The 54,420-nt window shown below is 37.9% G+C and overlaps 1 protein-coding gene across 1 annotated transcript; it reads left to right on the forward strand.

The window, feature by feature from the left end:
- The first annotated feature begins 5,200 nt into the window (after positions 1-5,200).
- On the forward strand, positions 5,201-44,252 carry DCP1A (decapping mRNA 1A). The gene is made up of 10 exons (XM_082322088.1): positions 5,201-5,378; positions 6,449-6,489; positions 8,300-8,427; positions 17,764-17,830; positions 24,151-24,289; positions 28,638-28,757; positions 32,908-33,672; positions 36,224-36,289; positions 38,383-38,601; positions 40,239-44,252. Exons 1-10 carry the CDS (start codon positions 5,244-5,246, stop codon positions 40,317-40,319), a joined length of 1,761 nt encoding a protein of 586 aa, XP_082178214.1. The 5' UTR covers positions 5,201-5,243; the 3' UTR covers positions 40,320-44,252.
- The last annotated feature ends 10,168 nt before the right edge of the window (positions 44,253-54,420 follow it).

Genomic DNA, 54,420 nt, shown 5'->3' on the forward strand with positions numbered 1-54,420 from the left:
CTGTAGAAACACATGGTTGGTTTATTTCATAATTCTGACTTAAACAATTGACTTGGCAGAAGTGAAGGGGTACTGCTCTCCTGAGAAAGGTGGGAGAGAAATGATACAATATCAAAATGGAATACTTAACTAAAAGGTCATGGACAGAGGTAAGAACAAGTATGCAAAGATCATCCCTGACAGATATTGTATCATCTGATCCTAAAAAACAATGGTGAGGGAGACACCATAACATCCTTCAGTGACTTGTTATATTGCTTAACAATTCCTACTGATCTGGATTGTTAGGATCCAGCCTAATTATTTTTGCTGTACATTAACCTGATTTCATTTTGTCGTTTTGCCCCTAACTGTGGAGAACTGATTTCTGTAATAACCTTTTACATATCAAATGTGTAAACTGCCATGTTCTATTTTTAATTTTCTCTTTCTTTTGACCCAGCAACATAACAATTTCTTTTGTTTTCTCTTGCAAGGCATGCGCTCTAATTCTTTTGCCATTCCTCTAGCTTTTTCCCCGGAGTGTATCACTCAAGCAGGACGTTATGAATTGACAAATTTATCATGGAATTAATTACTAAAATTCCAAGGAAAGGGCATTAGTTGTACATCTGGTGGTATTTTATTCTGATGAAAATCAGCAAGTGTTTTAACAAGTTTAGTTTTGTAGCCAGGGGAAGAAGGAGAAAAGGAAACTGATTTGGTGACCAACAGATACTGCAGAGTATCCAAATTTTAAATACTCTCAGGTAAAAAGGAAAAATTTTGCTGCCCTATAGCACTATAATGTGTAACAATTTAGAAAACTTTCCTCTAAATGTGGAAAAAGATTTTTCACAGCTAAAAATAAATATCTGTCACCATGAATATGCAATAAGGTACCTGTGGATGCAGCATTAGTGCAGCAAGACCATACTGCAAGTTGGAAGACCTATAAAAGGCTTGTGATTCACCCGGCAATCCTAAGGAGCAGAATAATTGCCAGGAAAGGTAACTTTTCTTTAGGTACATAAATATGGTATAAACTGCTGTTCAGTAGCATGCAAGGCCATTTCTGTGTTAATCCTCAAAAGGTGAGATTTTTACAAATCTCCTTTACAAAGAGATGGGTCATAATCTCCAACTGTAGCAGTTTTCAGTTATCCTTTATCAGCTTGGAGAATCACTGCAGGTAGAACTATTTGTACACTGAGGTATAGTAAGGAGACTGAGTATCAGGAACTGTCAGACTCACCAATAGCAAAGATCAAATGTGCATTCACAGTAGAGCAAAGAATACAACTGAAGTAAACACTGTAATAAATAATAACAAATAAAAATGCTCAAGTAATGCCTCCTGTGAAATAAAATGGCAACCCTTGAAAAATTCTAGCACACACCCCCCTTGTTGTTTTAACCACTTTAAAATAAGAGAGACATTTGCATCTCATAAAAAAGGCTAAACATTTGCAGGCTTGCTCAGAGAATTAAAATGCAAAATAAAGGTCATTAAATTATTGATTAAGGAAGTTATCATCAGGACAATTTGCCCTAGCTAGGACTAAGCCCAAATAAACAATCTGTAGAATAACAGCCATTATCACTGAAATTTAAGGTGCAGATAACAATGCAATTACTAATCAATAGCCCAAGAATTGCCTGCTATTACAATTCAGAGAAAAACATCTGTAAGCAAACCAATAAAAAGTGTGTCATTTGCAAAATATCTCATGAAACCAGAAACTTCTGACAATTGCTTCAAGTGGAAAACAGCAAAGATAGAATATGAGCTCTATGAGTCACTCAGCTTTGCTGGACTCCACTGGACTCTAATTCAGCTTTTAGTAATAACGGAAAATGCACTGACTGGGAATGCTTACTGCACTCCTCCATCATCTTAACAGCAGCAATATATTCTTTCCTGATGATATTCAGCTAACAAGGGAAAAACAAGGGGCTGCAGACTGAAAAAGACTTTTTCTGTATGAAGTCTGAAAGGAGTGACTGCAGCCCAAATGAGCTTAGGGAATACATAAGTAATCTGCTGTGTGAAAAACAGGGGCCAGAAAAAGAGTTTGTATAACATAACTGCAAACAGCAGAGCAGACATCAATGGAGAGACCCAGCCATGCTGTCACAAGCAACTGAAGGTATAAAAGAGGGTCTTTATTATTTCACCTACCTTAATATTAACATATATCAAGTAGATAATAGTACTTAGGGTAATAAATCATCATATCCTGTCCTATAAAAACTCAGCTGAATAACTGAAATATAGAACATAACGTTCTCTTCATTTATTGAAACACAAATGGAATCTGTTCCACTCAGAGAAAACATCAAAAGGGCATTATGTACATCATCCCACTTCTGCCTGGTTCAGCACAAGAATCAGGAACAGGGAGCGATAGACGAACATTTCCCCAGCAGCAACTGCTGCATAGCTTCAAGGGAGGACAAAGAGATTTGCAATATACAATAATCACAGAACAAGCCTGAATGGATACAACTAACATTTCAGTTTACGCTGAGGTCACAGCTTGAGTCTAAGTATACTATATACTTTGGTGTACTTCAAGGTTGAGGAAGCAGATGGCAGGCCATATGACTCATTTCTGATATAAAAGATTTTATTCCAAGGCAAGAACAGTGAAGAAGGGCAGGGAGAATAAATTCACTAAAATGCAGAACTGGAATTAGCAGATGAAAGAGGAAAACAATCCATAACCAGAAACCACTGCTTCTGTTTTTTTATCAATGCTCCTGATGTTTCACTTTTAATTCAAGATGAAGCCAAGGAGTTTTCACACTTGAGAAGATCTCACACAGCAGAAGGCTGTCCTTTGCCAATAAGTTTTTTACTTTGAAAGATACCTTTGCTTTACAGTAATCTTGCAGAAAGAAGTGTTTTGGTGCAGAAGTTTAAGATGCCATTTAAAACCAGCTCTTAAAAAAGTTTTTGTCATTTTCTTTCTGTTTTATTTAAGCCCTTAGAATGTTGTTTGTCTCTTCATAAAAGATTGTTTTCAAACTTTAACTTCCTCATACTATCTTTTCCTATATAGAGTGTTCTTGAATAATAACTAGACATTTTACATCAAAATATTTTTTACATCATAGTAAGTGTCATTGTTTGCCCTTGACGGAAATAGTTTTATGTACTTTACTAACAGAACCAGTGAAAACCCAGATTTTATGGATTAGATTGGGCCCTCCTGTGGTAAAACCATTAGAAGGGGATGGAAGATTTATGGAGCTCTAAGGCATTCTGTATGATTTTTTTTTTTTTTTTTTTTTTTTAATGATGCTTAGGTCTTGGGATTCAGGGGTGAGTTACTGGGATGAAGTACACAGGAGTTTTGTGTCCAGATTACATTTTTTTCTAAGAAATGTCTTCTTACTTTATACTAGAACTGTTTGACATCAAAACAGGTAAATTAATGTTCTCTCCAATAAGCTTTACTTTTATAATTTAAAAAATCATATTATACTGGAACTTGATATTGCCACTGCTTGTCAGAAAGGCTTTTATGGAACCACACAACTGCTGGATCCTTGCTTATAGCGTGTGCATTAAATGTCTGCCATTGCAGGAGACGATTATACTGTAAAGCTGTATTAAAATCAGAAGTATGTCCACCTGTCATGGAGAAGAACATGACCTGTGGTAATACAGAGCTTAGCGGAAATTCTTTACATTCTCAGAAAGGTCAGAAGCTTGCACAAACATGGTTTTATTTAGAAATTTACCACCCTGTTTTTTCCTGTCAGATTGCACAGAAAGCTACAAAGATAGCTGAATCTCAGTGATCTTATCTTGGAAATCATTCATGCCTTGGTCCTAATAAATATTCTACATTTTCCTGTTCCTAAAATCCACTAATGATTAAAAAAATTGCAGGAACAAAGCTCAGTGCACTGAATGTTACCTTGTACTTGTTCCAGCAAACTTAAATATGTACTACATAGGACACTTGGTATGTTTACTATACCTAGGAAAAATAAAGTCTTTAATTCTAAAATTATTTAAAAATATTGAAAATTCCATATCCCACCGCAGACTGTGAAATATTCGGATACCAGATAATGACGAACACGTGAACAAACAGCATCACCCCCAAAGTACTGGAAGATAATTCCTCCAGCCTGTGACCCAGCTCATCACACTTCATATGCCAGCCTGCAGTAAACTCAGAAACCTTTGTATTACTAATGTCAGTAAATAAATAATAACAATAAAAATAATGACCTCTTGCAGTGTAAACAATACACAGACCTTTAGCTTAATCTGTTGCATTGAAACGAATGCAACATGTCCACATGACATGTCATGACGTGTCCACGTCTTCATGACATGTCCGTATGTGGAGAGACAACTCCGAAGTCAACTGAAAATCTCATACAACGTGCTCAGGGGGCCTAAGCACAGGGCACGGAGCTGGGTAGGGGGGCTGACAGGATCCCTTCTCTAACGAAGGACTAGAAAGTCCTTTCCTCACAGCATTGCGTGAGCTGGGCCTGAGCGACATGTCTGACAGAAACCTCCTGGATGGAGCTCCAGCCAGGTGAGAGGGGAGGCGGCAGGGAGGGAGCACAGCTCTCTGCTTGGCAGGGTATGGCAACGCTCGGTGTCTTTGGACACTTGGCAGCACGGGAGCGTGGAGGCCATCGCTCAGCTGTGCCAGCTCCGGCACAGGAGCCTGGCCCAACCTGGCGCCGGTGGAGGCCCAGGCACCGCAGCCGCCCACGGCAGGCGGCACAGGGGGACCCGCCACAGCCCGGCTGCCACGCGTCAGGTCCAGCCCCGTGAAGCCGGTTTTCTGCCCAGCCGCTGGCCTGTGGCTGACCCCGTGCCACAATGCCACTAAGCCCTCTGCGGCGGTGGTGCGTGAACGTGGACCCACAGCCCTGGGCCACGCGTGTCGGCAGGGGCCGGGGGCTGCCCAAACCCCAGGGCCGTGGGGCACCGCCAACGCCCCACGGCTCAGCAAGGCCTCGGGCACGGGAGCTGCGAGGTGGGGGAGGGGGGAGCCCGCGGGCCTGGGGAGGGGGGCTCCGGGTGCCGAGGGGGCGGGAACGGCCTCGCTGCTCCGGGCTGGCGGGGCCAGCGGCTGCGGCGGCGCAGCGCGGGGCGGGGGCGCTAACCGCCGGGCGGAACGGCAGGCGCGGGGCTTGGCGTTCCGGCCGGCGGCGGGGACGGGTGCGCCGGTGACACCGCGCGGCGGCTTCTTGCCCTCCCCCGCGAGTGGCTGCCGGGATCCAAGATGGAGTCGGCGAGCAGAGCGGGGCAGGAGATCAGCCTGGCAGCCCTGCAGCAGCACGACCCCTACATCACCAGCATCGCCGACGTGACCGGGCAGGTAGCGCTCTACAGCTTCAGCCCGAAGGCCAACGAGTGGGTAAGTGCGGAGGAGCGGGCCTGGCTCTCCCCACGCGCGGGCCGGGGGGGCGGCGGCGCGGCCCCAGGCGGGGCGTTCGCGGCCTCCGGCCGTGGCGGTGCCGGGGCTCCGGTCGCCCGTGCCCTCCCCGCAGCAGCCGCCGGGCCCGGCGCCCCGGCGGGGGCTGCTGTCGCCCAAGGGGAAGTTTGGGGTTCGGGTGCCTTCCCCCCGCGGAGGCGTCGACCCCGAAGGGCGCTGGTGCCCGAGGGGAGGAGAGGGAAGCCTCTGCTCGCGGGCGGGGAGCCACGGCTCGGCGCCTTTCACCTGCTCGGGGTGACTGTGGCCGAAGCAGCTGTGGGCTCGAGGTTTCTTTTGCTCTTGGTGGCCATTGCTGCGTTGACTTTTTTTTTTTTTAATTGTAATTTGTGGTCGTTGCTCATGCGTGTTGAACAGAGCCCTCGTTCAGGAAGAGTGGGATTTGAAAAATGGTAGTGTTCGTCGTTGCATTAAAATGCAGTTTTTGCTTGACTGCCAGTTTTATCACAAAACTATAAAAATGGAAATACGAGGAACTTCATATTGTCGTATGCAGCACTGGAGCTGCACACAGCTTTCTGTGCTTGTGGGTGACAAGCACATGGTAGAGGTTACTTTGAAGACTGAAGTATGAACCAGAGCTGTGATCCATAGTTGTATTGTTGTCTTGTTGGCTGTGCTGTTATTGCTGTACTTTGAGTAACCTATCTGATATTTGCAGACTAATGGACTGTAGTCCATATTTAAAATAAGGAGTTGTGAGGAAGGTGTTCAGCTTTGACCTGTCAGGCTTAGCATAGGAAGGTTGTAGAATATTGTATATCACATCAGATTGATAGCATAAACAAAATCTTCTGGAATTGTGTTTAATTTCCTAGTCTTACTGAGAAAAAATAGGTAGTTTCTGAAAATAAGACATCATATTTTTAGTCCTATGGTGTCAAATCTTATGGAAAGATAAGGGTATTGTAAATCTCTGTAAATAAGATGTATACAAAAGCTACGTAACTGTGTGAACAAGCTTATCCCTTAAATGCAATTGCTGTCTTTTGTAGGAGAAAACCGACATAGAAGGGACCTTATTTGTATACAAAAGGTAAGGTTTTATTTTGGGGTGTGTGTGTGTGTGTGTTATCTTCCTTCCTTAAGAAAACAAACCTCAGATGGCTTCATGTGTAGCTTTCATACTGGATTTAATGCATCCAGTAAACTCATAATTACTTATTTGTCCAGCTGTTAATGTCTGTGTACTCATTTGAAACTAATAAACTCTGCACATAGGTGAATAACTCTGAAAAAGCACTTAAAAGTACTGCTGAAAAATCATAATTGATGAATGCTGCATGTGTATCCACACAAAACCCTAGTTTATTGAACTTATTTGTTAACACAATAGCGTTTGTTAACGTATTGAGTTTGTTAAATGCTGAGTCTTCCTTTGTCTCCTAAAATCCATAAGGTTGATTATGACAACAATACAGATGACAAATTAAATAATCTGTTCTAATGCAGTATCAGGAAACAGCAGAAATTTTTGTAAGTGGACAAAGTTGCTTAAAAGCTGGAGATCTGCTAGTGTATAGTTTTGGGGACTACTTGATTTCCTCACCAAAACCATGAAAGACATTTCCGATTATATAGGATGAGAAAAGGAGTGGGAGGGAGAACCGGTGCATAAAACCAATCATGAATTTAAGTTTTAAATTACACACAAATCAAAAATATAACAATGAAATAACATTCTGTTGAATGTAAGAAATATAAATGATGCAGACTTAACCCATCCTGAAACAGACTGTTACAGACTAGGTCATTACAATATTTTATCCTGGCACTGTGAAGGGATACTAGTAACCAGTTCCTGTCTACTTTAGCTCCAAGCTTGGTAATACTTAGTGTAAGAAAGCCGACCAAACAGAAAACCAAAAAACCAAGCAAAAAGTTTCTGTGTGACTAGCTGATTATTTCAAAGAAGTTCTGTTAGGCGCATTAAAAGACTAACTTATGATGGTGAGCATTGTTTGCCCCTTCCTTAGAAGCTCTTGACAGATTGTGCTATTGATCATTCAGTACAGGTGGCCACATTGTTACGGAAAACTTAACATTTACTAGCTAATTATATCTGATTTTTACCCTGCCTTAATCACGTTGCTGTGTTGATTATGTGACTGCTTACAGGCACAGCTGAGTATGCTGATGTGACATTCATGCAGCAAGAGAAAACGGATCTAAAACGCTCTTGAACTTCCAGTGCTTGCTTGCTTGATGTTTTCTTTTTTCTACTTGGTGTCTAGCAAAAATCTGGATAATAAAAATTGTTTCACTAAGCAATACAGTTCTGAATAATTTAATATCTACTTTGAGGACACTGGGTTAAGTCTTTAAGAGTCTCCTTTTAGGAAGAAATTACTGCTTGTGGTTCTCCTCTAAGTGTATTTCATGTTATTTAAGCTACCAGCTTTTTTTATTGTCATACCTATTTACAGTAAGGTAAATATTGCCGTATAAGTGGTTTGTTTTTTCTCCTCTAATAAAAGATTCTAAAATGCCTCAAAACTATCTTATGTGAAGTATTGAATACACTTGCATTTTAATCCTGGACCTGCCCTAGGTTTTTTTAATAGATTTTTTTTTTTTTTGAGGCGTATCTTTGATTCAGCAGTTTAGCAGTGTAGAACTGTAATGTTAATCCTAATCCTACTTTGAGGTAAGCGTAGTTTTAAATTGAAATTAGTTGGTATGCCAAGAAATGGCATAGAAGAACAACTATTAGAGCTTCAGGACTGCTAAAGCTTCACCTAATAAAGCAATGGAGATTTGAAGATTAATTCCTAACTCTGTTTCAGAAAATTGTATGTGTTTGATCAAGGTATTAATCCTTGCTTTTGTTTGAATTGAAACAATAGGTCAGCTTCTCCTTATCATGGTTTTACGATAGTGAATCGTCTGAACATGCACAACCTGGTTGAACCAGTAAATAAAGATTTGGAATTTCAGCTCCATGAACCTTTTCTTCTCTACAGAAATGCTAGCTGTGAGTATAACTTTCTTTAGTCGATATAACCTTCATGTTCTGTTTTATGACCTAGACCATTTCTGATTATGGTGATGTCTGGTTCAAGTATAATGTAATGAGGCAGGTTCCAATGAAATGTCTGATGATGTCATCTAGTCTACAGTGCTAAGTTTACTTAAATAGCTGTGCTATTATATTATGACAGCCACCTGCTCTCAATAAAAAGAGGATATACTGATGAAGTTCAATATTGCTATATTCTTTTTAATTAATGTTCTGAAAGGTTTAATCTAAGCATATACTCAGTGCTATAGCATTAATAAAAAAACTATGAAAGAATAATGAAGATTGATAGATTTTGAAAGTACTTAACACCAAGAACAGTTCTAAGGGCTTCTTCTTTTGCAAGCAAAAAATGAAATATTAATCAGTAGCTGCCTGAAGAAGTTGAGAAAATTGCTGAGCTCTAGGTTGAAAGTTTCTTTCTCCACCATAGGTTTTAGACTCAGGAGATAGATGTCTATACTAAATTTCTTGGAGACTCCAGCAAGTCTGGGTGTTGGGATAGTTGTTATACAGATGAATGGTAAAATAGTAGTCAGTATTTTCTTTATGCTTTTTGAATTCTAGTAGTGTTTTGGGTCATCAGTTGAGCTTCAGAGTCCCAGTGTACTGTGTTCCAGTTAGGTACATGCTAAAAATCCTCTTACTCCAAAGAGCTCAAAGTATAAATTACGTAGCCCTTAAAGCGAGGAAGAGGGAGTATATGTGTATATGAAATTCACATTAGGTTAAGTATATAAATAAAAGGTACCCCACAGAGCAAAGGGTCCTCCTGATACAAAGGTATCACTTCATGTCCTCTTTTCTAGGCAAAGTTCTTGAAACTAGTTTGCTGCTGTCTAGTGACAGGTTCCCCTTACTGAATTTCTTGGAGAACCTGTATGCTGTCTGGATTTTCCTCAAAACCATGTCTGCTTCCTATCAGAATGTCCCCTTGAATTACAGATAGGAACACTGCTTTGGCTATGCTTCAGTGTACCCTAAAGAACAGTCAAAAGTTAATCCCTTCCTGATTCCCTCTTGGAAAGCCTCTAGGCTCTGTGGGGAGTAGGATAGATTCCATTACGGTGACAAAGAACAGCTTAAGGTAGGTGGTCTCCTCTGTTTAATAGTCTCAGCAATCCTCCTTTTTTAAGTGTCATCAAGAGGAAAATGTCAAAACTTGTCAGTAAGTTGAGAAGCCTAGGAGATTAGGGAAGTAAATGACTGGCAAGAAATTGGGAGGGGAAAAAAATATTGCTTTGAGTTGGATGTTGAAGCAGGTTGCTGGGTGTGGAAGGAAGAGGAGCTGTAGATGATGGTGGTAGGGGTAGGATGACCAGTGAGGTGGCAGTAGAGGAACGAATTGCAATTGTGAGATTGGTGATATAAGGGAAGCAGGAAGTTGATTCATTTGTTTGTTGGAACTGCTGATGGTATCAGGAAGCTGGAACTGCTGTGCAATTAACATGGTGTATGTCTAGTGGGAGTGACTAGAGGATCACTAAAAGGAAGCAATCAGAGAAGGTAGGCTGAGTGTGAGTTCATTAGAAACCCCTGGAGCTAATTATATGCTTTTCTCTCATTGATGAAAGCTCTCCTTTTCCTATGGGACACTATTGTGTAAGATCTGTGGGAGGCTCATGGGAGTTAGGATAGAGATGACATACAAAAGTACGAGGAAGGAAGAAATTCATACAAAGGTGAGCAAGGAAAATACTATAGACTGGATATGGGAAATAACTGCATTCTGAAGTAACCAAGAGTATTTTTTTTTTTTCCTCTTATATCTTTCCCATTGTCATTTTAAAAGACTTTGGTCAGAAACTATCCTTTATTTCATCACTCTGTCCTGTCTCCTGGAAGAGGGTGGTAGCATGTCCAGAAACAGACTACACTGATTGCAAATTGAAAATGTTCAATGTAGTTAGTAAGTCATTAGTTATTTCCCCAAGTGCCACAAATAAGCAGCAGATCAGTTTGTGTGCTCTGCTAGTGTTCACTTTGTTCAAATACAAGCTTAAAAGCATAGAAAACAGCATCTAAGCTTTTTATTCCTTACTATTTCAGCACTGCTAACTCCCTTACATTTTGCATTTAGTTGTTGTGTTTTGGATTTTCTTCCTTACATGCAGTTTTCCAAATTTTCTGAGCTCTGTCCCCTGAATTACTTAGAAAAAAAACAAATTATATGATTAAAATGTTCAGTGTTAAAACTGTGTGCCTCTGTCTGCATAGTATTCATGAAACTTTTTGAAAAAGCAGACCAAAAAAACCTTCTGGATTGATTTGGATTTACAGACAATTTTCAACCTGTATGTGTTTTATTTCTATGGGTAGATTAGGGGATTCTTGTCCAAGTTCTTCTCATGTGGAAGGGTGTCCACTTCTGCTTTGCTGCCTGCTGGAGTGAAAAACCTTTGCATTTTTGGGACTAATTCAAATCTGAGTTTTAAGCCAGTGGTTACTGTAATGTGTATCTCTAAGGGCTTAATGTGAAGTTCTACTGAGATCCTTTAATGACTGAAAGAGGATGCACTAGGTTGTGCAAGGAAAAACTACCTCTTACACAGAGTGTTGGCAACAGCCTTGTTTCTTGTGGAGTGGTTTTTTTTGTATCCTGCTTGAGGAAATCTACTGTGATCATTAGAAACTTAAGAGTAAGTTGTCCTGCTAAGATTGCTGAATGTTTGAACTGATGATTCTTTTTCCTTAGCTTACAGATGGGGAATGGTTCAGACTACCTGATAAAAACCTAAAATCATGTTTATTAATACTGCTGTTTGGCAGAGACAAACCTATTTTGTGCCTGTATGTTTAGGTTGTGACAGCATCAATGACAAATCGTGGTTTACACTTGCCCAGGGCATGGTAGAAGTAGTAGACGATGATCAAGGCAAAATTATGCCACCACATATTCGGGGAAGGTTCCGTGTCAACAGTCTTTATAACTGAATATGATACTACTGTTTTATAAACTTTGCATTTTCACTTTGTTCTGGGATTCTGTCTTAAGAAGATATGGGTGAAGTCTGTTATGTGTACCGGATCAGACCTCTGGCGTTTCTGTCTTAAATGGCATAAGAGCTGTTCTGCTTATATCAACTGACATACTCCAGTCTATGCAGAGCCGCTAACAAGTTATATGAGAAATTTTGCAAGCAGTATATAAACATTATTTTTGCTTGGCTGGAGGCTATAAGAATGATTTGCCTGTCATGCTAGATTGTAATATTTTTCGTGGGTTTTACCATTCTTTTATGGTTTGATTTGTTCAAATATTTATTTTTAATATACAACAGAATTTTTAGTTTGCTGAGTATCAGAACTTACTTTTGTTAAGCTGTAGACATGAGATCCTTTATCCAGTTGCACAAAGGCTTTTTCATACTTTTAGAACAAGACTAGGTAATTGCCATTTTATTCTCATGGGAAAGGAGGCCTGACTTATCTTTCATAGCTGTTGGGAGGGTTTTCCCACTGTTTTTGCAGGATGGGATATGAAAGAGTCTTTCACAGGTGTTCTGGAAGGAGAACAGATCAAGTGATACAGTACCTTTCTCATATCTACCTTTTGTTTTATTCACTGAGTGAAATGGAAGACATTTGGGTCAATTTGTTATTCGTTATTCTGGTTAGATGTAAGACATGTAGAGACTTCCCCTCCTCAAAAAAAAAAAAAAAACCAAACAACCACAAACTTTTTAATATTTTAGCCATTAATAGGGAAATCTTTCTCAACTCCAGATTTTTTTTCCCTCAAAATCATTCTGGCTACATAATACAGTTGAAGCCTCAAAAGAATACTTAAACCCCAAATTTTGAGAAAGGCTATGTCTACTTCAAAAGTTGTATATAATGCTGCCCAAAAACTTATACCATTTATTCATGAGGCATCAGATCCTAAAGCAAAAATGACAGGGGGTGTGACTAAGAAGCTGTGAGACATTATATCAGCTACAGTGGTAAATAGAAAAAAAAGGTAGTCTGCTTTTCATTGTTAGAGAGAATTAAAGAAAGCAAATATCTCCAAAGGTGAACAAATCAAGAAATTACCAAAATGAAAATAAATTGTTTGACTTAATGTAATATTTTTAATTTAGAATTGCTCTTAAAGGTAGAATTTTTTTTTTTAGATTATACTTCATACTTAATGTGCTCTTTATTATTACTTAATCTGGAATATGTGTTGCCGGGTACATTTGATCCTTTTCTAACTTTCCCTCTGGATGCGTGCACATTCTTTAGATTATTCAGAATATTTGTTCATGAAGCACTGAATCCCATTGACCTTTTTTCTTTAATGAACCTAAGCCTATTTCCTCCTGTCTGTATTTTGGGAGAAGTATGTTAAACTCTGTTAAAAAAAAAAAAAATGCATACAGTTCTGCCAGTAACAGTAATAATAGTCCAATCTGAAAGTTCAGTACTTTCTTTCAATCTCTAATGTGAGAATTTGGAGCTGATAGTTGATAATTTGCTTAATAATAGAGGAAAATTCGTCAAAGTTTTAAGCAACAGCCAACTTACCTCTTAAAGTCTGCAAGAAGTATTCTTCTAAGTCTTTCTCGTTTATAACTTTCCCTCTGTATCGGCGGTGTTGGTCTTGATTAAAAGGCTTTTTAATCCAAGCTAGTTCACTTGGGAGGTCAGGCAGATTGATTTCCATGGTGCTGAAAAGACAGATGCTAAGCGTAAAACTTGGGCATTAAAATAAATGGTCCTTGTTTTGTGTGGGTGTTTTGGGTTTTTTTTCTTGCTTGCTTTTTATTCCTGTCCAAGGGTAAGAGTTAGTAAAACAAAAATAATGGATTTTGGAGAGGTTTACAGGTTTAAGTGGAAAACTCAGTTCCAAAGTGCTGTCTTCCGGGCTCGTTGTATTATCATTAATTAAACAAACTTGTATTCAGAACAGCAAAAGTAAAATGAGTTGCATTATTTCAAGTGGCTTTTAAAATTCTTTGAAAGAGCTCCTGACTGGTTTCAAAACAGGGCATCTTTACTGGTAAGTAAAGTCTCTCATTATCACCTTAGTTCCTGGCTGGCAGTGCATTAAGTATAACATATCTCTCTGATCGCCGAAGCTGAATGGCGCTCCAGCAAGCGCATTAACCCAGTGGTTTAGTCTGTGATAAGAAAGGAGTCTGTTCTTGATACCTTTATAGCAGAAGCAGTGATGCAAGCTAGGGGGAGGGGAGGCACCATTGAAAGCTGTTAAGACATTCTAAAAATAATTTGTTTGACCTGAAAAATGGCACTTTAACTGGAAGGGGTTTTCTGCTCTGGTTCGGTGAGGCAAAGTAGTAATCCCTCTCATTCCACGCTATACTTTGTCAGATGGCAGTTTGAAGAGTTCCTGATCTTGGATGCTGATTGCCACCTGCTGAATTACTCCAGTGCAACTGCTTGTGTGATTGTGCTGTGAACTGTATTTGTGAAATGGCCTTAGATATTCAAAACAATAAGAAAGGGAGGAACATTTTATTAATTATAATGACTTATAAATCTATATGGCAAGCTAATATTTAAATTGAGGAAAATATGAATACTGAATGAGGAATCTTGGTGAAGAAGATACTAGAGCAGATTGACTGAGGAGAGGTGGCATTTCAGCTGACCTTGCTGCTGGAAGGAATATGAGCTTTGAGAGAGATTGCTTTATGTGCTTTTCCCTTAACCTCTGAAGTGTAAAATTATGCATATAGCATATATAAATGATGTATATATGTGCTTTTCTTTGTGGGAGTGAGATCGGGTTAAGTTGATTTCCATGATTACCTTATAGGGTGGGCTTCAAAATACGAGTCCTTTCTTTCCAGAGAGAGTTTGAAAGGTTATGGTCCTCCACTTCCAGTTGTTCTGCTTCATTGTATAGCAACATCTAAATTGGAACCGTAAAATAATACTTTTCTCTCCCTTCTATCAGTTCTTCTAACTAGTTAAGGTAACTTTTAAACAGATCATCTTTTTGAATAAGATGAAGCTCTATCTGCACAAATGGCTAAACTGCCTGAGGCAAGAGAGTGATAGTGTCTGGAATCTCTGAAACTGGCAGTGTTGATGAGTCCCATGTACACTTCTTCTGGCATAGCATTCTCAGGCTATGGTTTCATGAACGTTTTGACAGTTTTGCCTTCCTGTGCTGCCCCCAGCTTCTTGTTTCTGCCCTCTCTCTTGTGCTAGATGGCATGTTCGTGAAGCTGATGTGCCAACAGTATCAAGGAACTGGTCTGGACTAAAATGGATTCAGCTGACATAAGGGAGAGGGGTGGATAGGGGTAGAAAGAGTTAACAGCAAAGTTGTGGGCATGTAAGGGTGGTGACACTGCTTCTTGCTGCTTACTTAAATGAAAACTGAAGTTGTGGCACTTTGCTATCCCCACTCTTAATTCAGATCTGCTAACTGGGCAGCGTTGGAACAGTGAGCTGACTGCCCCATGAAGCAATGGGAGCACAGTGTTGAAGAGACCAAGATCTTCATTTTGCTGTCATCCAGCTATTAGCTTTGAGCCGGAAGGCTTCCATAATGCTTTCGTTTTCTCAGAATTTCTTTGTTTTCCCATAGCAATTTCAATCAAGTTTTCATGATTGATCCAGTGAAGTTTGGAGAGAAGTTGAGTGTTACGTGTTTAGATAAATATTTGTGGGTCAGTGTTTCTAATAAAAATTACGTATGTCAGAGAAGAATGTAGATGAAGACAGTTGATGACTTCTTTTAATTTTATGAAACCTGATTTGTCCGTGATACGGGTTACTCATGACTTCGTGTGTGTCAAAATGTAGTATGAATCCAACTGAAAGATATTGCTGCTGATGATGACAAACTGCTTCTACTCGATTACTGAAGATGCTGCCCAGCATTCAGTGTAGAAAAGCTGGATGGAAAGTGTTGAACAAGATGGAAAAATGAGTCACCTAATTTAGTGGCCTCTGTTGGATGAAACTCTTAAAAGAACTGCAGTAGAAAGATATGCCATTAGACACATGAACATTCAGCTAATGTTTATGCTGGATGTAGTAAAAAGATCACAGATTTGAAAAGAACTGGTGGGTACCAACTCTGTTTTTAATAAAAGGATGTTCATAGCTAATGTTGCATGCATGTAGGAAATACATCAAATATAGTAATGCAATTGGGACACGCGCGCATACTTCTGGGGCAAGGGAGCTGAACTGATAGTATAAATAAGTCCTCTTTTGAAAAGAGGAAGGTAAACATTCCAGCCTGTTGGACCATATCTAAGTTAATGCCCAAGTTTACTTGTTCATAATCTGCTTTACATCTTTGTAATACTGTTAATGTTTTGCAGTGACTCCCTGTGATTGCTTGCCAGTAGTACAAAGTGGAAAAAAGCCTGATACTCTGTGTACTAAACTGAGATTTGGATCTACTTCTGGTCTTGTGTAGGCCTGTTTCTGGCAGAATTGAGTGTGACTTTTATCATTTGTCCCATTAAGATATCATTATAGGTTCCTTATCTTCATTTCTTCAGCAAGTATGCTTTTGAAGAAGCTTTCTTCTCTTGGCAGTTTGTCTGATAATGAAGTCAGGGAAGGGAAAGAGCTTTTCTTCAGCGTTAAAGTATGCTACATGACTAAAGAAGTAGCTCAGACTGGAAACATTTTCAGGTTTCTATGCAGTAGACAATCCAGTTGTATTAAACTGTAAATATTAATAAATATTTCATAAGCATTGGCTACACGTATGAAATGCTTTTTTTATTGGCTTATGTCTTTTGTAAGAAGAAAGTTCCTTGAATTGTGCTGTATTGATTTCTTTATGACTTGAAAAGCTTTGTTGTCTATTACTTAAGCTGTAACCTCTAAAGAAACAAACACCCAAATGAACATAGTTGTTATTTAATAAAATAAAAAAAAGTGAAGTACAACTTCAGTTTGTCTTAGGATATTGTTATAGAAATGAGGTGTGGGCATGACTTTTTTAGGGTTTTGGTCCAATACAGTACACCTAGGATAACTGGAAGGTCTAGAAAAAAAGTTTGGTAAATAATTGCCCTCTTTGCCATGGCTTGAAATAATTTTCAGTGGGCTTTGGTTGAGATGTTTGAGTGTTTTGAGGAGGGGAAAAAAAAGAGGCAGGGGGAGGGAAGAATTTCACTTTGAAATAAAAATCTACATCTGGCTGGAAAAGGTTGTGTTTTTTTTTTTTTTAAACATTCCTTTCCTTCACTTTAAGTCATATTTTTTTATAATCGGTTAGTGATTTCAACTTCATAAAAACATTGGCATGAACTGCAGTATAAAGATCAGTTTTAAAAGACTAAAAGTGTCTTTTCAGAAATGAAAGTATTTTAATGGTAACATGTAAAGTGTCCAATTGCCTTTGATGTACTTGCACGCTATGCATTGACAGACTTCATAGGTGAACCTGCTTTGTGGGTTGGATTAAATACAGTTCTGAAAAGAGTTCTGCAGATTTGTTGTGTTGGCAACAGCTGTGGAGACAGTAAGGAGATGAGTCTGTGTGTGGGTAAGAATGGCCTCTTTGAAGTGGGATGGCTGATGAAGAAATAGTACATGGCACTACTGACAAAGTTTCTCCCTCTGATGGAGTATCTTTCAGCTCAGTGATCAGGCTCTAACTCTGCCAGGTTTCAGTGCAACTTTACTTATTCTGAAAGCCAGAATGGGGCTTAGTGTCTTGCTGAGCTGGAACCCTTTTACCCTCATTGCTTTGTCCTTGATAGCTTCAATGAGTAGGGTTCAATATCAATCTAGTTTTAAGCTGCTCCATGGATGTGACAGTGTGATCGGAGCTTTGGTACTGCTTCCTTCCTATACAATTACTTCTCTTACGGAAAGCATTTGGGGAGGGAACCTTCCAGAGAGCCTCTGACTGAACCATCATACTGTAATTCAAACTTCAATATTTTTGTTGACCTTCAAAAATTGACAAGTTTAAAAATGATTGTTTAAAAAAAATAGGGTTATTCTTTAGCCTAGTTTAAATGGTAAAGTCAGTAATTCAAAACAGAAGGTTGCAACTGTAGTGAGAAGGCATCTGGTAGTTAAAACTTCATTTTCCTGCCACTTTTATTTACAAACAGTACCAAAATTTTGTAGTTCTTGCATTTAATCTGACTGAAGTTGTGTTTGTGTTTGCACATGTGCTATTTCTGATTTATTTATAAATAGTAGTCAGTCACACACAGAATACTTGAGTAGAAATTGATGGTAATTCATATGTTGCAGATCTAATGGACTGCTTTTTTTTGCCTTTTTCCTATTGATTTGATTTCTTTTTTTTTTTTAAACCTTTGTCTTACACTTGCCTTTTTTCTTATTTTCAAGTGTCTATTTACAGTATCTGGTTTTACGACAAGAATGACTGTCATCGAATAGCAAAGCTCATGGCTAAGTAAGTACTGTGGTCTTATTCTGTAACTCTTGTATGCAATACAGAAAAAAAAAATTGAACCTATTAAATGTGTTTGTTTTTTTTCCTCACTCTCCTTAAATAGAAAAATACAATGTCCTTGCCGATACAGGGTTTTTTAGTAATCAAAATGTTGCTTTTGTTTTTTAAAAAACTACAGCATTAAAATTTTCAGTTAAGTGGTAAAAAAATCAGTTGAAGTATTAGTTGGCATTCTCCAAAGAAAGCAAGTATGAACACTGTTTATTACTTTATATTTTATTTTGTATAGGGATGCTGGGAAAAGATGCTCTGATGCAGAAAGTGTATCAAATAAATGATGGCCACATTTTTTTGGTTGGTGTTGTAGTTTGTTTGGTGGTGGGCTGGTTTTTGTGTGGGTTTGTGTTGGTTTTGGTTTTTTTAAAGGATTAGTTATTATTCTTGACTAAAGTGAAGAGATTGGAGAATAGTGGGAGAAGTAGGTAGAGTCTTATAGAAGAATTAAAGTGATGTTAGGAGAGTAAGCAAAACTATGAAATAATAGGAGCTTGTTGTTGCTAATTTCTGGATTTTTTTTTTTTCTTTCCTTCTTTTTTTTCCCCGCTTTGGCAATAAAGTTGGTTTATAAAGCTGCCATGCCACTTGCTCTTATTTTATAGTTCCAACGGCTCCTAGAGATGTCATGCAGAAGGAGAATTTCTGAAGTGATCTCAATTTAAAGAAACCTTAAAAGACTGTGTTTGCAATAACATGGTTTTGTTAATTTGTTTCAGCTTCTATGGCTGTGGCAATGCAGCCTATCTGTACTGTAGATGGTTGCACTGCCATAGCTGAGGAGGGCTTCAGACTAGAGTACAGAAGTTTGAGTGAACAACAGAGGTCAAAGAAGGCTGAAACTGGTTGAGTTGGCAACGTGGCTTAAAGTCTTTAAAACATGTTGTGATTGGAAGGTATTCTTGCACCTTTCTGCTCCTTCAGGCAAGGTGCCTTGCGGATTAAGCCAAGACTTTTTACTAATAGAAAAGGAACAGAATTAACTTAGGCAAATCTTCAGTGTTCTTATGAAAGGAAGGAGCTTAAAGTGTGTGACAGGGTAGTTACACTGGCAAAAATGCAAAATTGCAAAATGCAGATGTACTGCACAGGATATCTTCTCATCCCTTGTTCTCTGCTTTGCTTTTCTTCACCACCACACTCTACTTTCCTGAACTTTCTTTTCTATTGCATGCCTTAATCAGCATGTCATGTCTGGCAAGTCAGGACATCTTGAAGACTGGCAAAACTTAATTATATGGAAACTAGTCATAGTGTAGACATTTTAAGCTGAATTCTAATTTTTTGTTCTGGGGCTTTTGCTTTGGGTTATTTTGGCTTTTCCCCACAGAAGCCATGTGGCAACACAAATGACAGACTTTGATATCATGATCTCTTTCTAAATTATGATTTTTCTTTTCTCTCATCCTGATAACCCTATATGGTTCCCATTTCCTGCTCCCCGCCACCCCACACCCCCCAGCTGTGTTGGACTTTTTGCTGTTATTTGGCTTGTACAAATATAAGGATTAATGGAAAACAATTGTGTGAAACTGACTTTCAGAAATTGTTACCAAAACAAAAAAATGTCTGTTGCCTCTCCACTTTATAAACAGAGCATCAGAAGGGCAAGGTTTTCTTTTTTTAATGCACCTTTTAATGTGAAACCATGATTAATGTTTGCAGTATGGGAGAGAGCTGAACTCCTCAAACTTTACCATGTTCTTCTTCTGTCACGCACAGCTACACTGCAGATCTAAGTGTCATATAGCAAAACTTGAGTTCATTTGGTATTAAACTAGTCTAGTCACTATAGCACAAATCATGGGCTATAGATACTTCAGGGATCTTTAAAAGTGTATTCAGGTAACAGACCAGTCTAGCCATGGCTCAGCAGTCCATAAAGCATGTCTACTGTTTTTGCTGGATTCTTTAATGTTCTGGAAATAACTGTAACCCAGTAGGTTCATTTACAGTTGGTCTGGGAATAATCTAAGCTTTATTGTCATCTCCTTTGTAAACTACTGTAGCCTGCCTTTTCTTGGGTCCCTGATGCTTGTATTGCAGCTTTATTAACACGCAGAGGCAGAAGTGCCAAAGTTGGCATTGCTTCGCCCCTGTTTATGGTGCAGATATTCACACACTCTTGTAATTGTAGCATCTCAGCACCCTAGAAAGTTTCTGAGATTACAAATTATTTTGGAAGGTCAAAAAGCTGAAATGTATTTTTTAAATGTTGGAATTTTTTATGGTAGGTCTTGGAATGATTGTGGATTAAAAGTATCTTTGAAACTGAAACTAGAGTCAACATATCAAGCAGACTTTGGGGAACATGTATTGAGCTTTGTCACTTCAGAGTTACGCAAGTGAAACTAGAAAAATCAAATATGCACATAAAAAAGATTTATTGATTGGATATTTGCAGAATACAGACAGTTAAATTTTGCTGAGCTGGCTGGGACCTCACTTTAGTATGATTTTTAGTCTTTGCTGCCATTAACTTGGTAATAAAGGTATAAGTGATCTTTGCTAGCCAAAGTACTGCTAGTAATGTCTTTCATTATCTGAGTGGTTTTTTTCATAATGCCTTTCATTGTTATTAGATTATGGAATGTCCGAATACTTCTAGGTGTTTTTTTTTCCTTTAAAATTGTGTATTGGTTTGGGGGTAACAAAAGTATTTGCAGAAGCTATTTTTATACCAATAAAGGTATTTAGTGTAAGTATATTTACTTTTATTTGTTGAAAAAGCACTGTAGAATGAAATCACACTTTATTTGGCACCACATGCCTTATAGCTTCTGAGTATCTAAAGATTCATATTGGGGAAAATGAAATGAAGGAATTGTAGTTGCACATTACTATAGGATGCAAAAGCTGCACTTCTGAGGCTGCTGTTACAAACTTGATGAGAAGCGGATTGATACTATTTTGCTGACATCCATTTCCACAAACAACAAGCTTTTTCTCCGCCAAAATAGGTAGAAGGCAGCCAGAAGAAAAGTGAAAATGCTGGTACTTATATGTCCTTCTCTACAAGGAGGATGAAACTGCAGGAATTATTTCATCCTGGGATGAAAGATGTATTTAAGAAAACTTAAAGCATACTTTTTAATTTAAAAAAGAAAATAAAATTGCATCTTAGAGAAGGAAAGCTGCATTTCAGCACATGGTAGCAGGCTCCATCAGGCTTAGTTCAGTATATTTTGAAATAAATATTTACATTGTCTTCCATGAGTATTAATTTTTTTCCATAGTTTTTGTCTTTGTCTTGGGTGGAAATGTGGATTGCCACCCTTTCATTTAGGTGGGGTTTTTTTTGTATCACTGATAGGAAAGAGTACTGCCTTTATAGCACCTCAGAGCTTCAAAAACATAACCATAAAAGGTTTCAAGGAGATTTGCATTCTCTTTCCTGCTGTTTCACTTGACCTTATTGTGCCAGACTGAGTTAACAAGATTGCAGGCCATCCATTTATATTTTGGTGGCTTATCTTTCAAAAGAAAAGTAAATTAGTGTTTGTGGGCTTTGTAATCACAGACTTCACTTCTCACATTCTCTCCCTGCTCCCCACCCTCCCTTCTGTGAGGTTGTGCCAGGTATATTTTCAATGCTATAACTGCAGATATTCTTAAGCAAACTGTCACAGCAGCTACTGTGTCCCTGAAGGAATGTGTGCCTCTTCCACTATCTGATATAATGGAAAGAAGCAGCAGGCCTTGCTTAAAAAAAGATCTAATCCTGGATTGCACACAGAGCATGCTCAGTGTACAGATTTGCATTAGTTGACTTTTTTTCTCCAGCAAAGGTATTTGATTTACAGATTTTTTTTTTTTTTGGTAAAAAAGAATTCTAGAATTTTCTGAAATGAAAAAATGTTATGGGAGTCATCAAACTGCTAACTGTAGAAGGAATTAATTTGGGTCAAGTTAAGTCAAGATGTTTGAGGGATGAGCTTTCTAGAAGTAGAACAGAAAGTACAGTTTTTCAAATCTTTGTGAAACTATTGAATTCTGACATGTAAATTTGTAGGGAGGGTATTTTTAGATTAGTTTATAGGCTTGTTTTACCCTGTTTCAACAGTCAGACCCAAACTGGCTTCTGAGATACAGGCAACAAGCTAGAAGTGGGAGAGTATCTCAGAGTTTTGGGAATATACTGTTTCACAGTTACCCCATCACCACCATCTGAATGTAACCTGTGCAAGACAGAAGATAGAGGAAGAGCTATTAGAGAGTTATCTACATGAGAAGATAATTTAATTGTTATTCTTCAAAAAAAAAAAAGTAGACTTTTAAAAAGGTAACAAATACTTCATAATGGACAATAGAAGAATATTATGAAGTGTTTTTCAGAAATCTTTGTGAAACATTTCTGTGAAATGGATGTACTCCTTGAAGATGTTTTGCTATGAGACCAATTAGTACTATTCTAATGGGAAGATGTTCTGTTGAAACCTTCTGACCAACTAGTTAAGAGCAGAAGGAGGGTCCCAAGACTGAAGCCTTTGCTTCACCTGTCAGGCAGCACATACATGACTTGAGCTGTCCAGAATTTTCCCTTTAACTAAAGTATCTGTTTTTTCTCATACAATTATGCTGACACTTAAAATCTCAGCAAAGTATTCTGGTTCTTTTACCTTGCCCTTTCTCATCCCTAGTTTCGGAGTTGAGTTTAGGCAAGTCCTAAGTCAGGACTGTATGACCGTGTAGGGTGCTAGAACAAAATGTTCTTCTAGGGTGTCACCATAGAAACATTTGCACAGTATTGAGCTGCTTCATCCAAATGAGCACATGCTGCAGTTCTTAGAAATTGTCAGACAGAGTGTAGATTGGCCTCCCTATTCTGAGTTACGTTTGCAGCTGAATGCTTGCTTGCTTCCAGAGAAAGCTGTACTAATAATGAGAAGCTGGTTAAATAAGTGGCTTGTATGATTAAAAATTTCCAAAGTAATTTCGAAAGCAGCATTGAATTGTTACAAGCCAAGTCTAACCCTTCTTCAAATAAACACATCTAAACTCTAGTGAAGTAGAGAGGCTTGGTTGCTAGAAAACTGGGAAGAAACTTCCAAGACTTGAACTATTTTTTTTCCTCAGAAATGGCAACACAGAGGTGCATATAAATATCTAATTACTCTACAGTCTATAAAATCTAGAATTACTTCTGAATCCTAACTGACCCAAAGAAACTGGAGGCTGGAATGATTGACACTTTCTGTGATTGTTATGATGGCACCTCTTGGCTTCCCCATCAGCCATCAGTTCCACAGCATGAGAATTCTCAAGTGACATGCCAGCTCCAGAGCTCTGCCCTGTTTACAGTGCTTGTTTTTTCTTAACATATTTGATTAATGCAGGCTTAAAAAAGAAGGGATTACAGGCTGGTGTGTGTTTATTTCAAGAGGATAAGCTTTAGCGCATTGCACAGCCATGTATATCTTGTGAACTGCGTATGGATTAGGAGTAGAAATATATGATGCTTTTACTTTCATTAATGAAATGTACTAGGGACGCATCATCTTCTTGCATATCTTAACTGTCTTTTAAACTGAAATTTTTTGACACTTGAGGCAGGTAGTGAATGAACCATAGGCGCCAAAGGCCAGAGGAAAAGACATGTTGTAGACCTGCAGGTAATTGGAATGACTACAGGGCAGCTAGAGAAGAAAATGGTTTGCCCTTCTTTCCAGAGCCTTAAGTGGGGGAGTAAGGGGTAACTTGCTTTAAGCCTCCTTGCAGACTGACTCCAGAGATATCTGGTGTAAGCCAGCTCTTTTCTTTCCCACTGTCTTTGTTTTGTTGTATAATGGTAGGCTTCATCCTAAATTAGAACTGTTTTGTAATTGATTTTGTTGAATAACATGGCTCGATTTGGCTAAATATGGAAAAAATGCATGTTAGGAAGTAAAGAGTAAAAAATGTATTTTGCTCAGTCTGTGGTATAATACGTGTGCTCTTTGTATAACACATGCTTGAGTGTTCATGTATTTTATTTTAGAAATGTCTAAATAGGACAGTTTTACAGAGGTAGTGTTTACTGTAGGCAAACTTTGTGAGAGACAGACCAGTGCTGTCTGGATTGGAGATAAATCGTACAGACCGTTTGACTTGTATAAACCTTGTAGCAAATGAAAACTTGTGTAACTTTGGTCAACTATGTGTTAGTTTTTTGCACAGGCGGAACAAAATGTGTTAATATGCTGGCAGTATGTTTTTCTTTACTGCTTTTTGCAAGATGTTAACTCCAGATAAAATTTTTAAATCCTGTTTCTCCTTTCCTGTTACAGAGTGGTAGAACAAGAAGCTCAGAGATCACAGCAAGTTTCCCAGGACAGAAAAAGTCCCAGCAGAACCAATGGCTGCAATGAAAACAGGCCCATTGACATCCTGGAAATGCTTAGTAAAGCCAAGGATGAATATGAACGAGTAAGGAAATAGCTCTTTTTTTCTTTTTTTTTCCCCCCTAACCTTATGAACAAATAAAAACACTACTTCTACTACTGAATAAGGGGTTTAGGACATCATATGGAGTCCACTGAAATAGCATGCTCTGTGATTTCTGAGAGCACAATGATGGAGAATAATTCTGATATACTAAATTGTCCTGTGCAATGCACTCTAACCCAAGATTGCAAAGTAGTGCACCTAATACATAATTTAATGGACCTGTATATTCTTCTGTTTGAATTGCTACCTTGGGGGGGGGGGGAAATACAGTTTTAAAAATGGATACCTGGAGATGCAGACACAACAAAATATTTTTCTAAAATAGGTGCATGGGCTGCTTAATCTCGGTACTCATCTACTGTCTCGTTTTGTGAGATCATTGTCAAAGGAAACATGAACAAATGGCTATATATGTAACCTGTAGAAGAATGTACCACTGAACATGTCTGGTTTTGTGATCTTGAAGTTCCATTAATGTAAATATTCCTTACAGTGGCTGACACTTTGGTTTTTCAGTTTTTCCCTCTGTACTGAAAGTCACTGGAGGAGATCCGCTATGATTCATGCCATAATCAAGAGCATTCATTGAGCTGCACACTAAAATGCTTTGGCATGTTGAATAATAGAAGCCCAGAAACTTTGTGAACTATCCCACATCTGTGACACAGGCACAGATGTACAGTGACTTAGAGAGAAGGGGTGATGTGGGGAAAATTCATATTTTAAAACAGTGTGGGATTTGCATGTGACATTAATTCATAAGTTTTATTTCTGTAATTATTACCTTAGTGGGCAACTTTTTGCCTACTTTTTTATTATTTTTCATTTTTAAGAAAGCCTATCTGGAAACTAGTTTTTGACACATCAGCTGTGTTTTGTTTAAAGATCAGGCATTCTCTGACATTGTTTCAGTAGCCTTGTTTTCAGACTGATGTCTTGTTCCTTCCCTCAAGTACACTTTACTAGGAAACAGTTTCTGACTGCAGGCAAGATAGGTTGAATACTGATCACGTGATCCAACTTGAAATGTAGCTTGATAGATCCATTTTACAATGATTCCTACTGCTGTGAAAAAAATTTTGTCTCTGAGAATAGCAAATAAAAATTGTCCCCAACAGTGTCTGTCCCTTCTTAGTCTCAAAAGAAGTCTTGTGGTATTAGAGATTCAGTCATTCAGTACATTTGTAGACTCTATGAAGCATATTTTTTAATAGCTGTAGACTAAGTATAACAATACTGTTCCCCTATCCTTCTGTTACCCAGTTTACTACTTCTGTCCCGTCTACTGTGTGTCCATCCGTTTAATAAATTAATTGATTTCAGAAGGGTGAGTCTGGTATCTTTTGCCAGTGCTAAATTCACAAGTTTACATAATGAAGGAGAATATTAGTGCTCTTAGGAAAGAATTAATTTATATAGTCCTGAGGACCAAATTCATACGTGCAGGCAAATATACGGGTAATATGTGGGAGATCAAAAAAAAAGGAAACAAAGATTCTGAACATGCCTCTCCCCAAGTATAATAAAACAAGAATGTGCAATAGTGAAGTGATGTGTGAGTGTAACATTGCAGGGCTGTGGTATGGTTTTTGTTGTTGTGCTGGTAGCAGAAGAGTTAGCACGTTAGTAGAGTGCTTGATTCCTTCCAGAACTTGCTTGTGTGGTAGGTCACAGCAGACTTCCTTTGAGTACTTGGGATTTGAGTCTTTGTAGGATTCTAGATTGTTACAGTACAATGTGGGATGAGGATAGAAGAATGAACACGTGGATTAAGGTTTGTATGAACCAACTTAACTTGTCACTTTCTCATGTAGATGGCAGGCAGGTGAATGTGACAAACCATACAATATATTTGACCCAGGCTAGGTACTAGTTTCTGAAAATCAGTAATGTGTTTTTTGAACACTTTAAATACAAATTAAAAAAAAAAAAATGCTTCTGATTCTCTGAGCATCAATGCTATTTGGGGAGAAGGTGTCTGTACAAAGGCTGGCATTGCGGAAGTAGCAGCTTTTGTGAGAGCGCAGAAGGAAGCATTGAAACCCGAATGACTCATCTTTCAATGTTGTATTGATCGAGATGGATTTGAAGAAATTGAACGCTTTTTGGGAAGAAAAAAAGAAAACAACCCCAAAACAAAAAAAGAAAACACACATTACAGAAACTGACAGTTTTAGTAGTACCCTCTTAGGGTGTTATGAAGCCTTTCTCCCTCTTTGTCCTTGCGGTATTGGATAATACACATTTCTAACAGATGGCTCTTAAAATGACTCAGAAAGGATATTCCAGCTTCTTCTCTCCTAATTTTCAGATCTTTTTCATGTGAGTACTGAAAAGCTTTTGCTAGAAACAAAGTTCCTAAGCACCATGGATGAAGCTCTCTAGAAATTAAAATACTGATAAACAGGCAATGGTATGCAGATTTTGTGGGGGACATCTGTTGACATCTGTGGTGCCTGTAATAGAATAGGGAAATACGCAGGGCATGGACTACCGTAGAGCTACTATATAATTGGGTGTTTGTGTCTTGATCTTGATTAGTTGTTATTGTGTGTGCGTGTTTGTTTCTTGATGCTTTTAGAACACTAGTGAAACTAGAATAATTATTTCCTTTTTGTGTGTGTGTGTATGTGAACTGTAAACTGAATCTGTTCAACATAATCCCATAGCCTGCTGTGATTGTAGTTATGTAGAAGTTACCAGATAAACAGAATTGAGCAATGTTGGTCATGTTTCAAGCAAACTTCTTTGGAGAATGTTCTATTGACCACCTCAGCTTTAGCAACAAACCTCTGGCACGTTAATTTTAGAACTTCTTGTAGCCGAGGTATGTCAATGTTAACATGATTAAGTAACCAACTTATTTTGAAGATGGATTCTTGAGAGGCCTTTCCTGTCTTTTTTTTTTTTTTTTTAATTATTTTATGGCAATTGGTAATTACACATGAATTTGTATTTAGGAGCAGAAAGTACTTATCTGCCTGGTACATTCCAGATGGATCATACAGTAATCCTTGTGTGCGGCCCACATGAGATTGGCAGAGTGTCAGCATGAGAACGGGGCAGAGAGAGTGAAAAAGAGATTTATGAAGGTCTGAGTGATTTAATCTAGGATTCCAAATCAGCTTAATCCTTCCAAGTACTCGCTACATCAAGTCCATATGTGAAAATGAATGAATTCTGAGATTTTTTTTTTTTAATGAAGTGAATGGATGCTTTTTATAGCGTGGTGTTCTGTGTGTGTGTTTCAGCATGACGATGGAAACATACTGTAGCTCATCCTCTAGTGAAAAGAAAACTATGCTTTGTCTGATTTTATAACCACAAGGCATCCAGTATTTCAGGCATAAAGAGTTTTGACCTTCAAGTTAGTGGCTAAAAGTTGGAAAAATGGGAGAAGTTCCTTCTCACCTCTGTCCCTGAATCACAATATGTACTCTTGACTTTGTATTTATTGCTTTCAATTAGAAATTGAAAACGAAAGAATAATAAAGCTCAAATTGTTTCTTAACTTGTTGCTGAAAAGTTTAACCTGTATTTTGCTGCTGTGGGTAAGTGACCAGAGCAATCAATCGTGTGTTGTGCTGATGTTCAGCTATATCATACGCATAAGGTGTAGTTTACCTGTTGAAAGCTAGACTGTTCTACAGTTTGGGTTTTTTCACTGGTGATTTAAACTGTAATACAGTTTCTGTATTTGTTTATGTATATATTTATTAAAGATGAAAGTCAACTTGATCTGTAAACATATTGTCTGTTATAATGCAACTTGCTTGTCTGTTTTTGCCTTGTTCACAGAAAACCAAATTAACACCTTCTGAAAATGCATGTACATGGTTAATTAAATCTGGTGGAAATAAGTCGGTGAGAAGCTCTCCTTCCAGCCACTTAGAATGATTTCTGACAGGATTTTTTTTCTAAGCTGTTTCTAGTGTGGGTTCTTGATTTAATGGAGTGTAGCAAACTTCCTTGTTAGCAGCTAACACAGATAAAGGATGTGAAAATCCTGCCTTCTCCCCTCCCCCCCCCTCTCCCCCCCCCCTTTTCTTTCTTGGTGAAAAAAAGTATGAAGCCAGTTGTCTTTTTTTTTTTTTTTTTTTTTCATAATAAAGAGTAAAAGCTTTATGATTACATACCAGATGGTGGATGTCTTGATATGATTTTTATTCCCTAAAACTTGTGAATTCCACAGTGTCTTACAAAAATCGGTACTCTCTACGTTTTCTGTATTTCAGTCACAGTGCCATGTAAACAGGATTGTAGTAGGGGGTAAATGTGGACTCGTGTAACTCATGTATTTGTGTTAATTTTTCTTTCCCCTCCCCAGAATCAGATTAATGACTTAAGTATTATATCAAGTTCTGGAATGCAACAAAATGCAAATCCTCCAAAGCCAGAAAGCACAGAGCCTTCAGAACAAAAAACTTCAGTACAAGTGCAAGAGCAGGTATGTTTCATCCAACCCTAAATAAGGCATGATTTTTTTTTTTTCATTTAGTACTTTGTTTTGATACCAAAATGAATTTTTCTTAGAATGCCTGCAGTGTTGTCTGCTGAATGTATTATCACTTTAAATAAACTAATGGGTTTGAAGACTTTTAGGATCCTAAATTCTGTCTTTCAACTTAGCATTTAAAAATATGAGTTTATACTACTGTGAATATCCAAGTATGTTTAAATGGGCTAACTTGGATTCTGGAAGAGGTCAGTCCGTGGTAATGTGCAGGATGAATCGCAGAGCCAGAAAGCAAGAAAAAATTACGTCTGCCACATTACTGCACTGAATATGGCATCAGTTAGCTGTACATGTTGTTGCAGTCTTTCACAGATGAACTCAAGCCGTGTTTTCTCATGTCTGAGACATTTACTTATGGTTTGTCTGTGCTGCCTTCAAAGCTACAGCTACAGTCCTGCTAACTTAAATCAACATTGAATTGCTAGCCAAGAAATGGAAAGTGCTTCAGTCATGGCAACACCAAATTATCTTTGGCGTAACTGAAAGTACATATACCTATCTTCTCCCACACTTCTGTAGCCTGCATTGAACCTGTGCTTGTATGGCTGTTTGGTAATGAGTCAGCTTGGCTGATTCCTTCATACTTAGATTGTGGAAAAAGTGTATGTGGTTTTGTGTTGGTTTGCTTTGTGTTTTTTTGTTTTGTTGGAGGCAAGGGAGAAGTGTTGTTTGGTGCGTTTTTTTTTTTTTTTTCCTGTGTTAAGAACTTTTTGACAGTATATTCCTTCCTCTGCAGGAAGGGAGATATTGTAAAAAAAAATTTCAGTGGTGTTGGGGAGGGATGTTGCTCAAATTGTAGTAATAAGTATGTTGAGATCTATTTCAGGTAAGTGTTAGATACAACATGTTGAATCAGCATGTATCCAAATATCTACAAATTCTGAAGTCTGGTGTTACTATTGTAATTAAAGTGTAAACCACAGTACAAATGCTAGTGAAAATAACCTCTGCTTCATGTAGTCTTTGAACCATGGGAAACTTGTTACAAAATAATTAATATCATCACTGGATAGCTGGAATAGGTAGCAATAGTTCAGCATTTGGCCTGATTTCCTAGTAAGCATTTCTGCACAAGGAAGCTGTAGCTTCATACAAGACTTTTTAGAGAGAAATTAAAAAGAAAAATTCTGCAATAACTAAATTCCCTGTAACACTTAAGTAACTTGGGCCTGCTTACAGTGCCACCCAGTGGGCACGGAAAGGTCAGTAGTGGTTCTCAGAAAACAGCCCACTGAGGTAAGCTGCAAGGCCTGCCTCCCGTCCTTGCGATAGTTTACTGTTGCGTTTCTGATGCAGTAAACCACCATGTCTGAAAAATGAAATGCCCTATGGAAATGTGTGCAACCTTGCGCTTAGTACTTGTAAACAAAACATTTACTTTGTAGTAGTAGTAGTAATAATTTCCAGTACAGGTTAGGGCTAGGATATGGGCAGCAGGAATGTGTTTTAGGGGATGGGGTAGTAACAGTTAATGAATTAAAATGGGGGTGGGGAGTTTGCTGGGATTACTGGCTATCACAGCCCCCTCTACCCCCTCAGCAGCACCTCTGCTTTTGGATCAGCACAGGTGATAGACTGACCCCTGGCAGCCAGCTCTGCTTGCTGCATGCCTGGTCTTGAGACCTGGCAGCAGAATTTCCTAAGGCTTTGCTTTAAAGGAAGATATTTTCTTTTGGGTCACTCTATGTAGACTGTGCACAATCAGATGAAGTGCCCCACCTGACAGTGCATGGAATTGCAGAACAGAAATCAAATACCTAGCAAAGGAAAAAATGGAAAGATAAGATTCTAACAAATTGTTCTGAAGTAATTAAAGGGAAACAGTAGATTTAGAGAACAGGTGAAATGGCATATTTTTAATTCTGTTGAGCTATTTAAAATAATAACTGCAGAGATATTGGAAAAAATTAATTGGGTAACTTAAGTGATAATCTGTAAAGCTAGTTAACCGGGTTCAAATATATCACAAATGTGTTTGTTCTTAATCACGTTTTTAATAACATGGAAAACTGGAAGACTACTAGAAAAACATTCAATTTCAACTGTAAAAATACATTTTTCATCTAATTGAAACATGTGACCAGTGGATTTGAAGAAGTGTGCGTATGATAAGTACAGTGAGATTCCTAAATCCCTTCCAAAATGTCAGACTTGTATGTTGATTGACTAACTTTATTTCATTATAAAGATATCACAGACTTGGGAATAAAAATGTTTTCTCTGTGATATTCTGAAGTTTGAGGTTTTTATCTTGGCAGTTCAAAATGAAAATCAGTTGTATCATGAAATGCTTTTGTGCCAGTGATTGGCAAAACTGAACTAGAACACTGAAATTAAACTTTATAGTGCCAGCTCTGACTGCTAATTCATGTTTCAATACATCTGAAATGATTTCTGAAGAAACCCTCTCAGCAGTACTGTGTTCCTATCAAGTAAAGTGATCATGTTGCCTTTTTGTAGCCCCTGCTGATAAGGGTCTTCATAACACACTGAGTTGATGACAGGTGCAAAATATACCTCAGCCAGAGCTGGGACAGGCAAAAGATGTGTTTTATACTTCAGGCTGGAAATTAACTTCATGTTTGAGACTGTATCCATGTAAGGGGCTAGTCTGACTTGGATCAGAGCATGGTAGAGATTTCTGTTTATTACTTGAATATTGTATTAATAAAGGAAAGCTAGTCAATTTATCATACTGAAGCAAAAAGCTGAGTTTCAAATGAGATGGAATAGTGATTTTTCTCTTAACAGAATCTTTACAGTTGAAGGACAGGTCTCCAGTGAAAAGACCTGGAGAAAAGTAAGAACAACTTTCTAGGAAGAATTCCTAACATAATTAACAAGGTTTATAAACTATAGAATGTCTCAGCTGCAAATTGAAAGTGTGCCTGACTTTAAGCTAGCTAAAAATGAGTAGCAACAATGGCAGTAGAGATTAGTAACCTGGGCAGAAGTCAGTATAATTTCAAGCTGAAGGTTTTCCTTGTTAGGCTACTTGCATGCTACCTGTACTGCCATACTTTCACTGCTGTTATCTGTGCTAGTAAAATTAGAGCTAGCATAGCAATGTCATGGTACAGTAGTTGTCATTGTAAAATAGCATCTTTGTTTAGACATATCATCAGAATACACTGGAATTGTGCTGCAGGCCATTCAGTCTTCTGAACGGAATGTTGTATTTTAGTCCAGCTGTTTTACATAACTTCTGATCCTGTGCAACCTAAAAAAAAACAAACAAAAAACAAAAAACAAACAAAAAACCAAAACAAACAAACAAACAAAAACAAACCAAAAAAAAGCACACCAGGAAAATTTTGAGATTAAGGGTGTTAATAGCTGTTTCTTTTCTCTTTAGTGAAGCACATTTTTCAACATTTTCAGCAAAATATTATGATGATGATATCCTTAAAATCAGATTTATCTAACAATGTCAGTGCTGTAGGCTAGATGTATATTTTTGGGAGAGACTAAAGGACTAGTAGGTGTAGCTGTGTGTGTATATATACACACCTTTCAAGGAGATACAGATATATGTGTTTAGGTTTATACAGATTCTTTTACTTATTGTAACATCTATTGCATTGTTAATGAAAAGGGTGAGAATAACTGTCTAGGCTTGAATTGCTAGATCAGTTGTGTACCTTCAGGTTTCTCTGTTCCTTTCCCATCTTTTAGGCCATTTAATTATTTCCAACTCCATAAATTCTATGTGGATATTGTTCAACATGTATGTTCTTTCCCTACCCTCCCCCTGAAGTGCCTTGTGTAGTTACAGCTGATCAATGATGGCAGGTGCCATCTTAGTGACAGAATCCATAGCCTTCCTCCTTCTTTACTACTAGTGCACAGTCTGTCCATAGAAGGCTGTAGACAAAAAGCTTACATAGACAGGTTGTTCCTTGTAAATGAAATTGGCTTCAAAATTCCTGTAAATAGAGCACACTTGATTATCCAAACTGCATTTTAAATGCATTTAAGCTAGTTGTCTTTCACAGTTTTCTTGAAATTGTAATAGCCTGTGTGAGATGCACAGTGGTATGTATATTTCTAAACTGAAAATTTCTTTTTCCCTTCTTTCTAGCCATTTCAGTCAAGGCAGAAGCATCTGACTTTGGAGGAACTGTTTGGAACCTCTGTACCAAAGGAACAGCCTGCAGCTCCGTATCCCAATCCAGAGAGAACGGAGAAGTTGCAGACTGACACCTCTGCCAGAGAGCAGCATAGTTTGCTCTTGCCTTTTTCCTTTGACCAGTCAACAGTAATACAACAGCCACTAGGGAAATCTGAAAGTCCAAGTGTTAAAAGCAGTGCCAATCCTTTGAATCACCACGAATGTTTAACACCTATGCTAATACCTCCAGCTTCAGTTTCCCAGCCTGATATAAAAAATGTTTCAAGCTATTCAGTTCGTTTAAGCCCTATTCTTAATTCAGCCTCGACAATGGAAGCTGCCCCTGCTCAGATGCTTCCTGGCCTAAAACAAAACAACAGTATAATGCAAGTTATGCAGCAAGCTGCCAAGCAGATATCCCCACTAGTGAATCAGCCGCCATCTGAAGTGAACCACGCTCCACAAAATCTCATGGCTGGCCAAAGCCAGCTTATAGCACCCTTGACATCAACAAATACAGGAACTGTCTCAAATACATCCCATACAAGTGTTGATCTTCTCCAGAAACTCAGGTTGACCCCACAGCATGACCAAATGCAACAGCAGTCTCTCACTAAGACTTCCTTAACACCAAACATCTCTGCCTCGGTTGGCCAACTTGCAACACCAGAAAGCTTCAAAGAATCTCACAGTAAGCCATCAACCTTGAACAGCAAGATAATCTCTCCCCTTCAGGTATTCTGTGGATTTTTATATCCATGAAGCTTTAGACTGTTTTTAGACTACATGTATTTTCCCTTGGAAAATGTGCTGTTATATATTAGCCTTTTAAAAATAACTAAGGACTTCCACTGTGTGATATTGATCCTAACTGCTAACTTAGAAATCCAATTCCATTAGTTTTATATCATTAGCATCTGCTATCAGTGACAGACCTGTCTCTAGAGGAGGTTTTTCAATCTGGTGCTGTTAGGGGATGAATAAATCCTACAGAATTCATCTGTACTTCTGTCAGAAAAATACTGCTAAGAACTGATGATCTGAGGAGGGACAGAAGGTTACAGACTGATCAGTGTTATGAGAGTTGATGCTGTGGAAGTCTAGCCTGTACCTTCTTTGAAGGTACAAAATTAACAATTTCCCGTTTCTGGTTATTTTGCTTTGGATGTTTTGTACTCCTTCAATTTTGACCTCCTTCTGCTGGCGATATCTGTGGCTACACTGAGATAGTGTTAGTTATTTAGTAAAATGGATCGTAGACTGATTTATTTTGTCTAATTGAGTGCCTTGGTTTGTTTTATCCTAGTATTGCTTACAAAGGACCTCTTAAACTTTTTACTTCTTGGAGGAGAATCTATTGTCTATGCCTTAATATAAGCCAAAGCAGTACATTTGTTTTGAGATACTAGGTGGAAGTGTTACTGCTAATCTGTAATGTTAATGCGTGTGGCTTTGTGTTATAAATTATTTTCTATCAGTTAGTGTTGCTCTGCTGTATAATTGGCTACCTCAGTAGTAAAGACATTAATGAGTTTGGGTTATTGGATTTCTTTTCTCTCCAAAGGGAGTAACTTTCTGTAGTGCCCCCCTCTGAGGTTACCCGAAGGCTTCTCTTCGTTTTGTTGCATTGTTGTTTTATTTTATTTACATTCATGCAGACTAAGCCAGTGTTTGATCGTGTCTTCTTGCATCTTGGGTACAGTGATAATGCAAGGATAAAAAACACCAACCAAAACTACTTACAGCTACATCTGCATGAATTTCCTAATGTTTATTATTATCCAGTGCTTGCCACTGGGTTTTAACAATATCTTTGGTAGCCCTGTCTGGGTCAGCTGTTACTCTTTGCTATGAATATGGTGATGACTTACTCATAACTGAGATCTAATCAAAAGCTCAACTCTTCAGCCTGTAACTTGTCCTAAGCATTATTTTAGAATACCCTATATTTTTCAAGTGTTGCTTTTCTGTCCTCAGTAGTATTATCACTGTCTTAAACCTTAAGAAATTGGTGTGTTTTCATTGTGCTGTCTTCCTAATTACCTTATTTCTAATCTCCTGCTGTTGTTGAAAACTTTCAAGAAGGCTGTGACTGCTATGTGCTAGGATTATTTTACTAGCAATCACCTTTTTGAGATGTTTGGACTGATTCGTTTTGCAGAGGGAGGAGGAGGTCCAAGTACAGCATCGAGCAGCTGTCTTCATCTAGTATTGAAACTGTATGTTCTGAGCAGTATTTTTCTTCAGTGTACTGCTAAGCCTTGGTACAGATGTGACTGAAGATCGTGACATGTTTAAGCATTTAGAAAAGCTGGCCGGGTTTATCCATAACTGCCCTTGACTGCTTTTATTCAACGTCTACTTGATAGCCTTGGGAATTAGCTCTTCATATACCAGTCTTATGCGCTTTTTTTTCCTTCCACCATGTCCACTGTGTGTACATATTTTCATTAGACAAAATTCTCCATAGTCCAAATATGCTCTCAAACTAGCAAAAGACTTCTTAAATCTTGTGTAATTAGACTTTAAGAATTTGATCTTGTGCTTGTTACCACTTCATAAAGCTAATTTTATTTTTGTCGTTAAGGAATATGAATTCCCTGCGTGTTTTTCATTGCAGTTCAAGTAAGCTAAGTACTGTCTGTTGCAAAGGGTTTTTTCCTGTTCTGTGTTGCCAAGAGGTATTCCAAATGGCTATAACAAGCCTTTCGAAGAATGCCACAGGAATTTACCAAAGTACCTTATCTACATGCCTTTTATTGTGTTTTCTAATATTTTTATAATACTTCAATTTTGTTATATTATAGTCTTAAAATCTGACTAAAGAAATATCTGGATGCTGTTTGTAAAACTATAAAATACTTCTGAAATTCTAGCAGAAAACAGCATTTAATTTTTGTGGAGGTGATTAGATAAAACTCCTAGGAAAAAAATACTGAATTTAACCTTCCTGGCAATTTACCAAACTGATTACAAGGTACTGAACTCTTCACTCTTAGCGAAGGTACTGAACAAACTGATCACAAGGTACTGAACTCTTAGTGGTCTTTCTTCAGAAGTGTTTTGTTAGGCTTTACAGGTTTGCTGTAATATTGAAAGCATAAAACATAAATTGAAATCTTTCCTCTTTTTCCAGCTTCCCATTGATTATATTTACAAAATGGATCAAATTACATCTAAAATCTGTTGAAATTTGCATTTTTGTGCTTTCATAAAAACAGGGAACCACCACTGGAAATTGAGCTGTGGATGCTAACTTGTGAATTATGCTTTCTTTTTAACTTAGACTGTACAACAAAACAAGGAATCAGAAGTATTTCCTCAGCCAAAGACTTTGTCTAAAGCAAGTCAAGTAAGTGAATAAGTACCTCTACTAATTGTTTGTTTTGTTTTGTTGTTTTGTTTTGTTGTTGTTGTTGTTGTTGTTTTTTTAAAGGGGGGGGTAAAGCTGTGGTACGCAGTTGGTATCTCAAAAAGTCATTGCGCACTGACCATGTTTAAAGTGCTGTTATGAAGCAGAAACAAGCTGTACTGAAGCAAGGGGGAGTTTCTGCAGACTGCTATGAATGAGTATGCTTTTTTGTTGTACAGTGCCTCTTATTGTTGGTGCTAATGCAGAAATGAGAATATATTTTTGGATCTGTAATCTTGCATTGATTTTGCACCGTTTCAACTGTTTTTTTTATCTTGTAAGCAAGCAGTACTAATGCTATAATATTGCAGTAGGGTCTATTCACCTTAGCCTAACCTTAAGCACCCCAGAGGCATAAGTGCAATCCTCGCCTTACTGTCTCTTTCAGTTTTCCTGAGATACCTTGTATTTTATGAGAAAGATACCAAGCTGAAAAAATGGAAGACAGAGGAGGAAAAGAGTAAAAAGCATTTGTTACTGCAAAACTTTCTAATAGCAAGTTTTAGTGATCTAAATACAGATTTAACATTATTAGAACTGCCTTTGAATAGCCGTTCAAAATAATGTCAATATAAAATTTCAGGTTGCAGTTAAAAAAATAATTGGTAGTAGTCAAGTCTTCAAGAATTGTTTCTAATTACATTTTTGTTATGTATTCTTTTCAGGATACCATCTGTAATTTAATTCTACTTTTCCTTTACCCACCGCCTCCTTTTTCAAATCTGTTAAATTGCCTCATTCTTGTCCAACTCGCGCTACATAAAAGCTGTTTTAGTAGCATGCCCAGATCTGATTGTGAAGGCAGTAAAAATGGTCCTGCTTAAAGTAAAATGCTGTTTTAGCTACTGGCCTGCTATAAGACAAGCTATACAGTCTGTTCATGACACAGTAAATAATTATCTAAATAAAAGCATTTCACATTGATTTTTTGAATTTTAAGAAACGTGTGCATGTTGTGTGGTAAACTGCATTTGTTGGTTTAAACACGTTGTCTTCAGCTGAAATCCCACACTGTAAGTCTTCACAGTTTTGACTGTAACAAAATCAATGTGCTAGTTCTAATGTTGATGTTATATACACATTAACTTTAGATGGCTTTGAAGTTGTTTTTCTTCTGAAGATTTTTGATTATCCAAGGGGAACTCTTTCTGCTGACGTATCAAACATATTTACATATCACATTTAGTCTTGCTTTCTTCTGAGTGAGATTGGCTTGTTTATTTTCTTTTTTTTTCACTGTGTTGGTCATTCTGGAAGCCTGAGCAAGGTGTACATTATCCTACTGAATAATAATTGCAGTTATCAGGAGATGTCAGAGTTGCTCAAAGCTGATGTTTATTCACATTCATTTTCTGCAAAGATAATATTCCTATACGTTTGCAATTTACATTTAAAAGGAAAAGTGATAAAGGCAGTGTGTGGATTTCTGTAATGAAATGGAGACTGACCTGTGGAACAATGAGGTGGGAAGATGGTCCTCAAAATATTCCCGTCCCCCCAAGGGAAAATGTACTTAAAATGAGAATATTTCAGTGTATTCCAATGCTTTAATTATAGTTCATCAGTCATTTTAAATATCTTTGAGATACTTTACTTCAAATTATAAGTGTATTTCTTGGAGACCATAGAAGCAGGAGGGTGGGAAGCAGGAGTAGGCTTTCGGTAAACTCCTAAGGAAAATAATAATTTGCAGAACAACTACAGGCTCCTTTGATTACCTAGGTGAAAAGTTCATCTTTTATTCTATGTGTTATGTTTCAAAAACTCTGGGAGGTAGCAATCACATGGGGAGGAAGGAGTCTGCATACTAGAATACTGAAGACTGTTACCTTCTTCAGCTTTTAAACTGAGAATTACTATTGATATTAACCTTCATAGGTAGGTATTTCTCCATTAAGAGCAGCTATTCTCTAATCTCAGACTGAATAATAGTGGCTACAATTTATTTTTTTTTTATTCTCGTCTCTCCAGCCTTTATAACAGTATTCATTCTTACTGGACACGGTGCTTATTAATTTTCTGTTCTTTTACAGGTTGCACCTCCGCAGTTTGTTACAGCCACAACTACAGTAACGCCTTCAATCCTCTTGTCTCCTAGTGTTTTTCAGCAATCATCTACAAAAGCTACTGAAGTGGAGAATAAAGCCAATTCTTCTTCGCCTTTAACACTTGGAACAACAGAAATTCAGACTATACCTCCTACTGTTCTCAGTAGGTCTCAGCTTCAAGAAGCACTGATACATCTAATAAAGGTCCTGTCTTTACAGAGCTCAATTTCTGAGGGATGGGATTCCAAGTACAGTAGCCAGTACTGAGAAATTCTTTACCCCTAAAACTCCTCTTGCCTTGAAACATTACAAAAGTTGTTCTTTCTTTTGAAGGGGTAAATTACTCCACACTGTACACATAGTATGGCAGAGCTTGCTCCTTTTGGTTGCGAGATGGAGGACTTAGAAGGACAGAGCTGTACATCGGCTGTGTCCTTTCACATCCATATGAATTTGTGGACAAGTGAGGAAAAAGTTCTTCTAGTAGAAGCCCTGGTATGGGGATGGGGGGGTTGATCTTGTTGTCTTCGTAAGTGTTCCTGCTTTTCCAAGGAAAGCTTTCCTGTTTCCAGTTCCCTAGAACTGTTCCTGATCTTTAACTGGAGTATGTGTCTTTGAAATTGAAATTGCAAAGTTCTAGTTCTGCTATTTCTAAGGACTAAAAAGTTCAGTTGAATTAAATCTGTGATGTTGGGAGTAGCCATGCAGTGAGATCATTTTGACCTCTAATGTCATGGTGAAGTTGCCACGAATGACAAACCATTTTCTGTTAACTCGGGATTCTCTTGCTGCCTCCATGCTGATGTCAGTAGAGCTTACACCCAAAATGCAAGTCTAAAAACAGCAAACAATATCATCCCAGCGATAAAGTTGTTAGGACCAAAAAAGGCTGCTACCAGATCACATCATCAGCTAGGTTGCAGGATTTATCTATATTGTTCCTTTTTGCATAACATTTTTGTGTATTGGTGTGTATGGGTGTTTTTCTCTTTGAAGACTTAAACTAGCTTACTTGTAAGTCTTGCAACTGAGCTGAACTGCCAGAAGTGTTATTCTCATTAGAGACATCGTGCACTGATTCTCACCCAGTAGTCTGAAGAACATAATTGTGGTGACTTTACAGAGCTGATTGGAATATTTGTCTCTAATCTTCTGTTTATATAGAGAGATAGCTGAATGAAGACCAAAACAGGCATACGCTGCAGCATGGGAGTACTTGCACAGCATTCCAAGCAGGATACCAAATTTGCTATGCAGATCTTGTAAAAAGAATATTACGTCTTCAAGCTAGATGATTAGATACCAATTTTGTAAACTTGTCATTTAAAGGAATTAGACTCAGGAAATATCTCTAAATATTGTATATAGATTAAACAAATTCACTTCCCATAATGCTTTGACATGAGAATTCTTGTATAACACACTGCAATCCCTTTCAGGCTGGTCTGACAGACAGAAATAACATTATTTCTGACACCCACGCAGACTTTATTAGGGAGCCTGTACACAGGATGGAATTCTGTGTGTCCAAGACTAAGGTTTGGACTCTAGAGGGAAGTAATTATGTGGCCAAGGCTGACCTAGTGACCCCTGTTTTGTTTGTTTGAGCAATCCAGTGTGTTTAGTGATCCCTTTAGCTATCTTACCAGCATCATGGTTCAAAGTCTGTATGTTGTCTAAAAAGCACTGCCTTTTGTACAAGTACACAGCTAGTTTCCTTCTCTTAACTCTCAGGTAGCTAGCACTATCAGGAATATTTATGCACAACTTAAATAGCATTAAATTAAACTTTTTTGTGTCTTTTCACTAATGTTTCTAATATGTTGTTTTTTTTCCTGCAGAATGATTCGCATTTTCTCAGCACTATTCATGAAGTCTACTTGCAAGTCCTAACCAAGAATACAGACAACATTAAGCTATAATGGAAGCTAAATCTACTTAAAATATATCCATTTTAGAAACAGTTATGCCTCGTCTATAAAACTAATATTTTTGTAAAAGAATATTTAGTTTTCAACTTCTTGAATTTGAACCTGTTAGGAAAGACTATTCCTTAGATACTTATGAAAGTAATGTTCTCAGAAGTGATCTAGGTTTTCACTGTGATCATCACCAGCAAACCTTTGTTTGTATTGGGGAGGGGACTTAAGTTGCATTTGAGCTCTCATTAGCATTAAGTGAATGTGCAAATGTTTGCTCTGGCTTTCATTCCTAGCTGTATTCACTGTTCAAGATTACAGACTCAATACTATTTAAACCAGCAAATACATAGTACAGTACACTACACCACACCAGAACAAAATTCAGTTGTGGGAACCTGGTTCCAGTTTGAAGGACTGAGGGAAAGGAGAGCAAAATGCCTTGTGATTAAGTTGGCAGGTGTGGGGAAGGAACTGATCTGGAAGCCAGGCCTTTGGAGCTAAATCTTTAACAAAAGGTTTAAAAATGTGATTTGCTCAATACATTGTTGGTCTCTAGCTAATGCACATTAATGGAATATTTAAAAGATTTAATTTATCGTATTTGCTTCTGCATCGCTGACATTAAACAGGTATCCAAGTGAGTAAGGCCATTTTCTCTAAAAACACAAAATTTGAAATATGCAAAATCCTCAGTGATTGTATCATTTTTTTTAAGCAACAGAGTAGTTCTGTTACATGTTGCAAGTTCTCTTGTTTTAAATTTATAGTTAGGAGACCACCACTGGAAGACCCTCTTCCTGTTCAGCAGTGTTTGATATAATTTAAATACTTTGTTTCCCTTTTAGCTTAAGGGGGGACCAGGTCATAGTTTGCTTTAGTTGCATTGGAACTGCAGTGTTGAAAACTATGCAGATGGGGAACAAATGCATGCCTGCCTTCTGTTGCCCTCTCCCCAGACTGTTAGTGCACACTTAATAGTCTGAATTTCATCTAATTAAAATGTTATCGCTTCTTATATGTGATTTAGTAATTCACTATTCACTAATGTAAGAATTTAACTGGATACTTTCCCATTTGAAATCAGAAAATTTCTAATTATAGTTTTTTTAAGCTGCTGTGTTGGTTTACCCATGGCTTGTATTTATTTCTGAAAGGCATGCAAAGGTAATTAAGACTTCAGGTCCCAACTTTCTCCAGCAATAATAGTTTTAAAGGATGTTTTTCCAGTAGAAAAGTTTTGGTTTATTGAGTAAAAAGATAATCTGTAGTGAGTTTATGATGCACTGCTTCTTTCTTTTCCCTCAAGCACTATTGAAATATGAAGAAGAAAATTGTTTGGGTCCTTACAACATATATGTATGTATATATATCCTAAGGATTAGTTAATGTTGACGTAGTCAAGGTGCATGGTCATTTCATTGGAAACTAGTAATTGAGCTTTAATTGTGACTTGTTCACAAATCGGTGTGTTTTAGATACAACAAATATTTACATTTTTATGTATTTGATCTATTTTAGTTTTTTCATAGCTTTTTAGTGGAAAATATATTTTGTTTAGCACTACCTGCCTTCTGAAAAGCTCTTCTCAGCCTTTGAGTTCAGTGTTTCCAGTTAAAATATATAGTATTTTGTTAGAAAAATGTCCAAGATTCAGGGAAAGATGCTAATGTCGTCATGTACATTCATCAAGAAATATATTGGCTTTAATGGTAGCATTTGAATTCAGCAATATAAACTCAGCCTTGTTAAGGAAGATACGAGCTTCCTACATAAATTCTAGAGTTATAATACTGTGTGTGCACATAAATAATCAGACTCAAATTAGATCTAAGGTCTAAACTAATTTGTTTTGTTGGGTTTTTTAGAAAAAGTTTCACTAAAAGGGTCAAACCAATGAGCAGTTCCTCTGAACAAAAATGGATAGCCTAAACCAAATAGAGAGTTGCTTCTTATCTGGCTTTAGCAAGGATGAAGTCTGTAACTTCTCACTTATGGACAGCTTCTGGTTTCTTCAGAGGAAGAGTTGATAAAAGTTCTAAGAATAGAAATATTGGAAGCCAATAGTGCATCTTTGTACTGTTTGCTAAATACAGTCATATCCAAAGATCTATAGAAATGATAGGAAGGAGTTGTATTTTGAGTTCTTCAGTCCTATACAGTTGACAAAAGTAATACTGTTTAGAGTAGTAGTGCTGTTGTTTGACTCTACTTTGAATATCCTTAACTTGTTTCCAGCTGTCCAGGAACCCCCACACCAGTTGGCAGATCATTACTTTACTTTGGTTTGTAGTGTACTCATAGCAATACATTATTGGTTTACTTCCCCCCACCCCCAACTTTCAGAATGAATTGGAAGAGAAACAGAGTTGAAATCCTAGTTACTAGGCAGGCTCTTTTACAACAAGCAAACCTGTTCATCTTGAACACCTGCATGTTTGTTCTAACCTCTCGACGTGTAGCCAACAGACACTGGAACCAACCTAGGTGTCATCCAATACACCGCAGAGATTTATGACAAGTGCCAGGGTAGTGGGTTTAACAGATAAACCTCTTTAATGAAAAGTTGCATTCTAAAACATAAGCTCAACTACAATGTAAAATTTGAATTTTTTTTAAATGTGGACTGTTTTATTTAACAACTTTTTCTCCTGATTATTTTATTTTTTTTGTCTAAATCTAAAATAACCAGCTTGTCAAAGTGCTTGATTTGGATGTTATCCGCATGTAGGGATAACTAGTATGTAGCAAGTTACCATGGGTCGTCACAGGAAAGTATTGTGACCATTTTCAAGTGACTTTTTTTTTTTAAAAACTACTGGCTTAATGGGATTTTACCTATTAGTTCTGAGAATTAAAAGATTATTAGTTTATAGACTATACTCCCCAAATTAATTGTATTATCTAAGCATGTGTTTTGTGGCTAGTGCTAATTCACTTAAAAAAAAGAAAAAAAAAAAAAAACTAATCAAAAACATTTTTAAAACCTACAGCTGCTGAACTGTTCAGGAAAATCAAAATTCTCAGTTTTGTAGTTAGACTTTATCTGCTGTTATTTAACAATGCAAAGTTTATATGAAAGGTGCCTAACAGCTATTAACTTAGAAGCAGTATATCTTTCCAAATCACACAACATTTGCAGAATGATTGAATAAAGTTAAAAAAAAATTAAGTGATTCATCTTGATTTCATATAAAATGTTTAATTCTATGTATAAATACTCAATATAATATTTAAACACTCGCTGCTGGATGTATCTCATTTTCGCTTGCATTTCTAATTGCTTCATTTTGGTATATTTCTGAAACTCATGCCATGTGTAGTCACTGATATAATTTCTGAAATATTTTGAAAACAAACTTTAATTTGGGACTTCTTGTTTTTAAAAGTATTCTAAACAAATCAGCCACCTTTTTGCCAGGTATTTGGGTTGCTTTGTGCAGCATATCTTAACAGGAGGAATGTGTGCAATATATATCACCTCAGTTTTGTCTGGCAACATTACGAAAATGTTAAGATGCAATATCTTCCTTTCACTTCAAGTTGGAAAAATTGCAGTATCTCTAATTTGGTGGTGTATTTATTTTTATCTATTCAGTGTATGGGCATATGGTTAGTTAGGGTTTTTTATGTGCATTATGTGCTTTTAGTAATTTGAGTTTTATCACTTTTGTGGATGCACCAGTTGTACCCATGTGCATGTTCTTTCAATATGAAGACCATGGGGAAGGGGAGCTTCTGGAAAGATTTCTGGAAACCAGAATGAGAATAATTGTAAGTCAATAAATGTAGATACTGCATCATTAACGTTTTTGGTATGGTATGGATTTTATAGCACCTATGTATGTTTGCAGTTATTAAGTTATTGCATAAATGTTTAAGAATGAGCATTTTTTTCATCCAAAATTTTGTATGTTTGCAAATATATTTTTGTAATAAAATTTCAAAACAAATGTTTCAGCACCTCCTAAAATCTTCCAATGTTTGCTTTTATTTCTAGAGCTCTAGTAGCCTGCTAGAAGGGTAAGTTCAGATTTTATTTAGGGTTAATATTTTCCAAAGAAGAAACTCAAAGTCCTTACTTCATACTGGGGGCAAAACCAAATTGCATTTGTTCACTGAAGAAAATGCAGCATGCCTGCTTGAAGGATAGTTGAGAATAGCCTCCGTCGCTTTTAACAGCTTTTGGTTATCCTCTGTATTGCTGTAAGTAGGATTGCATTTTGAATTCGATAAACAGACCAATTTCCTGTCACGTTAAGAAATGCAGCTGCAAGTTCACGGTCTTATAAGTACAGCTGTAACTGGTTTTAGTGCATTTCCTTATATTTTTTTTTTTATGGTATCCCCTCTCATCCTTCTAGACATGGCATATGATACCCAATCCAGTGCTGGTCTTTGATCATAGACGTTGGAAATTGCAGTTGTCCTCTTACCGTATCTGATTGGCATCATGCAACCGATCGATCCAAATTCACAAAGTAAAATAGGGAAGCTAATGAGGAAGAAAACCATAGCAGAAGTTCTGTTGGAATAGATCTTGAAATTAAACAAAACCTTATGCCAAAGTTCCTTAACCTTAGCTAGATGCTTATTCCCATTCTAACTACCCATAAGAGTTAGAGATTGCGAGGCATACCGAATGTCAGGAGAGGCCACTGAATAATGGTGTTTGCTGCTCTAGTAGTTAATATTGAACTGGCTCCTGTACTATATACAAAAGCAGAGTCTTCTAATAGAAGACTACCATACAAAACAAGTACGGAAGTCATGGATTTACTGTAAGATAATTGAGAAAAAGTGGAAACAGCTAAGGCCTAGAATCTAACTTTAAATTCTACGTTGGATGTTTTGCTTGTTTGGTTAATATTGAGGAGTTTTTTTCATTGTTGATGTTGTTAACCAGGAATACCTGGATCCAGAGAAGACAAAAAGGTTATTCCTATGAAGTGCTCCCCTTTGGTTTGGAAATAATACTTCTGAGTTACTATGTGTAGCTGCAGCTAAACCGGGCACTGTACAAAAAATTTATGCAGACCAAAATCTTTTTTGGCCGAAAAGGTGTGTGCTCTACAGCTGGTGTGTGCTCTACTCTTTTGCTGGTGTGTGCTCTACAGCTCTGTTTTCTGAGAGTGCATGAGAACATAAAGTCAATGCCTACTACGATGGTGATACAGCACTAGATAGAATCAAGGAGTAAGCATTAGGCTTCCTAAAACTCATCCACTAAAATTCAAATTTTATTTTCAGGCTTGCAGAATGAAATAACACAACTGGCTTTTTAGACAAAGTTGTAGCTCGTGTTCATGGGCCAAATTAATTGAAGTCAGTGGACTCATGTATTTGGTAAGGATTCAACTATACGTCATTCTTGATATCCAAGATACTGGGAGGGTTAACATTAGTATAGAGGATAAGAAACCTGTCATTCATACAACTCTTCTTCACTTATGAGCAGGATGCAGTCAAATCACTAAATACAGTATTTAGTATAGCTGAGGTAAATTTCTCTAAGTATAGTGACCTAATCTGAAATTCAAAAGATGAGAAATTATAATGTATTTTAAACAATCTTGAAAGTTATTTTCAGTGCCCAATAGTGGAATTTTTTTTCTCAAGTTCAAGTGTGAATCAGCTTTTTTCTGTCTTCCAGATTTTGAGAGATTTACTGTTGAACTGACCTACCAATTAAGGAGAGTTAACTTCAGTGATAGACCTGTAACTGAAATATGGCCGTTAACTGTAAAGCTCATGCTCGTCAGTTATGCAATAATTATTCACTTCCTCTTAGAATCCTTTTGCATATGAGACTCCTAATTAGGTTCAAAAAGCATTGGGAAAAGAGGGCAGTGAAGAGGTAATATTTTTATCGGTTGCTGCATTTTTGAAAGAGCACTTGCAATAAAATGAAAGGGCGAGGACTCACAAATAGAAGATTTCTGAGCAGTGAACGAGGGAAGGAATAGCAAAAGAGTGTAAGTAAACGTGAAAGGGACTATTGTAGAGAGACAAGGATGGCCTGTGAAGGTAGTTCCTGAAGCACGGAAGAATTTAAGTTACAGTTTTGTTTCTGTACTGCTGTATGTCGTCCTAGGTATTCCCAAAGCTCAAATGTGGTTTGCCTATAAGAATCCAGAATATTTCAGGGTGCGTTCAAAAGCCGACTGATTAGGCATGATTTCCCTGCTCTAATTCTTGAGGTAACAATACATAATTTGCCAGGTCTGCTATGGGTTTTTTTAACCTCCAGTTATGAAGCGGCATAATAGAGTTGGCTGATTCATAGCAGTACCTGATTTTTATCTTTGCTTGATGGCCTCACATTACAGCTTAAAATCTGCTACATAAAACCAAGGCTGCTTATACCTGGTTGCCCTTTATCTTCCATTTTAAATAGTCCTTTAAAAATATTTCTACCATAATCCATTCTTTAAAATTCAAGAAGCTCGATTTTACACAATCAACCTTGGGAAATATAACCACAAAAGAATAAGCTTTTATATGCTGGCTGAAATGAAAGCACTTGCCCTTAGGCCTTACTTGAAAACATGCAGGTATGTGATGTAAATGCACAAGTTGTGTTTCTTTTCTCCTCATAAATAAGTCAAGAAGCTTTAAGAGTATGTACAGAGCAAAGATCTCCCAGCCTGCCTCACGTATGCAAAACTCTGTGGTCTTAATTTAGAGAGCATATGGCTTGCACATCCTGCTTTACTTCTTGTGGCTCATAAGAGGGATGGGAAAGCCTTAGCAGGTTATCCATGGGACTTTCTCATGTAGACTTGAGATTTATGGATAATGCTAAGTGTCTTCTCTAGTTTACTTTTTAAGCGTCAAAAAAATCAGCTTCTGTTCTCTGGGGACACAGTTCTCCCATGTAACAAAATTGATGTAAAGGAAGCTTCTGCTATGTTACCGCAAGAATTGAGATACAAGGGCAAAATTAAAGCCTAAAGGATTCGGATGTGTACAGAATCTGTTGTGGTTTACAGCAAGCCCTGCTCCTGGTGTGATCTTCAAGATGGAAGACACAGGGCACCCATTATAAGGAGAAATCTCTGCTTTCCAATGATTGAATAGGAAAATCCTACCACAACAGAAGCCCTTACAGAAAACCCAAAGGCTTGGTTAGAAACATATGCAGTACTTTTAATAAGGGGTTGAAAATAAACATAAATCAATATCCTGCAGATATGAGGATAGCTGTCTGAAGGAAACTGCTAAGATAAAAGATAAATGTGAAAGTAATGTAGATTGCATACTACATAGTGACTGAGCCTGAACCCGTGATGTATCTCTATCGGTAGCTTCATTTTATATAAAAAATGATCTTACTACTACACCTATACCTGTTCCCATGCGGTATGTATCATTATTTCTTGCAATTCTTGATGCTGTGTTGCACAGAAATTGGAGGTTTTTTTTTTTACTTTAAATTCATTAGCAGCTAAATAATGTTATTAGCGATGACCAGCTGAACAATCTGTTCCATGTGTAACAGAAGTCACTGTATTTTTGCACATGTGGAGGGATGTGCTGGTGATGCATAATGGTCTGCATAATTAGAGAATACTTTGGCATAAATCCAACACATCCATTCTTGAACAGTTCCCTTCCTGAAGGGCCTCTAATGCAGCTATTCTTTCAAAGGGCAAGAATAGTCAAAGCCTGTTGTGTTGCAGAGGACAAGCTGAAGAAAATTCTTTCAGTTTCTTTCTTTCCATATGCATTACAGCACAAATATATCCTGCTTTATTTGGTCATTATAGCTGTCTCTCCTACCTTCTTTCTAAATTTACACAACCTATGAAAGCATTGTTGTTTGAGAGAGTTCTCTTAGCATAAGTTATTGATGATGACTATTTTAATTTTACCAAGTTCAGTTATTTGAATACAGATATTCATTTAAACAGAGCCTAAAGTGACTAATAACTTCCCAACTTGTTTAAAGAATAAGTGTTATGGAAGCTGGATTATTAAGAATCAAATAGAGAAAGCAAATGTGATGAAGTGACTGTGGAACATTCATGTATTCAGTAGGTCTTTCAAGCATAGATGCAGGCAAATGCCTCAAAGTCCTACTACATAAGTATTTCATATTTATGTTAACAGATAGTATGAAGAAATTGCAACAAGTGAAAACTCAGTTTGTAAATTTACAAAAATTGTGTAAATAATAATAATATTAGCAATTGGTTAAATTAAACTAATCCAAATACCCTCAAATATTGCTGTATTAGCATTACAAACTTCAGTTTAAATATTGTAATTTTGTTGCATTGCTAGCAGAAATACTTTTCTAAATATCATCAAACAGCAGAGCAATTACCAAAACCAGTCATGGTGAATTCCTTTTAACTGTATAAGACATGCAATGATTTAGTTTTTCTCTGACGGGCTACATGTTAGATAGGGATAAAAAAGTCTCTTTGTATAAAACTTGTCTCAAATTATTTGGCCTATTTGGTTTAATCTGAATATTTTTCATGTATCATAAAAATCACCATAATAGTTTGGAAACTTTGCAAATTTTAGTTTGTTTTCCAGTCTGTTTTTACTAAATGACATTTTTATTTAGAGGCAATATAAAAATTACTATGATTTCAAAATTATTTTTATCCAACATTTGGCTGCTGGTAGCTCAAAAATGGTCCGTTCTGTTATGAAGCTTTCCATAAACATTCTTCCTTTTGCCGATTACTTTGTCAGCTGTATCTGAGAAGGTTATAGTTGAGTTGAACTATGAATATATTCTGCATGTATGTATCTTTTTCTTGTGTCTTGCTCTCATGGACTTGAAAGGTGAATTGATCTCCCTGTCTGAATGTTTCTGGATCAGGTGCTGCATGAGAATCTTGCATTTTCCAGGTTGCTGGTTATAGCTGTTTGTAGCCTGCGTAGCAGAGACAACTGCTGTTCTATGGAAACTAAAGGATGTTTGAGGTGTTTTTCATGCTCCAATGGGAACTGCAGAGCTGATCATTATTTCACAGCCTGCTGAATATTCTTTTCACAGGGTGCTTACTTGAGTGTGAACTTGTGCTTAACTAAAACCACTTGCTATCATTGACAAAAGAACAGAATTTATTTTGAGTAAGATATGACAGTATGGACTAAATCTCTGGAAAAGTTACAGCACCAGATTTGCTCTGACAATATACTGCAATCCCATACATCAGAGACAATGACTGGAATTCCACCGCATAACTTGTCTTTTTTAAGGTACCCTGCAAATAAAATGAAACCCTGTGCACTATATGGAGATGTTCAGGACTAGCAAGGTTACAATCCATGCCAGCAGTGACTGGCAGATTGCAGTTCAGTTTGGAATCTTTACAGTGCTTAAACTGCAATTGCACAGCCTGCTGGTCTCCTCCCATGCTTCCACTCATTTTCTTTCCTCACTATTGTTTAGATTTTGTAGGTGATGAGCTACCTAACTACTCAGTGTTCTTACTAGACTTTGATTTTGAAATTTCTTTTGAGAACAGGTTTTAAGGCAAAATTGGGCACATAGCCCCATGGTAGCTAAATAGCCTGAATTTCAGCAGCGCTGAGTGCATGCAGCTCCTGCTCTGGTAAACAGGGTTGCATGTGCTTACGTCAGCAATGCATTTTTGCAGTATCTCAGCAAATGACAGCCATAGCTCAGCTTCCATGCTTCCACTGCACATAATGCCCTGACTGTGAAATGTGTGGAGGAGGGGATGGAAAACTCCAGCTGTCCTGTGTATGTATTTAAGAAGCTGTCTAGTCTAGTAGTTTATACTGAAGCTAATGAGATGTGATTGTATATACTGAAGCAAGACTGTTTGTCCATACATTTGCATCCTTGTCTTAAACATATTGTACGTGGTTTCAGAGGCAAATGCCAAGAATGTGGAAGAAATGTTGAGTGTTGTACACAATGTATACCACAACTTTAGCTATTGCTTTACAGTCCATCACACTTGGTCAAAGTTGCAGAAATAACATGCCACTTCAGTAGATCAAAGTGGAGGCACTGACACAAGGTGGAATTTCATCCTGTCTATGCTTGAGCTGCTGTTTTAACAACACAATACCATAAATAAGCACTCAGTGATGCAGCATGAGGATTCAGGGAAAGGAGGGTGAGTTGCGGGCAGTAATCTCCCAATGACATTACCTAAGCTAAGTCTATCTTAAAGTCTTTCTACCAACCAGATAACAATGGAGGAAACAAAGTAAGTGGTGAGCCATAGTAATACTGGTCTTATCCAGATCATCCCCCTTACTTTCTTACAGGAGGAAAAAAAGAAAGCACCATATGTCCAGCCTGAGAAGACAGTTGATAAGATTGCTATTGCTACACTACACTTGGGAGACAGTTTGTTAGGGAGCCATCTTTACAATGAAGGTTCAAGAGTGCATCTTGATCACAGACTTGATCACAGGCCTTACTCTTCAGCCAAAGAATGAAATCAGCCTGGACTAATAAAGCCAAAATTGAGGCTATGATCTAGTCAGTGTATATTTAAAAGAATTGTAAGGTAAAACAAAGGCTTTTGACTAAGGAGCAGGGAGTGACTGAACTCTATTTTAGTTGACTGTCACCTCACTTTGCCACTACCAATGTTGTATGCAGAGAGAAACAGTAACAGCCTGGCAATGCTTCGATCTTAATCACACTGTATATACATAAAACATGGAGTAAATTTATCTATTGGAAGCAAAAACATAGTGTAGAAATTACTTGACTGTTCTCATGATACCTTCCTCCATTGTTATATTTTTCTACTGTGTTTATAGATAGTGCTAGCCATCCAGAAAGATGAAGTACTGATATCTCTAAAATAAGCTTTTTGCTTCCTGATGCAAATGTGTTTTGGAAGTTTTTGGAAACTTGTTGTCTGCAGCTGAAATCGAAGGCTGTACAGCTATGTTTTCGTAAGGTATCTTCAATCAACACTGTGGAGTTTGGTATCATAGCCATTATTTCACTTATCCTTGGCCTCATTTGAAGAATTTACTTTATGCAGCTCTTCTAAACCACAGATTAGGGTAGACCAAGTTATCCTGCCTAACCTCGCTCAACTGACATGAAGTTGTCCATGTCACTGAGATGATGGTTGAGCCAGATGTCGACATCTGTCTAAAGAACAGTGTTTAAACAGCAGGGGTGATAGAAAAATTGCCATTCACTTCCCTAGCACAGCCAGTATTTTAACAACTGCTCTTAATCAGTTAGCATGTCACAGAGCTCAAGCTAATAAATGCTGCTGTGCTAGTAACATGCTTCTGTGGCTTTGTCTACATCAGCAGGTAGGAGATTCCAGTATAGCAGGTCTATAGAGTACATGAGACAGTGCTGAAGACTCAACAACCGCACTATGTGTGTTTTGGAATTCTGCTCCAGACTAGCTCTTGTCTGTCCTGTTGGACTGAATACTCATTAATGGCTGGGGCATATTAGCTGCTTTCTCAGACTGAATCTTCTGTTTCATCTTTGTTTGAAAGGAATGCAGTTCATGAGCTCTGAGACTGCTCTGCAGGGCAAGCGAAAGCACAGTAAGCAGGGATGATCAGGAGATTTGATCCAGGATGGTACTTCTGGCTCAAGCTTCTTTAGACTTACCTTCTGACCATATGGATGCAGACAGAATCAATTGTGGTGTTGCCTTCAGAAAGGCTAAGAAGTAGTGGAAAGGATGCAAGGAAGGACAGAGGAGAAGAGGGAAAGTTGTGTACCTTGCTCGGAGAGGTTGGTAACCCTCACTCTACAAGATTAGACTGATTTTTAGGCCTATTTGAGGCTATGGCACAGCCAGATCCCTAGCAAGGTATTTGCTGGTATATAGTATATAAAAGGATCCATACAGGATCTTTGATGGGGAACGTAAGGTCTGAATTTACTGTTACTTCTCCAATAGTTAAGGTAGGTTTTATAGCTGAAAATCTGAAAAGGAGGAGCCCTAAATCAGTAATTCTCTTGTAGATGCTACTTGTAATTCTTGAGATCTTTTACAGTCCCCCTGCTGAGCATATTCCTTTGGGCATCAGGAGGACAAAAGAAGTCCATGTATTGCTGAACCAAAGTGGATTTCAACAGGAGTATTGTGGGGAAACTGCTACTAAGAATGGCTGTTGATCACCTCCACCATGTCTGGCAGTCCTTTTTCTGTGTTTCCTCAGCTAGGATCTCTTTGCTATGATTTCCTACACAACTAGCTAGTTTCTAGCTATCAAGTATTATTTAAATTCCAAGTTGCCGCTTAGATGTAGCATGTTACAGGGTATATGATGTGTCTTTCTGTACCTTGAGACAGTAGCAGACCTGCACAATGACCCTTGAATTGCATTAACAACTTTAGTTCTTGGCTTTCTGCGCTAAGGGGGCATTGCTCTGCCGTTGGAAGCTCTTAGCAGTATAGGCCACGTCTTCAGAGTTCCTAAATTTAAACCAAGGCTTATGTGATTCTCATCAGGCTCTTCCATATCCCAATTTTATTGTCCATATCACTTCAAAGTGTATTACTGAAGTTAAAAGATTTGGGTAACTGGTTCTGCAAAAAGAGAATACAGTACTTGGCCTACCTAATTATTTTAAAGTAGAATATAGATTGGAGCATAGCAAATGGCAGTTGCAGCAACTAACCCTTGTATAGAATCATAGAATCGTCAAGGTTGGAAAAGACCCTTAAGATCATCGAGTCCAACTGTAAACCTAGCACTGCGAAGTCCATCTATACCATGTCTTCGAGACCGTATCTATCTGTTCTTTAAATACCTCCAGGGATGGAGACTCAACCACTTCCCTGGGCAGCCTGTTCCAATGCTTGACCACCCTCTCAGTGAAGAAGTTTTTCCTAATATCTAACCTAAACCTCCCCTGGCGCAGCTTGAGGATGTTTCCTCTCATTCTATCACTCGTTACTAGGGGGAAGAGACCAACCCCAACCTCGCTACAACTTCCTTTCAGGTAGCTGTAGAGAGCAATAAGGTCTCCCCTCAGCCTCCTCTTCTCCAGGCTAAACAACCCCAGTTCCCTCAGCCGCTCCTCATAAGACTTGTGCTCTAGACCCTTCACCAACATCGTTGCCCTTCTCTGGACGCGCTCCAGCACCTCCATGTCCTTCTTGTAGTGAGGGGCCCAAAACTGAACACAGTACTCAAGGTGCGGTCTCACCAGTGCTGAGTACAGGGACACTATCACCTCCCTGGTCCTGCTGGCCACACTATTCTTGATACAGGCCAGGATGCCATTGGCCCTCTTGGCCACACTGCTGGCTCATGTTCAGGCGGCTGTCAACCAACACTCCCAGGTCCTTTCCTGCCAGGCAGCTCTCCAGCCACTCCTCCCCAAGCCTGTAGCGTTGCATGGGGTTGTTGTGACCCAAGTGCAGGACCCGGCACTGAGCCTTGTTGAATCTCATGCAGTTGGCCCCGGCCCATCAATCCAGTCTGTCCAGGTCCCTCTGTAGGGCCTTCCTACCCTCCAGGAGATCGACACTCCTGCCCAACTTGGTGTCATCTGCAAACTTACTGAGGGTACACTCGATCCCCTCATCCAGATCATCAGTGATGTTGAACAGGACCAATTTTTATCTTACCTTGCTGAGAGTTTCACATGTTACTTTTTAGCTGCAATTTCCCAAGTGAGGATGGATGGATATTCTGTAAATACAGGTGGCTTCCTTTGTTTCTGAAACCCAGTCTTCAGAGTCTTGAGGACAAAGGTGTAGTTTTTTGTAGATGGTACACACCACTAGTGTCTTCTGAAATTAGATGATAGCACTAGTTCACTAGATGTAACAGCTTACATTTAAAACAGATTTTTAAATATATTAGTATTTTTAAATCATATAATACAGCTTCCAGGACAAACTACCAGTGTACAGAACACTGAAATACATGGAGAGTGCAGTGCAGGAATACCAGGTTTCATGAGCAAAAATATTAAGTATTTGATGGTTTTTTTTGTTGTTGTCTGTTTAGACACATTTTTCAGATTGTGACTTCTAGTGCTGTTCGAGCTTTCTAGAACAAATATTAAATATTTAACTTGCCTAGTTAAGTCTGGCACTTTAATGTCATAGTGTTCAGAATTGCTAGAAAAAATGTGTTTCCTGACTGATGGCTGGTG

The sequence above is a fragment of the Platalea leucorodia genome, assembly GCF_965183815.1.
Source record: "Platalea leucorodia genome assembly, chromosome: 9".
NCBI lineage: Eukaryota > Metazoa > Chordata > Aves > Pelecaniformes > Threskiornithidae > Platalea > Platalea leucorodia.

Coding starts and splice junctions, on each gene's coding strand:
- DCP1A (XM_082322088.1), top strand. CDS start 5,244: ATGGAGTCGGCGAGCAGAGCGGGGCAGGAGATCAGCCTGGCAGCCCTG. Junction 24,290..28,637: donor CCAAGGATGAATATGAACGA/GTAAGGAAATAG, acceptor TCCCCTCCCCAG/AATCAGATTAATGACTTAAG. Junction 38,602..40,238: donor CACTGATACATCTAATAAAG/GTCCTGTCTTTA, acceptor TTTTTCCTGCAG/AATGATTCGCATTTTCTCAG.